Genomic DNA, 59,615 nt, shown 5'->3' with positions numbered 1-59,615 from the left:
ACTAATGATACCTAGTGAGGCCATGTTTATTACTCCCAAAGCTCAATTAGCTCAATGTGAATCTAGTTTTCACAGGTTATGTTCATCATCATTTATTAAGGAAATGCATATTGCTTGGAGTAAAAATAAAAACTGCAGATGCAGAAAATCTAAAACAAAAACAGAAATGCAACACTCAGCAGGTCGCACAGCATTTGTGGAGAGATAGTATCCTGCCGCATAATTCCAGCATTTTCTGTTTTTGTTGTATATGTCTTAGCTCTGGATACTGCAGCACATTAGACTTTGGCCTTTCAACTCTGGAACTTAGGATAAAATTAAATCTAGTTAATGGAGCTACCTGCTGGTTGTAAGGATCCTACCTGAGTCTGGGCAGTATCATGCCAATTCCTTGAGCCCACAGCACAGAATTGGCTCCTCTTATCCCTCAATTAATAGCACCAAAACAGATTATCTGGCTATTCATGTCATTGCTTTTTGTGGGAATTTGCTGTTCTCAAATTGATTGCTGAGTATGCCTACAACAGTTTTATTTTTTTTATATTCATTCATGGGATGTGGGCTTTGCTGGCTGGTCCAGCATTTATTGCCCATCCCTAGTTGCCCTTGAGAAGGTGGTGGTGACATTTCAAATGCATGAGGTGCTGTGGGACACCCTCAGGATGACAAAGGTATCAGTACAAAACTCTATGCAAAATTGCCCCTAATTCAACAACAGTTGGCACTATACTAATAAGCTGACCCATAGAAGCATTAGGATAGCCAGGGCAGTGGAAATTGTCACACTGCCGCAGCAGGAGGAGATCTTCCTGGGTTCAGACTGAGATGCCTTGTTGGGCCAGAGTTTGTTCTTGAGATCTGGGTGATTCTGGCAAGGCTGCATTGATGGCCCATCACTAAGGTGGTGATAGTGGACCTTCTCCTTGAACTGTTGCAATCCATGCAATGATGGTGCTGCCATAATGCTGTCAGTTGGGGAATTACAAGATTTTAATCCAGTCAGTATGAAGCAATAGCAATATATTCAAATCAGGATGGTGTATGACTTGAAGGGGAACTTTAGAGAGATTGTATCCCCTGATATTGCTGTCCTTATTCTTCTTGGTGGTAAATGATGCATGGCTAGGAGAAGCTGTTCAAGTCTGCCTCTACACGATACCTGATCCTTCATGCTTGGAACCCAAAATGAAAGTGCTCCATTCCTAAATGCAGACATTCCTTACCTTAATAAGAACAAGATTCACATACTGCTAAAAGAAAGTTTAAATAAAACTACATTTTTAGCAGATCATAGTGCTGTCGGTATTCATTTTATCTGATGGGCTCCTCACAGAATGTTAAGTTTCTATGGAGACAAGCCAAAGCATTTTTTTTTTTGCAAGTTGTTCGTCTGGGACCTGCTGACGAATGTAATTTATAGACGAGTTACATGACTTGCATTAATCCAGCACCACCAACCTCCAGTCAGTCATTAAAAAATGATGACTTTGTTATAAAAGATCATGAGATTTCAGGGCTGCCGAATGACATTAAACTCCATGTCCCAACTGAGAGATCATCATATCCTTTCTCTTTTTTTTTTACTGCTTTTTAGATAGCCTGCCATTTTTTCCAGTGCAACTTTTTGCATAATGCAACATTTCTGTGCTTGTTCAGTTTACACAACAGCATTAGACAACTTCACAAAACATTGACTAATGTGAACTACTCCTATAACAGCTCCAATACAACAACAGCTGTTTGCATTTATGTAGCACTTTCAAAACAAGCCAAGGTGCTTTACAGGAGCTTTATTAAACATAATTATTTAATACTTAATAATAACTGGGCCTCGTAAGGAGATGTTAGGACAGGTGACCAAAAGCTTGGTTTAAGAGGCATATTTAAGAAAAGGTGAGAGAGCAGCAGAGCGGTTTAGGTAAGGAATACCAAAACTTTAGGCCCAGGAAGCTGGTGGCATGGCTGCAATGGTGAAGCAATTAATATCCTGAATATGCACAAGGCCATAATTGGAGGAGCAAAAAGATCTTGGAGGGTTTTAGAATTGAAGAAGATTATACAGAAAGGGACAGGTGAGGCCATGGAGCGATTTGAAATCAACACTACTATAACATGCAATAACACCCTACCATAATACTCATCAGCTCCATACTATAACAGCTTTCAAGCACCCTACCATAATACCTGGCAAACCATCATATTCTTCAACTCCCTATTATAACGTCCCCAAAATTTATCATAACATCCTCCAGTATACCATACTGTAATAGCCACAAATGCTCTAACATAACTCCTATTAACATTATGATGTAACACCCACTAACATTCTACTGAATAATGGAAATGTGAGTAACAATATTCTGGAGTGTTGCTTTGGAGATCAAGGGCCCTAATATCTCATTTTGTGGTCTGGTGTCAAATTGTAATTTGATAACACCTTTTGAAGTGTCTTGAGACATTTTACTATGTTAAAGGCACTACATAAATGCAAGTTGTTTTTGTTGTTGTGTTGGAAGCTATTATAGATGTCATTCACATTGGTCAATGTTTTACAGTTAGTACCTTCAGGAAGTTAAGTGGAGTAGAGTACATAATATGTTCTATACAAGGAGTGGACTTAATGGGGTGAATTGTCTTTTCCTCACTGTATGCTTTTTACCTTCAAAACCAACTCCTCCCATTATGGGCCCTCAAATATGGTATCATTGTTTCCCAGCTCAATTCCCACCTCTCCCTAAACTCCACATTTGAATCCTTCTAGTATAGCTTCATCCTTTCACAAAGCATTGAAACAGCCAAAGCCACATTGTAAATGGCATTGTTTTTCACTCTGATGCTTTTTCAAACTGCATCCTCCTCAACTTTTCTTCAGAATTCAAAACAATTGATGTTTGAAGCACCATCCTCTCCTCAGTTGTCCAACTCTATGGGATTGTTCTTGTATTTTTTAATTTATTAGTTCATAGGTTGTGGACATCTCTGGCAAGGATGGCATTTATTATCCATCCCTAATTGCCCTTAAGAAGGTGGTGGTAGGCTGCCTTCTTGAACTGCTGCAGTCTGTGTAGTGAAGGTACTTCCAAATTGCCGTTAGGTGGTTCCATTCTTACCTATCAGAGTGTGCACTGCGTACCTCCAATAGCTTCTCTTCCTTCTTCCCCAGGATCGGTTCAGGGGTCCCTTAAGGATCTATCCTTTGTTCCTCCTCTTCCTTGTCTACTTTCTGCCCCTCAACAACATCATCTGAAGATGTGGGGTCATCTTTCTCATTTACACTGATGATACCCAGCTTTCCTTTTCCACAGCTGTTTTTCCCCTCTGCTACCTCTCTATTGTCTGATTGCCTGAGTGACATCAAGTCTTTCATGGGTCACAAATTCCTCAACATTGGGAGGACTTCCTCAGTCTCCATGACAAATTCTGTTGCCTTGCCACTGACTTCATTACCCTCCCAGCTACTGTCTCAATCTGAAGCAGACCTACTATAATCTTGGCATCCTCTTTGATTCTAAGTGACAGCACATTGCCAGGACTACTTACTGTCTCTCCTCAACATTGCCCATCTCCTCCCCATACTTCACAGAATCACAGAATTTTAACAGCACAGAAGGAGGCCATTTGACCGATCGTGTGCACAGGCTCTCCAAATGAGGATTATGACCTAGTGCCATTGACCTACCTTTTCTCTGTACCCTTGCACATTGTTTCTATTCAAATAATCATCTAATGCCCTCTTGAAAACCCCAAATGGACCTGCCTCCACCAGACTTCCAGGCAGTGAATTCCAGACCCGAACCACTCATTGTGTGAAAAAGTTTTTTCTCACGTCACATTTGCTTCTTTTACAAATCACTTTAAATCTGTGCCCTCTGGTTCTTGATCCTTTTACGAGCGGGAACAGCTTCTCCCTATCTACTCTGTCCAGCCCCCTCATGATTTTGAACATCTCTATCAAATCTCCTCTTAGCCTTCTTCTCTCCAAGGAGAACAGTCCCAGCCTCTCCAGTCTATCCTCATAGCTGAAGTTTCTCATCCCTGGAACCATTCTTGTAAACCTCTTCTGCACTCTCTCCAATGTGTTCACACCCTTCCTATAATATGGTGTCCAGAACTGTACACAATATTCCAGCTGAGGTCTAATGAGTGTCTTATATAAATTCAGCATAATCTCTCTGCTCTTGTACTTTATGCTCCTATTAATAAAGCCTAGAATACTATATGCTTTATAAACTGCTCTCTCCACCTGTCCTGTCACCTTCAATGATCTATGCACATATACACCCAAATCTTTCTGCTCCTGCACCCCCTTCAAAATTTCACCCCTTATTTTATGTTGTTTGTCCATGTTCTTCCTACCAAAATGCATCACCTCACACTTCTCCGCATTGAACTTTACCTGCCACCTATCTGCCCACTTCACCAACTTGTCTATGTCCTCTTGAAGTTCCACACGGTCCTACTCACGGTTCACAACACTCCCAAGCTTCGTATCATCCGCAAACTTTGAAATTGTCCCCTGCACACCAAGATCTAGATCATTAATATATATCAGGAAAAGCAAGGGTCCCAATATTGACCCCCTGGGGAACTCCACTACAAACCTTCCTCCAGTCCAAAAAATATCCATTGATCATTACTCTCTGCTTCCTATTTTTCAACCAATTTTGTATCCACATTGCTACATTCCCTTTTATTCCATGAGCAATAACTTTTCTCACAAGTCTGTTGTGTGGCACTGTGTCAAATGCCTTTTGAAAGTGCATGTACACCACATCAACAGCATTACCCCAATCGATAAAAGCAAAACACTGCAGATGCTGGAAATCCGAAACAAAAATAAAAATAAAAATAGCTGGAAAAACTCAGCAGGTCTGACAGCATCTGCGGAGAGGAATACAGTTAATGTTTCGAGTCCGTATGACTCTTTATCAGAACTGAGGAAAAATAGAAATGAGATGAAATATAAGCTGGTTGAGGGGGGTGGGACAGGTAGAGCTGGATAGAGGGCCAGTGATAGGTAGAGGCAAAGAAGAGATTGCCAAAGATATCATAGACAAAAGGATAAAGGGGTGTTGATATTAGCTAAGAAATGTGCTAATGGTGACATTATGGGTAGAAAGCAGGACGAGCAAGTGACAGATAGCCCTAGTGGGGGTGGGGTGGGGGGAAGGGATCGAAATAGGCTAAAAGGTGGAGATGAAACAATGCATGGGAATACATTTAAAAATAATGGAAATAGGTGGGAAAAGAAAAATATATTTTAAAATATAAATAATTAGAAAAAGATATATTAGAAAAAATAATTAGAAAAGGGGATGAGGATGAAGGAGAGAGTTAATGATCTGAAGTTGTTGAACTCAACATTAAGTCCGGCAGTCAACCTTTTCTGTCGCCTCTTCAAGAAACTCCAGCAAGTTAGTTAAACACTATTTCCCCTTTAGAAATCCAATCTGGCTCTTCATTATCAACCCATATTTTTCCATGTGACTACTAATTCTATCCTGAATCATTGTTTCTCGAATCTTGCCCACCACTGAAGATAAACTGACTGGTCTGTAATTGCTGGGCTTATCCTTACAACCCTTTTTGATCAAGGGCGTAATGTTTGCAATCCTCCAGTCCTCTGGCACCAACCCTGAGTCTAGGGAAGACTGCAAGATTATGGCCAGTGCCCCTGCAATTTCTACTCTCACTTCCTTCAATATCCTTGGATGCATCTCATCCGGTCCCGGTACCTTGTCAACTTTAAGTACTGACAGTCTATTCAACACTTCTTCCTTGTCAATTTTGAACCCTTCTAGTGACAGAGTTTGCTGGTCTGTCACCATGGTCAGGGTAACATCTACCTCCTTGGTAAAGGCGGATGCAATGTATTCATTTAATACCTCAGCCATGGCCCCTTCCTTCATTGTAAATTCCCTTCTAGGTCCCTAATCGGCCCTACTCCTCCTTTTCCCACCCTTTTCCTATTTATATGAATATAGAAGCCTTTGGGATTCCCCTTTATATTGGCTGCCCGTTTTTTCTCATAATCCTTCTTCGCTCCTCTAATATGCGTATTCACCTCCCCTCTGAACCTTCTGTATTCCTCTTGGTTCTCAATTGTATTTTCTACCTGACACCTATCATAAGCACACTTTTTCTTCTTTATCTTAATTTTAATCTCCTTTTTCATCCAAGGGGCTCTGGATTTGTTTGCTCTACCTTTCCCTTTCGATGGAATATACCTTGACTGTGCCCTAACCAATTCATTTTTGAAGGTAGCCCATTGTTCAGCTACAGTTTTTCCTGCCAATCTTTTGTTCCAGTCTATCTGGCCCAGCTCCGTTCTTGTCCCATTGAAGTCAGCTCTTGTCCAGTTAATTATTCTTACTCTGGATTGCCTATCGTCCTCTTCTATCATCATCCTAAAATGTACAATAGAATGATCACTGTGTCCTAAATGGTCCCCCACTGACATTTGACCTACTTGGTGAAGCAGGTGAAGCTGGATGTTAGGCCAGGGTGGGGGTAAAGGAGAGATTGACAAAGATATGATTGTCCCTCCTTTGTCCCCACCTATTGCTGGTGTTCTATCCAGCTTCACTTGCTCCACCACCCTTAAACAGTATAAATTTCATCATATTTCTACTTCTCTTTAACTCTGAAGAAGGGTCATACGGACTTGAAATGTTAACTCTGTCTCTCCACAGATGCCGTTAGACCTGTTGAGTTTTTCCAGCATTTTCTGTTTTTGTTTCAGGCCCAACTCTGTTCAATTCTAACCCTAACTGTTTAATTTAACCTTTAAACTCCCTCAGTCACCAAACTCCAACTGAAGCACTCAACTGCAGCCAAAAACAGCACTCCAGTGCAAAGTCAGCACTATAAGATAACATAAGAACTAGGAGCAGGAGTAGGCAATTCAGACCCTCAAGCCTGCCCCGCCATTCAATACGATCATGGCTGATCTCATTTCAGCCTCAACTCCAATTTCCCACCCTCTCCCCATAACCTTTCAACCCCTTACTATTTAAAAATCTGTCTATCTCTGCCTTAAATTTATTCAGCGTCCCAGCATCCACTACACTGAGGTAGTGAATTGCACAGATTCACGACCCTTTGAGAAAAGTAATTCCTCCTCGTCTCTGATTTAAATCTACCACCCCTTGGCCTAAAACTATGGCCTCTCATTCTAGCATGCCCCACAAGGGGAAACATCCGCTCAACATCTACTTTGTCTATCCCCTTTAGCATCTTGTATACCTCAATTAGATCTCCTCTCATCCTTTTAAACTCTAAGAAGTATAGGCCTAAACTGTTCAATCTCTCCTCATACGACAAGCCCCACACCTCTGGAATAAATCTAGTGAACCTCCTCTGAACTGCCTCCAATGCAACTGCATCCTTCCTCAAGATAGGGGACCAAAACTGTGCACAGTACTCCAGTTGTGAGTGGTCTCATCAATGGCTTGTACAGTTGCAACAACACCTCCCTATTTTTATAAACTCAGCAGGTCTGGCAGCATCGGCGGAGAAGAAAAGAGTTGACGTTTCGAGTCCTCATGACCCTTCGACAGAACTAGTTTTGCCTAGTTCTGTCGAAGGGTCATGAGGACTCGAAACGTCAACTCTTTTCTTCTCCGCCGATGCTGCCAGACCTGCTGAGTTTTTCCAGGTAATTCTGTTTTTGTTTTGTATTTCCAGCATCTGTAGTTTTTTGTTTTTATCCCTATTTTCATACTCTATTCCTTTAGCAATAAATGCCAAAATTCCATTTGCCTTCATTACCTGCTGTACCTGCATACTAGCTTTCAGCGATTCATGCACAAGGATACCCAGATCCCTCTACACTGAAGCATTCTGAAGTTTCTCGCCATTCTCTCCAAGATAGCTTATTTTTATACTCTCTGAAAACATTACTAAGCCAGTTATCTAATTAACTAGTTGCAGTTGCAAGCAGAGCCTGTATGAGCCCTGTTTTAAGGCTGGACTAAAACTCACCTTCTTCCAACCCTAACAGTATCTTTGTAGATTCCTTCATCAACTTGAGACTCAACTACTCTAACCTTGCTACCTTCCAATCTCCAGAAATTCTAATTTGTTCAACGCAGTGACACATACCTGTGCTGCACCAAATTGCACCCATCCTGCTGACCCTGATGAGCTCCTGCCTGCTGCTTTTCTCTGTCGCCTGTGACTCCAGTTCCAGATCAACATGATTGATTCTGATATGACCTTGCAAGCTAGATGTTCAGTTGCATTTTACTGCTACTCTGTGGTTCAAGAAGTCCACCACCACCTTATCAGCTTAACTAGGGATTGGCAATAAATACAGACCTTGCGTTGCACAGATAAATGTGTGATTTATCTCATGGTACTGGTGCTTTGCTGTGCAGAAATTGGCTACTGTGCTTGCCTAATTAAAAAGTCACTATATTTCTAAAATAATTCATTGGCTGTGAAGATCTTTGGGGCAGACCTGAAATTTGTGGCAGAATTTTACTGGCCCGCAGGAGGTGGAAATGAAGGTTGGGACAGATAAAATTGTGAGGGAACCATGTCCTACCGTCGGGGCATTTTACCGATGGCAGAAACAGGATCAGACAGGCTGCCCATATTCTTGGAGCGTGAAAAAAAGACCCAATTAAGGGTCGTTTTATGGAGGCTATCGATGGTCACTGAGTGAGGAGACCCCCCCACCCCCAAATGGAGAAGATAATTTTTTCAAGCACTGAGGGGAGCGCGCGCACGAAGGGCAGCCCCCCCCCTTTCGGGCTACCTGCTTTAAGCGGCAGGTACGGCCCCTGGCTGTCTCAGAAGTGACCGGCACTCCTGGGGGCGCTACTGAGGCTCCTGAGCTGCTAGCCTTCTGATTGGACCAGCAGCTCTGTCGAGGGGGCGGGCGGACAGGCCGCCGTCCTTAATTGGGTGGCAATCCCGGCGGCAGCTCGTCAAATTGCCGGGTGGAAGGAAAATCTGCCGGCCACCCGTCTGTCCGGCAAAATTCAGCCCTGTTTCTCGCTTCACACACGTTGCCAGACCTGCTGAGTATTTCCAGCATTTTCTGTTTTTATTTAAGGTCTTTGGGATGTGCCGAGGACCTGAAAGATGCAAAAATAAAGAAAGATTTTTTTTTTTTGGCGTGTATTTTAAGTGCAAATTCTTACTTTGGGCGGCAATAGTTTTCCGCTTCACCCTGTCGGTCCTCCCCAGGCCAGCAGAGGGCGGCGGAAAGAAGTCGGGCCGGCTGAGAGGAGAGGGAATCTCTTTGTGAGTCCCCATCCTCCTTTGCAGCCGGGGGCTGGCTTTGAGGCCGGTGCCCCGCTGCGGGGTGAAAGGTGACAATGGCGGCGGCCTTGGTGGACGAGGAGATTAATAACGATGACTTTTACGCGCTTTTGAACGTCAGGAGGGAGGTGAGGGGGCTCCTGTTAGCGCACTCCGGCTATTCAATGGGCCGTTTTAGTGAAGGACGGGCAGGGCGAGGAGGAGGTGGCAGTATTTTTATCAGCCGCTGCTTTGCCGTTATTGACAGCGGGCGCCAGGCGAATTTCAGTTAACGTGCAGCAGGGCCCAGCCAACGGTGCAGTGGAACAGAGACCCGTTTAAGTATAAAACAGGCCTTTGTTTTAATGTAGAAACCTAGTTTAGTTGCTTGGATATTAGTCAGGCTGTTTCACCTATTATGAATAACCCAATACTGTGTCGGACTTTAGTCTTTTCATTATTTCTATTGTCTAACGGTGAACGTGTGAATTTTTCACGCTTTGTCCACTTGCTTTATGGGGAAAACGCCGGCGTTACAGTTGATTTTGTCCTTGCAAAGGGGACTGGTATCTGTCCGGATTTGGGACAGTTCGTTCGACTTTGGCCATTGCCTCCATCCCGCTCCCTGGCACTGAAGCTGAACCAGATTGTTGGCAATCTTGATGTCCGATTTGACCCTGAGCTGAGCTTCTGACCCATGTCCGCATCATCACCATAACTAACTACTTCCACCAATGTAAAATCACATAATTGTCACAGCGCTGGAGGAGGCCGTTTGGCCCATCGTGAATGCACCGGCTCTCCGAGTGGGCAGTTCGCCTAATGCCATTTTCATGTCTTCTCCCTGTAACCCTGCACATTCTTCCTTTTAGATATTGGTCTAATTCCTTTTTGAATGCTCCGACTGAACCTGCCCCCATCTCACTGTCAGGCAATGCATTCCAGACCTTAACTTTGCACTGCGTGAATAAGTTTTTCTTCGTATTGCTTTTGCTTCTGTCAATTATTTTAATCTGTAACCTCTTGTTCATGATCCTTTTGTGATTGAGAAGAGTTTCTCCATATCTACTCTGTCCAGATCCCTCATGATTTTGAATACCTGTATCAATCTCCCTCCAACTTCTTTTCTCCAAGGAAAATAGTCCCAATTGCCCCAATCTATCTTCAAGTTCCTCATTCTCTTGAATTTTTTCTGCACCCTCTCCAATGCCTTCACATCCTTTCTAAAGTTATCACCACCTCTGCCTCAGCACATCTGCTGCAGAAACCCTAATTTATACCTTTGTTACTCCAGACTTATCTACTCCAACACTCACCAGCCAACCAGCTACCACCCTCTACAAACTTGAGCTCACGCAAAACATTACTGACATCTGCTAACCAGCCCTGCTAACCCACTTTTCCTATGCTTTCTAATCTGCATTGGCTCCTAATCTGGTAAAGCCTCATTTAAAATTTGCACCCTTCTGTTCAAATCCCCTCTGGGCACAGATCTCTGACAGGAGCCAGGTGCATTCCCCACTCAGTGGAAACAAACCTATGGGCTAATGATAAAAACAAAAAACTGCGGATGCTGGAAATCCAAAACAAAAACAGAATTACCTGGAAAAACTCAGCAGGTCTGGCAGCATCGGCGGAGAAGAAAAGAGTTGACGTTTCAAGTCCTCATGACCCTTTGACAGAACTAGCCGAAGCTGCCAGACCTGCTGAGTTTTTCCAGGTAATTCTGTTTTTGCTATGGGCTAATGACCTCATTGAGTGACAAGTTTCGATGGCTTGCTGGAAGTTAGGGTGCATTGAGGAGGTAGAAATAAGAGTTTTAATTTTTTTGACAAATGGGATTGTAAGAAAAGATATGTGCATAATTTCCAGATCAAAGATGGTTTGAAATGGTGAACTTCTGTTTCACAGATGGTTGTCAGAGCTTAGCAGATATAAAATACTGAATGTATTTGCGATTGAAAAATTAGTACTGTGCCACGTGGATAATTCAGTGTTGTCCCTTATATTTTCATGACGTGCCTACTTCAAACATGAAAAGCACTCTGGAAAATTACAGACCCTGACTTTGAGATTGGGTTTTGTCTGAAGCAACCATTGGGATCTCAGCAAAATGAAGTGGTTGAGGTGTTTCTGCTTGTATATGTCCACTTGAACTGAAAAACATCCAGCAGTACAATGAAACAATTTGACTTAAATGTGGGCTGTACCTGGAAAGAGCATCCAGATTACTATAAACTGGAGTATAATACTGGGGAGAACAAGCCTGTCACTGGCAATGAGAGCAATTTAAGATGAATGAAGGGAATTACACAACATATTTGCTAGTGCTAGTATTGATATGGCACATTGGTACCAATACATTAACTCCAGTGATGGTGTGTTTGAAATATCTTAATATCCCTTTAGGTTGCTATGCTTGATACCTTCTGTGCTGCCTTTCGTGGCGTGTAATGTTACTTTGAATAATCAAATTCTTTGGTGTTTGAAAATCCTTTCAGTTTTGTTATCAGTAAATGTTTGTTTCTGTTCTTCAGTCAAGGACCAGCTCAGCATGTGAAGCTCAGGTTGAGATTTTTACACCGTAGTTATGCTGAGGTCTTGTGCATCATTTTGAATGTTTTAAATTTTAATTGAAGTGAGTGGTAACTGTTTTAAAGATGGGATATTTCAGATGCTGAATCCAATAAAGGGAATTGAATATTCACAGGTTAGGTACATCAAACCTCTACACTGTCCCAGCAAACAATCTCTCAGGTCAGGTATATCATGACTTAGATCAATAGCTCCTTCTATCCTACCTTAAGGAAACTGAGACTTGCAAATTAACATGGGTCTGCAAGACCAAACCATGTTTTTTTGCCAAACGTGAAGTTTGCGACTGGCCTGATGGACCACTGAGTGAATCCCAGCTCAACTGCTTGCTTTACTGTGCAGGAAATCTTATGTTTACAGATTCTTTTTTCAACTAACCTTAATCCAACAAACATTGATCTTTCAAAATGCTGACTACTGTCAGGCACTGTCAGTTCTGCTCCTTTTGATTAGGAGCCCTGATGCTTGGTGATGCTTTGTATGTAATACGTGACCTTTGGAGCTAGGTAAAGCAATGAAGTCCCTGTTACAGTCTCTGTAGTGCTCCCTCCATTTAAAGTAGCTTGACTACTGTGTGTAAAAGCTCTCTCCTGGTTTGTGAATGCGTCACCTGCCTTGGGTCTAGCAGATTCTTGGCCTGTGCTGCTGATACAATGTGATGGGGTGTTACCAGTAGTCTTGTTGCCCCTGTTGGGTGAGGAAGGAGCAGGTCGGCCAGGGTCTCTGATTGCTATCCAATGATCCCTCCTGGAAAGTGTATGTATCTGGCGTCAAATGAGGACAGAACCTGGCTGCGATGTCTCCTTCAGATCATCAGGCTGATTCGAAGGAATGCTGCTTGGCTGAACATTGGGCTCAAATCCCAGCCAGACTCCAGGTGGGATTTGGAGGAAAGGAGAAAGTATGTGAAAGAAGGAAGTGGGAAAAGAAAATTTCATACACCCTCCATTATACTCTATTGCAAAACCATTGACAATGTGGGATTGGCTGATGCCGCTCGCTACTGAGCTGGATGGTGGCAGTACCTTACACTTTATAATCACTTCAGACATAAGTCATCATTCATCAAGCATTGAACACCTGACCTTAAGGACTCGGCCGTGATGGACGATTCAACCTGCTGTTTCAATGAATTCAATATTAACAAGAAATGAAACTGTTCACTTATATCACATAATCGATAGATTGTTAAACAATTTGTCAAATAAGAGAGAAGGTCATTCGTGAAGTGCCTATTCAGGGATCTTCGCTTCCAGTTTAGTTTTATATTAATTACTGTGTAACGTGATTGGCTGCATCAAAGGTTCAAGCAATATTTTACTACTTGTCTTTGATTCTCCTTAATGAAAACTGCCACGCTTCTTGTGCATTTTGACTTTGTGGGATGAATCCCTTTGCATGCCTGATGAGTGCAGGTAAAATGATATAAGCCACTTTCTTTTCCCTGCTGTCAGAATTAATTGACAGGTATTTCACTGCAACATTAACATTGACGGCTTCTCTTCAACATCTACTCGTGTGATACATTGTGCTCTGGTGTTCCATGGCGTGGCTCAGTATTGCACAATGACTTTTCATCTCAGTCAACCTTTTTGGCAGCGGGTCTGAAGGGTAATTGTTGGAGTTGACCAGATCCAGACTGCTTTCATGTGCCTGGTTATGCTGACCAAGCAACATTGTCTGGGAATACTGCTTGGTGTCAAGTAGGTGAGAAGGAAAATCTTGAGAGACAAGGAAAGACCTTTCCAAGAAATGTTATTTTTTTAATTAAAGTGGTCATTCAACATCAGCAGAGAGGAAAGATGGAATGATATTTTGGATGTGTAGCCTTTATTAGAACTGGAAAGATTTATACCCAAAACAGTCTAACATGGCTTCTGTTTTTACAAATGCTGGCTGATTTGCAGTGTGCTTCCAGCAATTCCAGTTTCTAATGATTTTTTTTTCAAAAAGCTACTATTTAATGCAGAAAATGGTCTGATTGTAAACAGCTTTTTCAAAGTCATTTTTACGAACAAAAAGCTGTGCAAGAAGATTCCTATTTGTTGTTTGATACATTTTTTCTAAAGAACTTTCTGTTGAGGATAAAAGTGCAAACCAGTGTCTTGCTAAAGGGTTGCTCTGGGGAAATGCAGTGAACTGCAGTGTGGACAGATTGGAAACTCGGCACCTGTGACTCTCCACATAGTGTGCTCCTGATTTCATTTGTGTTGCTGCGGGCAGTTATCAGCTGGAGATCCTGCTGTTTGAGACTGGAAGAAAGCAAAACTCTGGGTGAATAGTTCAGTTAAATACTCCTGTTTTAATAGGGCTCTTTCACTTGCTGTCGAAGTTCTGGCTTTTTCCCAACTCTTAACTTATGTGTATGACAAAGCAGTTTCGGGAAGCATGTCCCTAATTCCTGGAAGCAAACATGTTGCCTAATGTGTGCAATGACTGGGTTAGTGTACACCAGGACTAATAGTTACCCTCTTACCATAGATGTTGCTCACCAATTCACCTGTCACGTTTGAAAAGCGGAAAATATCTTGCGCTGTATTGGTCAAATTTATTTATAGGCAGGGTAATGACTTGGGCAAACTCCAGTAATAGAGTCCTTACCACTACAAAATCATGGGTCTGGACAGAGTAGATAAAGAGAACCAGAGGACTCTGATTTAAGATGATTGACAAAAGAGCCAATATCTGCATGAGGAAAAACGTTTTACACAACAAGAGGTTAGGATCTGGAATGCCCTACCTGAGAGTAGGGTGGAGGCAGAAACAGTCAAGACTTTCAAAAGGGCATTAGATAAGCACCTGAAGACTAAATATTTGCAGGGCTCTGGTGAGAAGGCAGGGGAGTGGGTCTTGCTGAGAGCCAGCACAGACATGATGGACTGAATTGCCTCCTCTTGTGCTGTAACTGTCTATAATTCTATACACAAACAGTTTTGCAGCTAAATCTTCACAACTCAGGATAGAGACAGGTGGTTAAAAACCCGAGAATTGTTGTCCAGATGTATCCCTTGAGATAATCCTTCTTTGTAGTGGAGGCAGCCTTTGAAGAACAAATGAATTGTTTCTTAGGTTTTCGAATATTTATTATTCCAACATTCAAAGTAGATAGTGTGAACAATCTCTTGGGTTTTTTTGCTTTTGATATCTGACCACAGCACAAACTATTTGGAATAACTGACACAAATCTGCATGCACTAACATTTGAAAACTGAGATTTGTTAAATGACTGGAGTAGATTCTGATTAAAAGAAATTGTGCCACCATAGGTTGACCGTCCCTTCTCAAAGCTGTCTCTTGACTACATTACCTTTCTCCTCGCTAAGGCATTGTACATGTTTATACATGTGCCCAATGTGGTAAAAATGTACAGAAACATTTTTTTGAGACATAGTAGTGGTCAACATTTATTAATGTGCTGCATAAAAGCTAGGATAACCTTGACTGCTAGCTTATTTTTACTGGAGGACAATGTTGTTGTCTACATGATTCACATTTCTCTTTCAGAACAGTGTGAAATTGAGGAAGGTTTGTAGGCTCATTAAGTCTGACAGGCTGCAATGTCTTTCTTTCTTGGCCACAACCATCTTTATACCAATTGATAGGGTATTTGCCCAAAATGGTGGGAGGATTTATGGGCTCCCACAACCAATACGATGAGTGGAGGGCGATGTGTGTGTGTGTGTGTGTGTGTGTGTGTGTGTGTGTGTGTGTGTGTGTGTGGGGGTGTGTGTGTGTGTGGGGGTGTGTGTGTGTGTGGGGGTGTGTGTGTGTGTGGGGGTGTGTGTGTGTGTGTGGGGGGGGGGGTTTGCGGTGGGCACCAATACTACACCCTCCTGATGCGATTATCCAGTTGGACATTAACCCAAAATTTGATCCTCCTGGTTTCAGTCTCCACTTGCTGTTGCTGTCTGGAGTGGGTTTAAACCTAGGATCATCTGGGTCCTTGGCAGTTCTGTTACCACTTAACTAGAGAACAGTAGAGAGAAGGAACAGTATTGTATCTCGTTGTTGTCAATGTGTCACAGCTGGGCAGCCAGTGAATTGAGCCCAAAGGCACAAAGAACAATAAGTCAGCTGTAAGCAACAGTTGAAAGCAAGGCAGGTCACAAATAGTCATTTTATTAAATGGCCACAGCTTAAGGGTTTTTGAATAAGATCATGAATGAGTTACTGATGGTCCAGTAAATAAATGCATTGCGTGTGATTATGACAGAATTGTCCAGGACTGATATTCCTCCATACTTAAGCATCCCACTTACCTGGTCCAGTCTCATCTATGAAAAATATTGCAGAATGAAATTGCTGGTGCTCATGAAGCTGTAACCTAACAAAATTCAGTCTCTTCAGGAAAAGGGGTGAATTCTAGAAAATCACTTCCCAGGTTTTATGATTATTGCTGTGGAGGATTAAGAAAGCAGTGTTCGGATAGTTACTGTGACTCTGCTGATGCAATCCTCCTAGAGAAAAATGGTAGAAGAACAAGTTGTCTCTCGAGCTTATGAGTTTTAGGCTACTTATTCCACCAACAGGTTCCACTCTCCAAAACATCCACTCTCCAAAACATTAAAGGGGAAACTTTGTTGCAAAAGATTTTTAAAAATCACAAAATAACTGCAGAAAATAAGTGTTACTAATTGTGTCTAGCAGCTTTTTTCAGAATCTCTTTGGAGCCAGTCAGTTTCCTTTTTGAGTGTTTCGTTCAAAGTTGTATCCATAAGTGGTTGGTTTAACTTTTTAGATTGCTTGTCAGGCTCATTGAGTAGACAGCCTGTTCACACCCAGTTTACACCCTGTGCTGCGTTAGCTGATATATCGGCTGGGGAAATAATAGGGTTGCGTCAGTGGGTTTGCATACTCCTGCAGGAGGATGAAGAAACTTGAGTGGGATTTTCACGCTCAATTGTAATTCGGTGACTCCTAGTTGGAAAGTACTTATTTGCTGAGGGCAAGATCGAACTGGGCTCTGGTATTTAGTTCAAGAGGGTGTTGTTTTTTCATTCTTTCTCGGTCTGTGGGCGTCACTGGCTAGCATTTGTTATCCATCCCTAATTGCCCTTGTGAAGGTAGTGGTGAGCCACCTTAGACCGCTGCAGTCCATGTGATGTAAGTACACCCACAGTGCTGTTAGGAAGGGAGCTCCAGGATTTTGACTCTATGAAAGAACAACAATATAGCTTCAAGTCCGGATGGTGTGTGACTTGGAGGGAAACTTGCAGGTGGTGGTGTTCCCATGCATCTGCTGTCCTTGTCTTTCTGGGTGGTAGAGGTTGCGGGTTTGGAAGGTGCTGTTGAAGGAGGCTTGGCAATTCTCTGCAGTGCATCTTGTATATGCTACACACTGCTGCCACTGTGCATTGGTGATAGAGGGAGTGAAGATTGAAGGTGGTGGATAGGGTGCTTTGCCTTGGATGGTGTCAAGCTTCTTGGGTGTTGTTGGAACTGCAGTCATCCAGGCAAATGGAGAGTATGCCATCACACTCCTGACTGTGCCTTGTAGATGGTGGATAGGCTTTGGGGAGTCAGGAGATGAATTACTTGCCGCAGCATTCCCAGCCCCTGACCTGCTCTTGCAGGTCCAGTTAAGTTTCTGACCAATGATATCCCCCAGAATGTTGATATTGGGGGATTCAGCAATGGTACTGCCATTGAATGTCATGGGGAGATTGTTAGATTCTCTTTTGTTGGAGATGGTCATTGTGTGGCACAAGTGTTACTTGCCACTTATCAGCCCAACCCTGAATGTTGTGCAGGGCGTACTGCATATGAACACAGACTGCTTCAGTGTCTGAGGAGTTGTGAATCATACCGAACATTGTGCAATCATCTGCGAACATTCCCACTTCTGACCTTACAGTAGAGGAAAGGTCATTGATGAAGCAATTTAAGATGGTTGGGTGGTTGGGCCTAGGACACTACCCTGAAGAACTCCTACAGCAATGTCCTGGGACTGAGAGGATTGACCCAAGAACCACAATCATCTTCCTTGGTGCTCGGTATGACTATGACTGCAACCAGTGGAGAGTTTTCCCCTGATTCCCATTGACTTAGTTTTGCTAGTGCTCCTGGATGCCACACTTGGTCAAATGTACCTGTACTGGAACAGCATGGCTGGAATGGCTAGTTCTGGAGTATAAGTCTTACATACAATTGCCTGAATCTTGTCAGGGCCCATAACATTTGCCATATCCAGTGTCTTCAGCCTCACATGGAGTGAATCAAATTGGCTGAAGACTGGCATCCGTAATGCTGGGGACCTCATGAGAGATTGGTGTGAACGCGTCCCTCTTGTTGACTCCCTCACCACTTGCCACAGGCCAAGTTTAGCAGCCATGTCCATTAGAACGCTGCCAGCTCATGAGTAGTGGTGCTACCGAGCTTCTACTTGCCTACTTGGTGCTTATTCCAAGTGGTGTTCAACATGGAGGAGTACTGACTCATCAGTTGAGAGAGAACGTTAGGTGGTGATCAGTAGGAGGTTTCTTTACCTTGTTTGACCTGATGTCATGAGACCAGATGTAGTCCGGAGTCAATGTCGGAGGCAACTTCCTCCCGACTGTAATCGCCATCTCTGCTGGGTCTGTCCTCCTGGTGGGACAGGACATACCCAGGGATGGTGATATTGGCGGCTGGGACATTGTAAGTTATGATTCAGTGCCAAGGCTATGTCAATCTGTTGCTTGACTGTTACTATGAGACAGCTCTCCTAATTTTGGCACAGGTAAGGAGGACTTTGCAGGACCAACAGGGCGGGACAGAGGGCATTAAGAGTCAACCATATTGCTGTTTTGGTCTGGAGTCACATCTAGGACAGACCAGACCGGGTAGGACAGCAGATTTCCTTCCCTAAAGAATATTAGTGAAACAGGTGGGTTTTTATGATAATTTCATAGTCACCATTACTAAGATAAGCTTTTAATTCCAGATTTATTTTAAATTCCATCAGTGTCTCTGGAGCATTAGCCTGGGCCTCTGGATTACCAGCCCAGCGACATTACCACTCTGAAACAGTGGAAACAGCCAGTATTGATTTATTCAAATGTAAATTAGATTGATTTTTCTTGGAACATAATATTTTGGTACACAGTTTATGAGTTATTTGAGACATAACGTAGTAATTGTAGCATACTAGGGAGGAACAGGTGACTTTGGACTATGGTTCCCAAAGTTCTCTACCACTGGGGGTTTTACTCACCTCATGTCAGCATTTGTTGTAGATTACTTGCAGAAATTAATTGCTGTGATTAGCCAACAACTCCATCGTCGGTGTATCATGCAATTAGCAGGATGGTAAAAGGCAAATTAGGTAAACTATGGTCTTTTTTTTTTGCCCAGCAATTCCCATGAATAACCTGTCAAACTCTCTGTCTCGGGCCATACACAAAGAATGGCCACTTGGATGAAGTTCCAGAGGATATTTGTTTCTTGTAGAACAGTAACCCAGCAGAAGTACAGGAGGAGGCTTAGAGGTGAAATTGTCGAGAAAAGTTGACAAAAGTATGAGAACATAGCTGATGACATTCTATTTAATTTCAGATTTTCAGAGATTCTAAGTGCATCAGCTTCCCTATGCTTCTAAGAATAGATTTGTCACATCCATCATACAATAAATAGCCTGACTGTCCTTTCAGAAGATAGTTGAGAGAGAGAGCCAGTGAGTGTCAGCTGGCTGAGAGAGGTGCCTTATCCAAGCCTAATTCTATTCTTTCACTTCTCCTACCAGCCTGGAGGCACTGAAGTCACTTGAGGGGCTCCCCAAGTAGCACTTTGGATAGCCCTGATCTGTATGCTTCTATACCACAAGATGTGTTACATTGATCCAAGGAGCTCTGGAGAGTGAATAGAAAGTTTTTATTCAGCACTCAGCCTTTCAGGGAAGTGAACAGTGTCAGAATAACTCTCCCCTGTCATCTGCCCTGACACCAACTCCAGTGATCCTTACACAGATTACACAGGCAGAACTGAGTGATGTACCTTCCAACAAGTTGTATCTGGAGGACAAAATTAAACTCTTGGATTAGACAACAGCGCTGTCATCTTGACTATACCAGGTAACTTTGAAACAACTTTTGCTTCTATCTTCTTTTTGTGTTTAATGTTGCTGATTCATCTGTTGATCGCAGGCCACACAAGATGAGCTGAAGGCTGCCTATCGCCGGTTGTGTATGCTCTACCACCCAGACAAACACCGAGACCCCGATCTGAAACAACAGGCAGAGACTCTCTTTAACCTTGTGCACCAGGCATATGAAGGTAAGAACCTTGGGTGGTAGAAGAAAATGGGATGCACAGCTTGATTTAATCTTTCCACCACCCTTTTTCTCAGTACCTTTGCGCAGTTGGTCTATTGCATGTAAGATAATCCCAAATTATTCATTTTTTTTTCTGGGTAGCACAGGTCGTTGTGAACCAGTTCAAAGTGTGACGTGTCAATTGTCCACCTTTCCCTAACGATTAATCCTGTCTAAAGGCAAAAAGGAAATTAAGAGGCTGTTATCCCTCAATTCCCTTTATGGCCTTTACTCTGCTCCCCTCCTGTTCTGTTCACTTTGTTGTGATCAAGATACTCTTCTCTTTTTGATCTCTTTTCTCATTCTTTTACTCTTTTCTCCCTCACTTTCTCTTTCTTTCTCTTTCTCTCTCTCTCTCTGTCGCACACTTTCATACCACAATTTAGGTTACAAACTCTCAATGGGTGTAGAATCACATATCCTGTGTATTGTGCACCATAGTTTTTAAAAGATCAGTTCATTCTGATTCCTTGTTATTTTTCTTAACAGTACTTAGTGACCCCCAGAGCAGAGCCATCTATGACATCTATGGTAAAAAGGGCCTGGAAATGGAAGGATGGGAGGTAAGGCAATATTCTATCCCAGCACTTCTCCCAAAGGCTGGATTCAGGCTTAGACTGAAATTAGAAGGATCTTTCTTTGAGAACCTTGCATGAAAGGAGTTTGGGTGTTGTTGATCCAGTTCCTGGTGAGTGTGAGGCCACAGTCCACTAAACTAGCAATAAATTAATAACCCAACAGATGTCCTGGGTGCAAAAGCTGGTAAGAATTGTCACAGTGGTGCAGCAGAAGATTCCAAAATCTTGGTGTCAGTAGTGTTTGGTATGAAACACATATTGCAAATACTTAAAAGATTGCTTCCTGGATGATTAATTTAATTGAAGCTCATGTATAAACTGCTGCTTGAACAATACAAGGTCCAGGAGTTTGCAATAGTTTTCATTTGTATTTTTTTTCTGCAAGTTGTGGCACACAATTCCATTTAAGGAGCTAGTGATATGGAAGGGAGTATAAATTTCCTTTTGACCTTTTCCATTTTGTAAAATATTGTACTCACTGCTCAAAAGCCATGTTCCCTAATCTCTGTGACTCTCGTAGGTGAATTGCACATCAGGCCTACTTAAGGTGTCATTTATCAACTTCAATTCATAGATTTCTCAACTCTGCCCTACCACCTCACATCTATATCAGACCTCGCCTGGTTGAGCTTCCCTCCCTTTCCCATTCTTCTCCCCTGAAGCTATTGACTCCATGAGCTGATATTGCATAGTTCCATGAATATTGTACTATCTTCCCTCTTGTTTGAGCCTATGCTTTGGTTGTTGGTGTGAATCACTGTCCTAATTGATGTCCACATGTGTGAGCACTTGCCTTCAGGTTTAACTGGATCACAATATGGAACAGAACCTTGGCTTTTTAAAATATGTGCCCCTCAGATGTAGTTGTTACTGGCGAGGCTTTAGCTCCTGGCCATCTGGAAATGCCTGAGGTGGTGGTAGTGGGCATCTCCTTCAACTGCTGCTGGCCTTGTAGTGAGAGTGTTCCCACAAAGATATTGGCTAGGGAGTTACAGGATATTAAACCAGCAATGATAAAGGAATGGCAATATATACCCAAGTCAGGGTGGTAATGCTTTTGTCCTTATTGGTGATGGGGTTTGCTAGGTAGGGAGATTCTGTCAATGTCGTCTTGATGATTTCTGATTTTCCCTTCCAACTGAGGCTTTGGACTATTAAATTGGTCCTTCCAACCCAACTGAGATCTGCTAACTCCACATCTGAGTGCAGAATCTGAGACCTTTCTGCCCTGGCTTAGATAATGCTCACTGCCTCAGCCAGTGGAGTCACCAGGAAGTGCTGTTTCCCAGTTCTGAGTGGGAGAGCATTAAATTCTGCAGGGCTGTTTTTTGACTCTTGTAGAAAATTACAATTAAGCTGTGTAATGTGTAAGAAATTACAACCATTGCTTGTGACTTGTGTATAATTCTGTAGTTTGCGAATTGATGTATTTTTTTTTACAGGTAGTGGAAAGGAAGAAAGCAGCAGCTGAAATACGTGAAGAATTTGAAAGACTACAACGAGAGAGGGAAGAGAGGCGACTGCAGCAAAGAACAAATCCCAAGGTATGCTAGGATCTGCTAGATCATTTGGAAGTGAGGTGCCAGAATAACCCACAGCATTCCAAGAGAAGGGGGTGGAATATCAGCCAGGGTTCCTGCTCCAGCTGGATGGGGGGAATATATGGAAGAGATTAAGGACAGGGTTGTCTGTGATAGCTACCACAATGGTAGTGGCTAAAGTTTATGGTCCAGGCTTGTTCGTGGAGAATGGCCAGCTGAGTGTGAAGCTATAGAACATCTGTCATTGTTTGTGCAAAGGGACCTGAGCAAGAGTTGATCTGTTTAGGGTAGGACAAGGAGATTGGTGCAGAAATAGAAAATAGAACCAAGTGGCCGAGTTGTTTCAGCTGCAAAGCATTAGACGTGGAGGTTCTAAAATGATTTTTAATTGAAGGATTGGGTAGGCTCTGTGCCTTGTTCAGTTAGTGCTATAAAAGCTTTGTATAAGGTTGTTTTTTAAGCCTCTTGTTTTTAGCTTTGCATTTTCATGGAAATTCAACCCAATCATATGGCTATTACTGTGGTCACTATTTTATATCCAAAGAAGGCTTTGGACTTGAGCAGTTAACTGCTAAAGGGTTACTATGTGAAATATTTTATTTCCAATGGGTTTCTTTCACTTGTAGGATGTTTCTCGCACAATTTCCTTGTCTTTAATCCCACGGAGTACGATGTACTGTTTCAATTCACTGCAATCCAGCCATTGTCCGAGTGGTTGTAAAATACTGACCATGTTTACCATAACATTCTCTTGTTTCTAAGCTGAGAAGAAAATAAAAGACTTGTATTTATACAATGCCTTTCACAATGCCAGGGCATCCTAAAACATTTCATAGCCAATTAAGCATTTTTGAAGTGTAGTCACTGTCTTGCCATAGACTTGGTGATTTTCAAATGTCAAACAGGTGCAAGAGGTGAAAAATTGAAATCGCTTCAAAATGTGTGTGTATGTCTATGTTCATAGTACATTACAAATGTGTGTATGTCTGAATTCTGTTAACATTTTCTATTATAAATTATTATGTCTGCACTTAAGTACCCTTGTAAATTTGTCATGTTAAAATTGTAATCTCCCATCAGTGGATGAGCTGCAGTGCCACAACTGGTGTGATTAGAATGTGACAAATACACACTGTTTACCTGGCAACAATGTACACTTGTGTGGCAAATGTGGACATTGGAATTTATAATGGTAACATATAAAAATATAGATTTGCCCGCTAACCTTACTTCCTCTGAAGACTTGATTTTGAGTTCCTGTGCATCATTGCAAGAGGTAAACAGGTATAGATGTCAGTTTAAGGCTGGGTTCTTCTTTTGAATAGTGCCAGGAGCTATACACATCATTTGCTGCATTGCCACTCTAGAATTGCAAATCCTAATAAAAGAGCAATAACTTATTTAATCTTCTTGCAGGGTACGATAAGTGTCGGCTTGGATGCCACTGATCTGTTTGACCGCTATGATGAGGAATTTGAAGAGCCAGGCAGTCGGTTTCCTCAGATTGAAATTAATAAAATGCACATATCACAATCTATTGAAGTAGGTGGCAAATACTAAAGTCCCTCTTTGTCACTTGGCACCCTCCTTGTGCTAGTATATGTTGTGGGAACATTGTTTCAGAACTTCTAACAAAGGTTTGCAAAGCAATAATTATTTTAAAATTGTCCTGTAACACTTGCCTAATGGTTCATTAAATAAACCATGCTAGATGTAAACGTAGAGAACTATAACAAACACTAAGCACTTCCTGCTGCTGCTTCTACCAACGTCCTGTACTCCCAAAGGACTATCCAGGGTGAAGTGACACCACCAGATCCTGACTGTGTTGTTGGAGTGACAAGCCATGATGTTGATTTAACTAATATCATCCCTGGTGCACCATGAAGCTCTCTAGACCAGGAAGGTCTGTGCCAAATAAGCTGACAAATAAGTTGGGGCAATAGTGAGGAGCTGCAATCGCCTAGAGGACTGCAGCTGCTGCATATTGAATCGGCAGTACTTGTTAAGTGCCCTTTACTAGACAATCCAACTATTTTCTGCTTTAGGCAAACTAAGTCTTTAGTCAGAATTTTGAGACTCTCTCAGAAAATTAAGGGAGATGAGGAGTGGATAGGAAAGTAGAATTGAGGCAGATGAATGAACCATGAATGGCAGAGCAGCCTCGTGAGAGCATATGTTCTGCTGCTATTTTTGTTCATATGTAATATAATTTGAAGGTGCAATTAAGCTGTCCAATACTTATACAAATCAGGCCCTATTGTGGAGTTTAAAGGGATGCAGGTTCTACCTTGATAGGTTAGTAGGGAGGAGGGGTCAAAGGTAACTGCTATTCTTGCTGCTGATTACTACCCAGTAATGGAAGGAGCATATTTGTGGATGTTTTGTTGAGGGTACTTTTGGACTTGGCTGTAATGCCACCCACAGTCAAATACCTTTCCAAGCCCCATTGTCCAACTGACACAAAATAAATTCTGGCTTGCATGAGATAAGTAGGACTGCCATCACCTGTGGTTCTGCAACCCACTGTGCGTTAGCATCTTCAGGAGAGTAAGTTAGAAGGGTGAAGTTAAATATAATTTAATTCATGTTTTTCATCCAGGCTCCATTAACCACGACGGATACAGCTGTTCTGGCAGGGAGCCTCTCAACGCAGAATGGCAATGGCGGTGGTTCAATCAACATTGCATTGAGGCGGGTAACCTCTGCAAAGGGGTGGGGTGAGGTAAGGGCTGAATCTTTACTCCTCACAGTAACAGTGTAACTTTCCATTCTTGGAATTCCTTTGCAGTTATTGTTGAGATTTAGGATGCATTTGCTAAGAGGTGTTGAGCTTGAACTTGGATGTAGATAAGTTGCTTAAAATTGACAGTTTGCAAATGGTTGCTCCACACACTGTTCAATCACTCCAAACAAAATTCTGCAGTGGTAGTGAGTTGAATAGGGTTTTGTATGAGGATTGTTTGAAATGCACATGAATTTATTTGGCATCACCTGTACATTTTGTGTTTTATATGTTATTAGAATGCAGAATGTTCTGTGAGGCTATGATTCATGGTAGAATGCAAAATAGGTTGCTTATGTCAGGCAACTTAACTGAGCAGTCCATATAAAACTGGCATGCCATCAAACGCCTGATTCCACAAGTTGAAATATATAACATGTTCCCAATATCTTTTGATCCTTAATTGGCAGATTGGTTGCGTTAATTTGACAATTTGCAGTTATGCCCCCCGATACAGTGTAATGCTTCTTTTAACTGATTCCCATGCCTCTCTGTATTGATAAAGATTGAGCACCATATATTATTTGTCCAAATAATGCACATCAGTCAATAGCAGCAAGTAACTGTTCTTCACTACCAATGCCTGTCAGCTACTTGGCAGAGATTTTCAGGTGGTGTGGCTACATCGTTGCTGTCAGTTACAATGCAGGGTCAAGCAGCAACAGGTTGTGTTTTAAAATTGCCTGTTAACAGATTGAAAATGGCTTTGGTGTTTAATCACTGGGAAAGGATTTTAGACATAAAACATTTGTGGGTAGAGATTTGTGCTCTCCAACACCCAACTGAATACACTGCAGATGAAAGTTTTGCATTTGTACAGTTCTTTATTACATTTTACTTTAATATTTTAAAGCAATGAGTTCCTTTTGGAAAACAGTGACTACTGTGTAGCCAAACATCACAGCCATTTGTGCAACCATACAAAAACACAAAGATCAAGTGAGATGAATGAGCAATTTTTTCTGCTTTTTAAGGAGCAAAGTTGTCCAGGATGCAGGGAGAACTCTCTGCTCTTCAAATAGTGTCCTGAGATTTTACTGTGCACCTACTTTTGCATGTCAGGCAGACAGATACTAATTTGTCATCTCATCCTTCAGCCAGGTTTGTATATTTAAGTCTGAAGTAGGGTTTGAATCCGCAACCGCTGATTAGGAGGCAGGAATGCTACTGACCTGAGGAATATTCAAAATGAACATGATACAACCCTGATATTAAAGCAGTCATATAAATTGGCACAGGGCCTGTAATGTTCTATTAATTCTTAGATACTCACTCATTTGTGTTTCACAGTTGGAATTTGGGGCAGGAGACATTCAGGGGCCTTTATTTGGGATGAAAATATTTAGAAACCTCACATCGCAAAGGTAAGTGATGTCAGCAGGTTCCAATATAATTTCCAAACAGATATGACTGTTGTTACTGGTGTTTTGTTCTGTGTTCAGTAGAAATTAAAATGGCCAGCAGTACATTAATAGCTCTGTCCTTCTGAAATTGCTGCATTCCAGTTGTCCGCTGTCCTTTGTGTGAGAAAGAGCTTCCTGGTTTTACTCCTGATTAGCCTAACTGTAATTATAAAACTATCCCCCCTTGTTCTGGATGCCCCCCCACCCGCTCCATCACAGGAAACTTTCTCTTTATCCTATGAAATACTTTAATCATTTTAAATATCTCAATCACCCCTCAGCCTGCAAGCCAGATCTATACAACCTGTCCTCATAATTTATCCCTTGAGGCCCAGGTCTCAGCCTGGTGAATCTGTGCTGCACCCCTAGACCTATCTTTCCTGAACTTAAGGCAATGTACTCCACAAGTTTAAATGGCTACCAATGTGCTACATACACCAATGATGACATGGTCTGATTCCAACTGGCTACTGTTTATAATAGTTACTCCAAGGCAATGGTTAGTTGGGAAGTGCTTGGGCTTCTGGCTGGGCTCTTGCCAGTTCTGGCAGTTGGTAAGAGAACAACAGAACTAGAGGTGTAGAAGTGAGGCACTCACCAGCTTTCTCTCAGGAAACAATCTTCAAGTATGGAAAATATTTTTAAACTGTATGGAAAATGAAAGCGATCTAGGGATAGTGGTTAATAAATTGAGCAACAGTGCTTGATGGCAGTAAGTGAATCATATCAGATTATGGGACATTTAGAGGATCAGTATTGAATAGGAAGTAGTGAGGTCATCCTGCAACTTTGTAAGACGTTGGTGTGACCGCAATTAAAGTTCTGACCGTGACCGAAAAAATAATATTTCAACTATTGAAAGGATATGGAAGAGAGCAATGATTGAGGAGATGGAGGAATTGGATTATGAGGTTAATTGGGCATTTTCTCACTACCATAGGGAAGGCTGAAAGGTGATTTGGCCTTTCGGATTCTAAATGGACTATATAAATGTGGAATGTGGAATATAATAAGGTCAGTGTTTGACCTTGTCTGGAGCCTACACTCATAATGCAGTAAATGCAAAACTTATATGAGGAAAGATTATTTCAATGAATGAGTGATCAATCTATGGAACAGATGCCACAGGGCGATGGTAGAGGCAGATAGTGTTGATTCATTCAAATGCAAATTAAATGTTGTAATATGTTATTTTCTGAAAGAAATATATGTGAGTAATTTGACACACGACATTGAGTGTGGCATGCTCTGGAGAAGCAGATGATATTGGACCTATGGTTCTCAAAGCTGTCCGCTATCAGGGATTTTCCTAGCCTCGTGTCTGGATTTGTTTAGACTATTCAATAGAGATTGCTTACTTTGATTACTTAATTTCATTATAACTGTCCCAAGTCTACTAGGATGGCAGAAGGTAAACTGGAGGGACCGAGTATCAATAAGATATAATAATGTCTATAATGTTATTGGAAGTTATTTTAAAATAGAGTTTAGTGGTGTGTGTGTGTGTGTGTCTTAATTGGATTAAAGCCAGCTGGTCTAGAGACTTTGATGTATAGAGGAGAAGTAGGTTTGAAATGGTAATTAGATAAACAAAGGGAAATAGAAGGTGAAGTGTAAAGGGGGCAATTTGCATTTCTAAATAGACAATTCAAAAGAGTGGGTGAAATATTACACCTAACCAGGTGAAGCTCAGAAACAATGTGTTTGTTTTTAAAAAGTTTACTCATAAAGTGGGCATTATGGAAGAGTTTTATTGTTAGAAGATTTAAAGGGTTAAAAAAAAACCTAGTGACAGTGAAAATTTGCATTCAAAGAGCAAAATATGTATAAAGGAAGAGAAGGCTGTTGGTAAAAGGAGGGATCCTAAGATCTAAAACCTCTAGCCTGTAAGCCACAAGTCTGTTTGCAAGGATCCAGAGCTGAAAGAAACTCATTTTGAATGCCATTGTCCAGGATGTGCTTTGCCAAGGGTCTGTTTAAATCCATGTGTTTTACTGTTGCCTTACTGGGGGTCTAACTGAGAGTCAGATTAGTTAAGTGATTTTTATAGTTATTATGGTAGTAATTTTGTAGATATATGTATGTGCTTACAATCTTTCTTGTACTAATAAATGTTTAATTTAGTTCCATAGGAAATTCTTATAGGAAAGATGTGATTGCACTGGAGGGGGTGCAGAGGAGATTCACCAGGATGTTGCCTGGGATGAAACATTTAAGTTATGAAGAGAGGTTGGATAGACTTGGGTTGTTTTTGTTGCAGCAGAGAAGACTGAGGGGCAACCTGATCGAGGTGTACAAGATTATGAGGGGCGTGGATAGGGAGCAGCTGTTCCCCTTAGTTGAAGGGTCAGTCACGAGGGCACATAAGTTCAAGGTGAGGGGCAGGAGGTTTAGGGGGAATGTGAGGAAAAACTTTTTTACCCAAAGGGTGGTGACAGTCTGGAATGCACTGCCTGGGAGGGTGGTGGAGGCGGGTTGCCTCACATCCTTCAAAAAGTACCTGGATGAGCACTTGAGATGTCATAACATTCAAAGCTTTGAGCCAAGTGCTGGTCAATGGGATTAGGTGGGTGGGTCAGGTGTTTCTCAAGTGTCGATGCAGACTTGATGAGCCAAAGGGCCTCTTCTGTTCTGTGATTCTTTAAAAAAACCTCTTGAGACTCGGTGGTTTTATTACTACTGAATTCAAAGCCTGCATCTCGAAACATACAAATTGCAAAAATTATTATGACAATTGTTTCAAGTTTCCCTCTGGGATTTGAACAACTCAGCCTTTACCGTTGGCTGTGCCATAATACCAAGGTTGTGTTTTTTTTGCCTGTCAGTTCCTATATTTGTAAAGGCAGGGGTGTGGGGAGAAGAAGGTGAATGTGTGTCATTGTTATTGAAATGAGGACTGCAAACCCTTAAGTTCACATTGAATAGAAACTGAGTTAATGATGACTGTTCCCCTCCCTCCACATCAACACCATTTCCTGGTGGAGAGCACTGGTCATATGGCCTGGCCTGTAAGATCCAAAGTTGGTCCATGGGTAACAATCAATTGGCAAAGCCAAAATGCTGCGACAGAACTTTGCTATGTGGAAAATGTCTTTATTAGTTGAGAATATTAAACAGATTTCATCTTAAAAGTTCTAATTATCTTTCCAAGTCAGTGAGTGAGTAAATACACAGCGCACAGAATTTGGAATCAAACAGACCAAAAGGACTAGACATTCTAGCCAGTTACTGAGTTAGCTGATCTCGGCTGGAATGTTGATGACAGATAGATCCATGGATTGGGAAGGAAAAACAATCGGATAAAGCACCCACACCCAACCACTTCCATTGATTGTAGGTACATAGAGTGCAGGAAATTGGGCGAGGGCAAGGTCAGGCTTGGCTGATCAACATTCATTACCTCAGCTTGTTCCTGATGAACAGCTACTTGGGTAACCTAAGAGGGAGAAAAATCAGAAAGATAACCTTTTTATTAAAACAAAACACTGGCCTTCTCTAACAAATGTTCTCTCTGCTCTCCCTTGTCTTGTACAGTTTTATCACCACTCATTGTGGGCTACAGTTTTCATCTCGTGGAATCCGTCCTGGCTTGACCACAGTCCTAGCACGAAACTTGGACAAGAACACAATGGGTTACCTGCAATGGCGCTGGGGCAGTCAGTCTGCCATGAATACCAGTCTAGTAAGGGACACTAAAACCAGCCACCTTACAATAGCATTGCAGGTAATGGAGATTTAAACATGTTCAAAACAAGTGCTATTGCCTCATATCACAAATATTATTCTAGTTGTTATTCAGTTTGGTTCATAATTTTTAAAAATTAATTCATGGTATGTGGGCATCGTTGGCTAGGCCAGCATTTATTGTGCATCTCTAATTGCCCTTGAGAAGGTGGTGGTGAGTTGCCTTCTTGAACCGCTGCAGTCCATGTGGTGTAGGTCCACCCACAGTGCTGTTAGGGAGGGAGTTCCAGGATTTTGACCCATTGACAGTGAAGGAACAGCAATATATTTCCAAGTCAGCGTGTTGAGTGGCTTGGAGGTGAGTTTTCAGGTGTTGGTGCTCCCACGTATCTGCTACCCTTGTCCTTCTAGGTGGTAATGGCCATGTGTTTAAAAGTGCTGTCGAAGGAGGATTGGTGAGTTCCTGCAGTGCATTTTTGAGATGGTACACATTGCTGTCACTTTGGCTGGTGATGGAAGGAGTGAATGTTTGTGGATTGGGTGCCTATCAAGCAGGCTGCTTTGCCCTGGGTGGTGTCAAGCTTCTTGAGTGTTGCGGGAGTTGCACTCAGCCAGGCAAGTGAGGAGTATTCCATCACAATCCTAACTTGTGCCTTGTAGATGGATGGTAGGCTCTGGGGAGTCAGGAGGTGAGTTACTTGCAGCAGGACTCCTTGCCTCTGACTTGCTCTTGTAGCCACAGTATTTATATGGTAGCCCATAGGGGATTTCACCCCTCCCCCCAGCAATTAGTGATATTTATTATCATCATGAATGGTGCAGAGGTTTGGAGCTCTTCCCATCTCAGTCACCTATCAAACATTCTCAGGCCAGATACAGCAGTGATTAGTTGCAGGGTGAAATAGACTGAACCAGTTCATGTCCAGGTATTGCTACATATGTACAACATTCAGGCTTGGACTGATAAGTGGCAAGTAACATTCCTGCCACAAGTGCCAGGCAATGGCCATCTCCAGCAAGAAAGAATCTAACCATTTCCCTTGACATTCAATGGCATTACAATCTCTGAATCCCCCTCCATCAACATCTTAGGGTTACCATTGACCAGCAACTGAACTGGACCAGCCATATAAATACTGTGGTTTCAAGAACAGGTCATAGGCTTGGAATTCTGAAAAGAGTAACTCACTTCCTGACACCCCAAAGCTTGTCCACCATCTACAAGGCTCAAGTGTGGTGGAATATTCTCCGCTTGCTTTGATGAGTGCAGTTCCAACAATACTCAAGTAGCTTGACACCATCCAGGACAAAGCAGTCCATTTTATTGGCGCCCACTCTAGTACATTTAACATTCACTCCATCCACCACTGACACACAATGGTAGCAGTGTGTACTATCTACAAGATGCACTGCAGGAACTCACCAAGGCTCCTTCAACAGCACCTTCCAAACTTGCAAACTCTACCTATTCAAAGGACAAGGGCAGCAGTTGCATGGGGGCAGCACCTGCAAGTTCCCCTCCAAGCCACACCCCATCCTGACCTGAAACTATATTGCTGCTCCTTCACTGTCACTGGGTCAAAATCCCGAAACTTCCTTCCTAACAGCACTATGGGTGCATCTACACCACATGGACTGCAGTGGTTCAAGAAGGCAGCTCACCACCACCACCTCGAGGGCAAATGGGGATGGGCAATAAACACTGGCCTAAGCCAGGGACGCTCACACCCTGTGGAAAACAAGAAAAAAATAACTTTCAGATCTCAGTATATCAAGGAATATGGGGAGTAGGCGGGAAAGTGGAGTTGGAGCCGAAAATCAGCCATGAATGGTGGAGCAGGCTGGAGGGACCGTATGTGCTACTCCTGTTCCTATGTCTTTTGTTCTTATAAAGCTTCCTTTACCCTGACCAATCAAACACTGCCAGGTCAGGTACAGCACTGGTTAGAGTGAACTCTCCCTACACTGTCCCATCAGACACCCCCAGGACAGATACAGCGTGAGTTAGGAACAGAGTTAAAACTCCATCTACACAAAACAACAAACCCTTTCTCAGGACGGGTACAGCATTGATTCAGTACAGAGTAAAGCTCCCTCTACACTGCCCCAACAAACACTCCCAAGACAAGTACTCCACACTGCACAGGCTAGATGCAAAGTAAAGCTCCCTCTACATTATTCCATCAAATACCCCCAGGGCAGGCTCAATATGGGTTATAAATAAACAGTTCCCTTAACACTATCCCTACCTCAGTAGTGGTTTGACACCACCCATCTTTGCCTAACTGAGATTGGCAACTTGTGTCCAATTAAAGGTATTTTTGTCCTGTGACCTGATACTCAGGATTGTGTTGAAACTGTCCAAACCTATTTTACATTGGTCTCCCACAGCCTGTAGATAGAGGCAACTTTTATCCCATCAGCCTGGCAAGGTTCCAGAAGGTAAATGTACTCTGCCACCTAGTCCCTGCTCTGTTATTAAAGCCTTTTAAGTAAATATTTTAAATAATGTATGCTGATTTGTTTACAGCTAGGAATTCCTCATTCATTTATGCTAATGAGCTACCAATACAAGTTCCAGGATGACGACCAAACCAAAGTAAAGGGGACAATCAAGTAAGAATATTTTTGGTGTAATTTTAAATATACAGTTTAAATTACTAATTTATAAGGTACAGACACTTCTAATACACAATATATGATACGAAATGCAGTTACCTTGCTTTAATAAATAGTAACAATGATAGGAAAGATAACAACGTAGACAGTTCTGGCAATTCTAGGAGTAAATATGCGGGAGTGAGTTACAGGCTTGCAATCTTATCAAGGGATTCAGGGGGTTTCTATATAAAGTATATCCAAGAATGGGTTCCAGGCTGCAGGTTAATCAGAAGGTTCAGATGGTTTACATATAGAATAGCACATAACTGAAAATAAGTTACAGGCTGGAATCTCATCAGGGTATTGGGGGCACATGTATAGAATAACGGATACCCTGGAGTGAATTACAGGCTGGAATCTTATAATGGATAGCTAGGAATGAAAACTACACAGAAGTGGCAATGTTTCATGGAGCCTGGTGTGGTTCTGCCTGCAGGACAGGATTCTTTGGTACTCTGGTTGAATATGGTGCTGAGAGGAAGATCTCCAGACACAGCATCCTAGGAGCAACTGTCAGTATTGGAGTGCCTCAGGGAGTGTCCCTCAAAATTAAGTATGTACTGAACAATATTTTGCATGTGTAAAATTCTTTGAGAATTTTTTTTTTTTGACCTAGTTAAGGAGCCAGAGTTAATGACTTGAGGGGTTTGTTGCTGCTTTTCCATTTCGGGTGACCTGTGTCCTGGATGTGTGCAGTTGCTGAGCCATTGAATGGCACGGTGTGGCTTCAACCCCACTATTTCACCTTGCAGCTCACCAATAGATGGAGTACCCATAGGGAAGTTGCCAGAATTTGTGATGGCTTTTCCAGAGGAAGGGCAAATAAGAAGGTCAAAGGAGTTGGTTCCACTTCTTACTCCTCATTCTGCTTTCAGCAACTCATTGACTAAAAAACTTGGCAGAGAGTGGATTGTCTGCCTGCCTCTCAATGCACTGAGAGAACAGGAAAATAAATTACTTTAAAGAATACAGTTTAGGAAAACATGTATAGCCCTATTCCAGACCAGGCACCTGGCACGTATCTCATCATTGCATCTCCTCTCTTGTAGATTTTTGTTCAATACAGATATTGAAGGATATGAAACCAAGCAGGTACATGGAATAGAGATACAGATCAGCTGTGATCTGATTGAATGTTGGTACAGGCTCAAAGAAGTGAATGGGCTTATTCAGTTCCTATGAGTCATTGTAACCATCCTACAGTGCAGTGGAACACTTCACAGAAGTGTTCAGTTTTTAATCTTGAGAAATTGTCCCTCCCGTGACAACCCCCTCAGCGCCTCCCAGAACATCATGACCAAAACTAAAAACTCAATGGCATATAGTAAATTGAAACTGTGTCCAGTGACTGGTTGACAACAAATGTTGATGCAAAGCACAGTGAGCTCTCCTTCACAGGAGCAAGCTGTTGATTCTTTCCCCTCCTTCCATAGCTTAGTGAGTAGATGCATTGCCCAGGGTCCTAGGTTCAACCTCTGGGCTGTATTGACTTAGCTGAATCTCAGGCTGGAGCATTAACAATAGCCTTCTGAAGCTCTTTACACATGTAGAGTGGACCTTTACTGAAGTCATTGTTTTCAGTCCCCACTCCAAACTCTTCTTTAACTAACTGACTCCATCCCTCTCTCTGGCAACAGTCCAAGATTAAACCAGCCTGTTCACAAACTTAGTGTCACATTCGCCCCCAAGATGAGCTTCTGACCTTAGATTCATGCCATCACTATGTCCATCTATTTCCATCTCCGAAACATCGCCCATCTTTGCCCCTGTCTCAGCTGACCAGCTTTTGAAACCCTCATTCATGCCTTTGTTATGTTCAGTCTTAACTATTCCAATACATCCCTGACTGTCTCCCACATTCTACCCTCTGGAAACTTGAGGTCATCCAAAACTTTGTGACCCGTGTCTTAATTCGTAGCAGTTCCTGTATCCCTATCACCTCTGTGCTCCCAGTCAAGCAATGTCTTGATTTTAAAATTCTCATCAATGTTTTCAAATCCTTCCATGGCCTTCCCCCTCCTTACCTCAGGAATTTCTTCCAGCCCCACAACACTCTATAATATCTGCGCTCCTCTAATTCTGACCTCTGTGTCCCCAATTCTAATCGCTCCACCATTAGTGGCCAATCCTTCAGTTGTCTAGGTCCCAAGCTCTGGAATACCCTCCCTGCACCTCTGCACCTTGCTTTCCTCCTTTAAGGCACTCCTTAAGATCTCCCTCTTTGACCATCTGACCTAAATCTCCTCATGTGACTCGGTATCATACTTTGTTTTATAATGTTCCTGTGAACCGCCTTGAGATGTTTTATTACATTAAAGGTACTATATAAATATAAGTTGTTGTTGTACAAAATTACCCCAGCAATTTAAAGGAGGTGTCCAACTGCTGAATCAGTAATTTATGGGGAAATGAAATGACCTGCATGCAGTGTCTTATGATGATGTCTAAAGATTGTGTAGCAAGCTGGAGATCCTTAAGCAGTGAGATAACCTGCATCCATGGATTTTACTTTTCCTTTCTGAATTCTGCTTTTAAACTTCTTTTCGCTACAGGTTAAATCGAGCCAGCCAGACTTACTTCTTCCCTATTCACCTGACAGACCAACTTTTGCCCAGTGCCATCTTCTACGCTACTGTTGGACCCTTGGTCATCTATTTTGCCATGCACCGACTCATCATCAAACCCTACCTCCAACTGCAGAAAGAAAAGTGAGCGTTTCTTTGTTAGGGTGTCGGACTGTCTTTTTTTCCTCTTCTCTAGGTCTCCCATGTGTTTCATTCCTCCAGCTAAACTTGATCCAGTCGTTCATTAGAAAGAATGTACTGCCTAGTGTGCCCCTGAACCATACAGAGCAGGAAGCCCCAGGCACATGCAAAGAATACCTATTTGATTGAGGGACCAATGAGCACCCCAGCATCTGTACCCCAAAAAGTCAGCGTCTTTGGGAGAGAAAATAGACAAAGGGAAAAACAAACTATTCTATTTGATTCTGAAATCCTTTGTGCACTTAACAATTTAAAGTAATTATTGAATGCATTGGTATAATCTAGTAAGGGAATGTCAGTGCCACATCAGCTTTTGCAAACTCTTTATTGGACTCTAAGGACAGTCAGGCACCATCCTCAGCCAGTGACCTTTTTCTATTTATAAACTATCTGATCCCCTTGGCTTGACACCAGCCTGCAACTGACTCCAAAGTATCCATTATTCAATATCTAAACCCCACTAGCAGATTCTATTCTGTAGCATGCCCTTTGATCTCTGTCACTTTATTTATACAAATGATACAAATCTGTGTTCGATTCTAGCCTGCAACTCCATCTACTATCTATTACAAAAATTACTGAAAGATAGGCAGAAAATTCCTGCATACAACCCTGACTTCCTGTTATATTTTTAAAAATTGCTCAAGCTTTTATCACAACCTTTGCCAGTGTAGATTACTAAATTAGTATGTCAAAACTCCCCATTCAATTTTGCTGTGGCAGCTCCCATGGTATAGTCACAGGCTCTGGCCACAGGGTGGCTCTGTGAAGCAAGTTTCTGATGTGTCTGTCCAAACTACGCTACAATCTTGTAGAGAAACATATTCATTAATTGACTGTCAGCTACACCATTGGAAATGTATTATTTCTATTCCTGTAAATTGTATGAACTCCTGTTAGAATCCAGCCTATAGCTCACTCTCAGTTATCTGTTATTCCCTCTATAAGTTCTACATTACTAATTCCCTAGAATACCATTTTCTCTATCTTTTTTAGATGAAAAAATGTGAGGCTTTGGGTAGTCACTGAGATAACTTGACATTTTGTTTTGTATGCGTGTATGTGACAGGGAATTAGAGAAACACAGAGAGAATTCATCGAGTACGATAGCGTTGAAGAAGCAGGAGGCTGAGGCAGCGGTAAGTTATGTGCCTTAATCATTTACCAGTTAGGCACAGACCCTGTATGCTATAGCCAAAATTAGGAGTGCTAATGGTATAAATCTTCGCACATTCTGTGAGGGGGTAAAAGCAGCACTCTGTGCCATAGGAATATAGAAACAAGAGAGCATTCAACCCCTCGAACCTATTCCACTGTTCAGTAGAATCATGGTTGATTTGTATCATAATTCTGTCCACCTATCTTGGCTCCATATCTCAAAAAACCTTTGGCTTATAAAAAAAAAACTATAGATCTCAAATCTAAAATTATTAATTGAGCTAACACCTACTGCTTTTTGTGGGAGAGAGTTCCACACTTGTACCATATCATGCAAAAGGTGTTGTCTAACTTCTCTCCTTAATTGCCAAGCTCTAATTTTTAGGCTGTGTCCCATTGTCGCAGACTCTCTCAATAGCATTAAAAGCTTTCCTCTGTCTACCCTATCAATGCTTTTCAAAAGCATGGGAAACTCCAATCTATTTATTAACTGTCCATGTTCCAGGGAATACAAACCTAGCTAGCTTATGTAATCTCTCTCCATCTGAATCTTAATAACATTCTGATTAATCTGCTGCACTCCTTCCATGGTCACTATATTCTTTCTAAGTAGTGAGCTATATAGCCCAGGCTGGCCCATGGCTGTGTTAAGTGACTCATAGACGTTAGCAGCACAGAAGGAGGCCATTTGGCCCATCGTGTCTGTGCCAGTCAACAAAGACCTGACTACACTAATCCCATTTTCCAGCGCTTGGCCCATAGCCCTGGAGACTATGGCAACACAAGTGAATATCTAAATACTTCTTAAATGTTGCAAGAGTTTCTGACTCAACCACCCTTTCAGGCAGTGAGTTCCAGACTCCCACCACCCTCTGGATGAAAACATTTCTCCTCAATTCCCCTCTTAGCCTTCTACTTCTTACTTTAAATCTATGCCCCCCTGGTTATTGACCCCTCCACTAATGGAAAAAGTGTCTTCTTATCCACTCTATTTATGTCCCTCATAATCTTATACACCTTTATCAGGTACCCTCTCAACCTTCAATGCTCCAAGGAAAACAACCCCAGCCTATCCAATCTTTCCACATAGCCCAGACTCTCCAACCCAGGCAGCATCCTGGTAAATCTCCTCGACACTCACCCCAGTGCAATCGCATCCTTCCTATAATTTGGTGACCAGGACTGCACACAATACTCCAGTTGTGACCTAACCAGCATTTTATACAGTTCTAGCATAACATCCCTGCTCTTGTATTCTATGTCTCGGCTAATAAAGGCAAGTATCCCACATGCTACCTTAACCTTATCTACCTGCCCTGCTACCTTCAGGGATCTGTGGATATGCACACCGAGGTCCCTCTGATCTTCAGTACTTTCTAGGGTCCTCTCATTCATAGTGTAATCCCTTGCCTTGTTAGCCTTCCCCTGTCTCTCACTTTTCCGAGTTGAATCCCATTTGCCACTACTCTGCCCACCTGACCAGTCCACTGATATCCTCCTGCAGTTTACGGCTATTCTCCTCAATATTTACCATCCGACCAATTTTCTTGTCATCCGCGAACTTCTTGATCATACCCCCACATTTAAGTCCAAAGCGTTTATGTACACCACAAACAGCAAGGGCCCCAGCACCGAGCCCTGTGGAACCCCACTGGAAACAGACTTCCAATCACCGAAACTTCCCTCTACCATCACCCTCTGCTTCCTGCCTCTCAGTCAGTTTTGGATCCAACGTGCCACTTTGCCTTGGATCCCCTGGCCTCTTACATTCTTGACCAGTCTGCCATGTGGGACCTTATCTAAAGCCTTGCTAAAATCCATGTGGGCCACATCAAATGCATTACCCTCGTCAACACTCCTGGCACAGGTATAGACATAAGGGTGGAGAACTGCGTGATATTAGAGGAAATTAACATAGAGGGAGAGGAGGTACTAGCGGGTTTAGCGGCCTTAAAAGTGGATAAATCCGCAGACCCGGATGAGATGTATCTCAGGCTGTTCAGAGAGGTAAGGAAAGAGATATCAGGGGCCCTGGCAGTAATTTTCAAATCCTCTCTGGCCACAGGTGAGGTGCCAGAGCACTGGAAGACTAACATTGTCCCACTATTAAAAAATGGTTACCTCCTCAAAAAATTCAATCAAGTTTGTCAAACAGGACCTTCCCTTGACAATTCCATGCTGACTATCCCTGATTAACCCGTGTCTCTCCAAGTGTAGATATATTCTGCCCCTCAGAATTCCTTGTAACTTCCCCACCACCGAAGTTAGACTGACTGGCCTGTAATTTCCTGGTCTATCCCTTCCTTTTTTAATAATGGGACAATGTTAGCAGTCCTCTGGCATCTCACCTGTGGCCAGGGCGGATTTGAAAATTATTGCCAGGGCCCCGATATCTCTTCCCTTGCATCCCTCAACAGCCTGGGAAATATCTCTTCTGAGCCTGCAGATTTATCCACTTTTAAAGCCCTTAAACCCGCTAGTACCTCTTCTCCCTCTATGTTAATTTCCTCTAATATTTCACAGTCCTCCACCCTGATGTCTATACCTGTATCATCCTTTTCCATTATGAAGACTGATGCAGAGTATTCATTGAGGACTGTACCCACGTCTTCCGGGTCCACACGCAGGTTACCTCTATGGTCCCTAATTGGCCCTACTCTTTCCCTAGTTATTCTCTTGATCTTTATGTATTTAATACACCTCTCTGGGTTTTTCTTTATTCTATCCACCAATGCTTTCTCATGCACTCTCTTAGCTTTCCTAATTTCCTTTCTAAGGTTCCTCCCTGCACTTTTTATACTCCTCTAGGGACTCTGCCATATTGAGCCCTTGGTATCTGCCCATAGCTTCTCTTTTTTTCTTAATCCTAACCTTTGTGTCCCTTGACATCCAGGGTTCTCTGGAGTTGGTTCCCCGCCGCCGCCCCTCCCCCTGCCTTGTCTTTATGGGAACATATTTGCCCTGTTCTCTTGCTATTTCTTCCTTGAATGCCTCCCATTGCTGAGACACAGTTTTATCTGCAATTAGCTGCTCCCAGTCCACTTGGGCCAAATTGTATCTCATCTTAGTAAAATTAGCCTTTCCACAGTTTAGAACTTCTATTCCTGGCCCAACCTTATCCTTTTCCATAACTATCCTAAGTCTAACTGAGTTATGGTCAGTATCTCCAAAATGTTCCCCTACTGATACACCTTCCACCTGCCCAGGCTCATTTCCAAATATTGGGTCCCGAACTGCCCCTTCCCTTTTTGGGCTTTCTACATACTGGCTAAAAAAGTTCTCCTGGATGCAACTTAAGAATTTTGCCCCCTCCCTACCTTGCACACTAAAACTATTCCAGCTGATATTTGGGTAGTTAAAATCCCCTACTATTACTGCATTTTTACTGTTACACTTCTCTCAAAGTTGATTACATATTTGATCCCCTATCTCTCCCTGACTGTTTGGAGGCCTATAGTACACACCCAACAGCACGTTTGCCCCTTTTGTGTTTTTTAATTCTACCCACATGGCCTCATTTGATGATTCTTCCAAGATATCATCCCTATTCACTGCTATAATTGATTTCTTGATCAATATTATGACCCCTTCTCTATCTTGTGTGAATACCCTATAATCAGGAATATTGAGCTGCCAATCCTGCCCTTCTGACCTGAGTTGGGGAGGCTGTGATACTGGCCAGGTATCCAGCTCACACATTAAAAATGGTCATTTAAGCCAGAACTAGAGTGTGAAGACTATCTGGGAACTGCGCCTCAGCAAGGAATTGAGAGGAAAGAGAGACTTATGCCAATCCCAATAGGAAAGATCATTTCTTTGTTATGTTGCTGGAATAAAATAACTTGTATGTGGATGAGTGATGTGCAGAGAAGCTCCCAGCTTAGCATTGACACAAGCTAGTTTAAAGGTAAAGCACATCTGTATCTTCCTCCTGCTGTGGAGACCCAAGTTCTGCAGTTGGAAATTGTAAAGTTCCTTGGACAATCAGCCAGGTCAAGGCATAAACCGTGGAATGTTCTTAGAAATTAATCCATATTTTAAACACTATAAGCAAGGGAAAGGGAAGGATCCACCCCCAACCTGTCAGCATTTTACTGTAGTACCAAATTTTTACCACTATGTGGCAACATAAAGCTTTGCACCATCCCGCAATGCTGTCTAGCAGGATCTGAAGCTGGAAAGGGCAGGTTAATGATTTGGGCTGAGACACTTCATCTGAAGACCAGCAAGAGCTCTTAACACAGGTGGGCACATTTCCAGTGTTTTTTTAATTTCTGTATTGTCTGCAATTTCTTCTGACTCTCCTCTGACCCCAGCCACACTCTCCCTCAAGAGCATATTCATTCACCACAGCCCCACTCTGAGATTCTTCTTTTAATTTCTTTCTGCTGTTTTAATAACCTTCCCAATACCTCATGTGTTCAGCCAAAGTCTCAACTACCCTTCCCAATGCCTGTCTAGATGTTACATTTCTCTGTGTTGACCTGTTAAATGCCTTGGGATGCACCTTAAATTAAAAGCACAGCATAAGTATAAGTTATTAGGATATGCAAATGTGGGAAATTGTGAGCCTGTAGTGCAGTGTTTCAAAACACTGACTCGCTATCCAAGACCTAGATGGTTTCTAAAGTGTTTCTCTGAAGATTTCAAGCACAATCAATAATTGAGTCTGTTGCTTTTAGAAAGTAAAGTCAGTTTTTACTGCTGGGTCTCTTACTATAAGCAGGAAAGCTTGTTCTTAAGGTTATGTTTTTGGTTTGAATTTTCTTTAGCAGCACACAACTTGCATTTGTATAGTGACGTTAACATAGTAAAACACCTTAAAATGCTTCACAGGAGTGTGTTATCAACTGAAATTTGACACCGAACAACATTAAGGAAATATTAGGACCAAAGAACAAAAGTTTGGTCCAAACGGTAGGTTTTAAGGGACATCCTAAATTGGAAGGAGAGATGGAGAGGTTTAGGGAGGGAATTCCAGAACGTAGCGCCTCAGCAGCTGAAGGCATGGCTGCCAAAGGTGGGGCAATTAAAATCAGGGAGCTTCCTATTTGGAGTTAGTCAGCCAATCTGTTGTTTTTGTATCATGTGCCAATCTGGATGGTAGAAGTCGAACCAGATGGAATGTAGTCTTTTTTTCACCCTGCAATTCCTATGTTTCATTAAAAACAACAGCTTGCATTTTTTTAGCACCTTTATGTAGAAAAACAAAATGTCTAAATAAAGTAAGTAGAATTTGTTCACAAATGTTCCTATTACTGTATCTAGTAAAGATGTTGATCTAATGCATGTACTCTCTCTGCTGTTTATGGTAGGTAATTTGTGTACTGAGGCTCTGTAACAGCTTTTGTTTTGTTTTAGGTTCGGTTGATGCAGGAATCTGTGAGGAGGATTATAGAAGTAGAGGAGTCTAAGCTAGGTGAGAATTTGCGTTGCGCGTTTGAGTTTAATGTCATTATTTTTATTGTGTTTTCTTTCTCACCCATTAATGCTGCATTAGCCCAGCCCCACACATGATGAATTGCTGTAACATGACCTGAGTTATAAAATCCAGAGTAACTGAGGTTGAAATTCATCCCCACAATGAATGCAAGGATTAAAGATGAATTCATTTTTTTTTTAGTCTCAAACTGAGAAAGTGATGTATGCCACAGCAGAAAGTAATTTATGAAAAATGGTGGGGGGGGTGGGGGGGGGGTATTTCTGTGGCTGTGTCCTGTGGAGAAATCACACCTCCCAAAGTCCACATCTTTGGATTCTGTATTTCATGCCTCAAGATAATAGTCATTTTTCCAATCTCCTCTGTGTGGATGCCTCCTGCTAATTTTGATGTATTTTCAAGGAGCAGTTCTCTCATCTGATCCATATCCTTATTCTCCTAGGAGCCCCACCTTCCCTCAGCCAAATCTATCTACTCCTTGGGAACCTCGTGACCCATATCCACATAGCGCTGGAGTGCCCCTGTACTAAATGGCAGAAGGGTGATTCAAGAACTTAAAGAAAAGCAGTGCTATAATTGCCACGGATTTTATACAATTGGCATTTTGCAATAGAGACAAAACCTGAGTAATATAGACTCTCTGCTCAAGATGTACAGTACCAGACCCTATATAGACAGGAATCCACTGACCCCATGCCCTCCTCAAGACCTTTGAAAACCCCTCCAAGCCAAAGGACCCATTTTGAGAATCGGTGTTTTATAGTCTCACTGGCTTGTGCAGTAATATTAGGCGTGACTGGTGTGAGCACGGTATTGCTGGAACATGTGTAAATGTCCGCTTGTCTCTTCCAGGATTAATTATCACCAACGCCTGGTATGGGAAGTTTGTGACTGACAGCAGTGGAAGGAATGAGAGGGCTAAGGTGATTGATGTGACTGTTCCTCTTCAGTGCCTGGTGAAGGAGTCAAAACTCATTCTTACTGAAGCCTGTAAGGTGAGGCTGAATGTTTCTTTGATAAGGACCTGCCTTTCACTTCAGTTCTCCAATATTGTATTGCCTACACTGCCCTCATTCCGGCCCAGGAATGACTATCCAATCTTTTCCCTTTTTCTCCCTGTTCCCTCATCCACCTCCCATTCCCCAAAAGCATCCTGAGACTATGATGCTAGTTTATGAGAAGAGGAGCATTTTCTCAGCATCTAAATGGTCAAGTCCTCTAGAAATTTTATACATTTATGTTAGATCACCTCTCATTCTTAAACTCTAGGGAATATACGTGTTTTCTACTCAGTGTCTCCTTATAGGAGAGTAACCTCAATCCAGGAATCAGTCTAATGAACTTTTGTTGCAATCCTTCTAAAACTAGTATATCCTTCCTTGCATAAGGAGACCAAAACTGTGCACAGTTCTACAGGTGTGGTCTCACCAAAGCCCTATATACTTGTAGCAAGACGGAAGGGACAGAGAGCTCAAATCTAAGAGTAAATCAGTAGATAAGGCTAGACGCTTCAAAAATAACAGAAGGACAAAACTAAATGCACGTAGCATTTGAAATAAAACATATAAACTGACAGTGCAATTAGAAATTTATAAATAAGTACGTTATGATAGCCATTACAGTGCTACAGGATCACATATTGAAGGGTATATGACATTTGGGAAGGACAGAAAGTTAGGAAAATGTGGAGGGGTGGCTCTGTTAATTAATGATGGTATTAGCTCATTAGAGAGGGATGACCTAAGTTCAGGAAACCAGGATGTAGAAGTGGTTTGGGTTGAGATGAGAAATGATAAAGGCAAGAAGTCACTTGTGGGAGTGGTGTACAGGCCCCCTAATTGCAACCATACAGTAGGACAGTGTATAGAAGAAGAGATAATGAGAGCTTGCCAGAAAGATATTGCAATAATCATGGGAGATTTTAGTCTACATAGAGACTGGAAAAATCAGATGGGCGGAGATGAATTCATAGAATATCTTAGGGATAGTTTCTTAGAACAGCACATTCTATAGCCAACCAGACAGCAGGCTATATTAGACCTGGTATTGAGCAACAAGATAGGATTATTGATAGCCTCATAGCGATGGCACCCCTAGAAAGCAGCAATCATAATATGATTGAATTTTACATTCATTTTGAGGGAGAAACTAGTGCATCTGAGACTCATATTTTAAGCTTAAATAAGAGCATTTATGAGGGCATGAAAGTGGAGCTAGCTGAAGTGAACTGGCAAATGAGGTTAAGGGGTAGGTCAATAGAGGTTCAGTAGCAGACATTTAAAGGGATATCTCAGAATACACAGAATAGATACATTCAAAAAAGAAAAATTCCAAGGGGAAGGCCCACCATCCTTAGTTAACTAAAAAAGCTAAAGACAATATCAAACTTAAGGAAGAAGCATATAATTACACAAAGACAGGTGGCAGTTCAGAAGATTGGAAAGAACATAAAGAACAGCAAAGAATGACAAAAGGATTATTAAGGAGGGAAAATTTGGAGTATGAGAGAAAGCTAGCTAATAATATAAAGATAGATAATAAGAATTTCTATCGATATTTAAATAAAAGAGTTAACAAAGTAAGCATTGGTCCTATAGAGAGTGCGTCTGGGGAATTGATAATGGAAAGTAGGGAGATGGCAGATGGATTAAACGGGTATTTTGCTTCGGCCTTCACTAAAGAGGACACAAGTAACATCCCAGAAGTAGCTTTAAATCAGGAAATGGAAAGGATGGAGAAACTTGGGAAAATTACAGTCACCCAGGATGTGGTATTGAGCAAATTGTTGGGTCTGCAGACTGACAAATCCCCAGATTGGGAATGGACTTGACCCTAAGATCTTGAAAGAAGTGGCTAGTGAGATAGTTGATGCATTGGTTTAAATTTTCCAAAATTCCCTAGATTCGGGGAAGGCTTCATTAGATTGAAAAACAGGGAGGAAGACAGAAATCTGGAAACTACAGGCCAGTTAGCCTAACATCTGTCATAGGGAAAACGTTAGAAGCTGTTATTAAAGATGTTATAGCAGGGCACTTAGAAAAATTCAAAGCAATCAGGCAGAATCAACATAGTCTTGTGAGAGGGAAATCATGTTTAACCAATTTATTGGAGTTCTTTGAAGGAGTCACATGTGCTGTGGATAAAGAGGAACTGGTGGATGTACTGTACTTAGATTTCCAGAAGGCATTTGATAAAGTGCCACATCAAAGGTTATTGTGGAAAATAAAAGCTCATGGTATAGGGGGTATCATATTGGCATGGATAGAAGATTGGCTAGCTAACAGGAATCCGAGTTGGCATAAATGGGTCTTTGGCAGGGTGTGATGAATGGTGTGCCACAGGGATCAGTGCAAGGGCCTCAACTTTTACATAATTTATATAAATGACTTGGATGAAGGAACCAAAAAATTTGCTGACAACACAAAGCTAGGTAGGAAAGTAAATTGTGAAGAGGGCATAAGGAGGCTACAAAGGGCCATATAGGTAGGTTAAGTGAATGGGTAAATATCTGGCAAATGGAGTGTAATGTGGGCAAATTGAAATTGTCCATTTTGGCAGGAAGAATAATAAAGAAGCTTATTATCTAAAAGGTGAGAGATTGCAGAGCTCTGAGATTCAGAGGAATCTGGGTGTCCTAGTGCATAAATCACAAAAGGTTAGAATGCAGGTACGGCAAGTAATTAGGAAAGCTAATAGAATGTTATCATTTATTGAGATGGGAATTGGTTACAAAAGTAGGGAGGTTATGCTTCAGTTGTACAGGGCACTGATCAAATCACATCTGGAGTACTGTGTACAGTACAGACCTCCTTATTTAAGGAAGTATGTAAATGCATTAAAAGCAGTTCAGAGAAGGTTTACTAGACTAATACCAGAAACAGGCAGGTTGTTTTATGAGGGAAGGCTGGACAGGTTAGGCTTGTATCCTCTGGAATTTAGAAGAGTAAGAGGTGACTTGATTGAAATCTTTAAGATCTTGAGGGGTCTTGACAGGGTGGATGTAGAGAGGATTTTCCTCCTGTGGAAGAATCTAGAACTAGGGGTCACTCCTTAAAAATAAGGAGTTGCTCATTTAAGACAGGGATGAGGAGAACTTTCTTCTCTGAATGTTGAATCTTTGGAACTCTCTTCCTCAAAAGGTAGTGGAAGCAGAGTCTTTGAATATTTTTAAGGCAGAGCTAGATAAATTCTTGATTAACAAGGAGGCTAGGCAGGAATGTGGAGTTGAGATTACAATCAGATCAGGCATGACCTTACTGAATGGTGGAGCAGGCTCGAGGGACCGGGTGGCCTACTCCTACTCCTGCTCCTAATTCATATGTTTGTATATAACTCCTTTGCAATAAAGGCTAATGTACAATTTGCCTTCCTAATTGTTTGTTGTGTCCTCTGTGATTCGTGTACAGGGGAATCTGTGATCCATGAGCTGGGGAATCCAAGTTCTTCTAATTACCAACACTTAATGGTGTCTCTCCTTTTAAAAATAATCTTATTTTCCATTCTCCTACCAATGTGAATAATTTCAGACTTTCCCACATTATACTCCACCTGCTACTTTCTTTTCACTCACTTAACCTGTCTGTATCCTTTTGTAGGTTCCTTGTGTTCCCTTCATAGTTTACTTTTCCACCTAACTTTGCGTCATCAGCAAACTTCATCATTTTACACTCGATCCATTAATCCAAATCATTGACATGCATTGTAAATAGTTGAAGCCTAGGTATTGATCCTTGCGGCACACCACTAATTGCACCTTGCCATCTGGAAAACTGTCAGTTTATTTCTACTCTGTTTCTGCCAGTTAACCAATCCACAATCCAAGCTAATATGTTACCCCCAATCCCATGAGTCTAATCTTATGCAACACTTTCTTCTGGTACCTTCTGAAAATCCAAATATGCTACATCCCACTGGTTTCCCCTTACCTGCTAATTACACCCTCTAAAAAAACTCAATGGATTTGTCAAACACCATTTCTGCCTATTCATATTGTGATTTTCCAAGTGTCCTGTTGCTGCATCATTAATAATAGATTCTACCATTTTTTCCCCTATTACTGATGTCAGGCTAACTGGCATATAGTTCCCTGTTTTCTCTCTCCCTCCTTTCTTGAACAGCGGGATTATATTTGCACATCGGAAAGAACTCCTCTGCTCCTCTTTGAAATAATGCCATGGGATCTTTTACATCCACCTGTGGGAACAGATAGAGCTTTGATTTTCATCTCATCTGATAGTTGGCACTTCCAATGGTGCTGCACTTCCTCGGTACTGCTAGCCTACGTTATTGGGCTCAAATTTCTGGAGTTGGATTTGAACCAACAACCTGATGATTTGGAGATAAATGTGCAACCCACTGAGCCATAGCTGACACCATGAGTAATATAAGGGTTTGATCCCTGCGATGAACCAACACACCCCATAATGCTGCTTCATTCTCTTCTTAAACTTTTCCATCTCCCTACTCTCCTGATCTTCAAGAACCTCTTTATAATCTACCATTTTAACCAAACATTCAGTCACCTCCCCTAATTCCCTCATCTATTCATTCAGGACCCTTGAACTCAGTGTAAAATTCTTTGGGTTGTTTCACAACATTAAAGATCTAATTTCTGTTAAAGATGAAAAAGAGTTTCACTTAGTGTCTTTCATGATCTCAGGACATCCCAGAGCATCTCTCAGCCGATGAGATACAATTACTATTGTAACATAGGAAAATGCAGCATCAATTTGTGCACAGCAACCTCCCACAAATCGCAATGTTTTTGATGATGTTGGTTAGGATAAATGTTGGCCAGGAAACTGGGAGAACCCGCTGCTCTATTATATCCATTAAAGAAGTCTTAATTTAATATCTCTTCTGACAGTTATTGTGTACTCTAGCCCTGCAGTGGGGCTTGAAACCACGGCCACCTGCCTCAGAGATCAGATGATACCAACTAAGCCAAGCTGCCAACTACCAGTGAGAAAGCTTAAAATTCAAGAAAAAAAATTGTAATTAAATGACAAAGTGAAAGGATCATTCTGTCCTGTTTTACAGGATGTTGTAATTGATCTCTCCCAAGCTAGTGAGCCTACCTGAGATATGGATCCACAGATACCATGCTTGACACAAGTGGCCATTCTTCTTGTGAGCCAAAACATGATTGTCAATAGAGTACTTGGCCATGGTCGGCATCACAGCCAAGCATAAGTCTTTTCCTTGACCATGATATGATCCCAGCTGATGTTAATACTGGATAAGTCTGATCCTAGAGTGAAACCTGGCTTGACAGATCCCAACTTTTTTTTGAAACCATGAAGGAAAGCTACTGAACAAATTGACAGGAATCTGCTGATAAACTTTTAACACAAAGAATAAAACATTTATTAAAGAAGAAAAATTAACTATATTGCACCAGACAATAAAAAGCATTAGAAAGATCTCAGTGCAAACACAAGAATATGATTCAAACATTCACTATTCATTTACCCCAGCTATATGTTTACAGATACATACAAATTCGTAAAGATAAAACAATTTACCGTATCTATCTTATACTGTAATATTCAGGGTACGTATGTGGTACATGTGAATTAACAGGTGAACTGTGGTCAGACACACCACACTCCAAAGTAAATGACAGATGCAACCAAAGCAGATTCCATGGATTTCTCGACAACCCACCCAGGTGCTCATCACATTGCGAACCAACTAGTCTCACTGAAACTCTGTCTTTCTCATGAGGATTTCCAATCTCCAAGTTTGAAGAACTCCCCCTGGAAATGCTGTCGCAATAAAAACAAAAAATGCTGGAAAAACTTAGCAGATCTGTCCGCATCTGTGGAGAGAGAAACAAGAGTTAACATTCTGTAGTGTGAAGAAGAGTCAGAGGGACTCGAAACATTAACTGTATTTTTCTCTCTCCGCTGATGCTGCCAGACCTGAGTTTTTCCAGCATTTTCTGTTTTTATTTCAGGTTTTCAGTATCTGCAGTATTTTGCTTTTATCTTAATGCTGTCCTAATGTTTTGCTCCAACTTGGATGGCTTCAACAAGGATCCACCTTCAAAGATTCCTTTCCCCTTGATTTCCGAGTACACCCTCACTTCTACTTCCAAGCACACTTTCAGATCTTCGACCATGCCAAGCAGAGCACCACTGCTCCAAAAAGGGTACCTTCGGCCCGATCGCCCACAGTACAGAGTCACCAATCTTTCGCTGCCCTCTTGGATCTTCTGGGTTCCTCTTAAGCCAGCTTTGCTCCAAGCCTGCTCCCCACAGCTCTCTCTTTAACTCAGAGCCTATTTTTCTGCTCCTTTCCCTCTGATCTCTATTCTTGTCCCTTATCTGGGACTTTCTCCTGGGACCTCTTTCTGTCTCACTCGTTGGTTTGCGACCTTCTCCCCGTCCCCTCCCCATGTCCTGCTCCCTGAGACACCTTCCTCCTATTGGCATTCTGCTTTTCGTGCCGTTTCATTTTGTTGTTGTTTTCTTCTGAACCAGAGCAGTTAGTTCCAGGCGTAAAGAACGTAAAAACCGCTAACTGAGCATGTGCGGCCCTCTCCTGCTGGCACACACGCAGAAGTCCCGAGGCCTGTCAGGACCTGTAGTTCCAGAACTGCAGCTGCCAATTTTGATAAGTACTTTGCATTTCATCACAACCAGCATTCGCGACTGTGCCCTCTGCAACTCCCTCCATAATATTCAGGAGCAGGAACTTGGAAGATTTATTCTCATTCTTCTTATTTTACTGGCGTGTTCCTGTTGCTCCTCCCCAACTACTGCCCTGACTATGATTCAGCGCAGACTCGGGTGAATCTTGGCCTGTACAACTCCATGCTGCACTAACAACCTCCCAGCAGTGAGGGGGTGGTGGGGGGGTTGCAATTTGAAATTCCTCTGGGCCTGGTGTAGCATACACACCCAGATTCTTCCTGTAGAGTCCAGCCATGTGTGTTCTGTTTGTATAATTCCTCACTCACTATGTTTACCACAGACCGGTGTACCAGGATTCTATGACCCATGTGTCGGAGAGGACAAGAGTCTGAAGGTGATCTATCTGTTCCGAGGGGTTCTACACCAGGTCATGACAGCAGACAACGAGTCCCTTAGGATACCAAAGCAATGTAAGTTATGTTCATAGTGATCCCCATGCCACCTGTTACCATCAGTTTGTTAGTAAAGGAGACCTTAGCTGGATGTTGCAAGATAAATAACTGTGTTAACAATGCACACCATTATTAATGCACAAGTCAGTCAGCAAGTGCAGAGAATTAAGAAATATGCCTTGAGTTATGAATCTCCAGAATTTGCTGGCTGATATACGCCACTTTGAATGTCATGGGGAAGCTGTTGGAGATGGTCAGTGCTTGGCACTTATGAGGCGAGTATTACTTGCCACTTATAGCCCCAAGCCTGAATGCTGCTCAGGTTATGCAAATGTGGGCCTGGACTACTTCATTATCTGAAGAATTGTGAGTCGAATTGAACACCATAGATCAGTGAGTCTTGGAAAGGTTCTGCATTAATGACTGAGATATGGAATTACAGTACAGGAGAGAAAAAGAGAGCAATGGTGGTGGGGAATTCTATAGTTAGGGGAACAGGCAGGCACTTCTGTGGTCACAGATGTGATTCTAGGATGATATGTTGCCTCCCTGGTGCAAGGTTCATGGATATCACCGAGTGGATGCAAAACATTCTAGAGGGGAAGGGTGCACAGCCAGTGGTCATGGTTCACATTGGTATCAGCGACATAGGTTGAAAAAGGGATGAGGTCCTGTAAGCTGAGTTCACAGAGTTAAGAAAGAGATTAGCAAGCAGGACCTCAAAGGTAGTAATCTCCAGAATACTTCCAAGGCCACATGTTAGTGAATATGGAAATAGGAGAATGCACGAGATGAATGCATGGTTGGAGAGGTGGTGCAGGAGGGAGGGGGCTTCAGATTTCTGGGGAAGGTGGGATCAGTACAAGCTGGATGGTCTATACCTGTGTAGGACCAGGACAAATGCCCTTTCAGGGAGATTTGCTAGTGTTGTTAGGGAGGGTTTAAAATAGATTCGCAGGGCGATGGGAACGAGGGCAGATTCAGATAGGACAAATTCAGAGCAGGGAGCAGGAGATAGAAAATTAGCAAGTGACTCTGAAAGACAGAAGAAGCAAAGATTAAAAGGTTTACAGCACAGGAATTTGGCAATGTTAAAAGGTATTTATTTATATACAAGGAGTATAGCAAACAAAGCCAATGAGCTGGGGGCACAGATAGACAAGTGGCAGCATGATATCATCGCTATAACAGAAGCTTGGCTTAAAGAGGGACAAAAATGGCAGTTAAACATCCGTGGATATAGAGTTTTTAGGTCTAAAAAGGTGGGGTGTAGTATTATTAGTTAAAGAATCAATTACAACTGTGAGGAGGATTGACATACTAAATTAATCATCAAATGAGGCTATATGGGTTGAGCTCAGAAATAGAAACAGTACCAAGAGTGTACTATAGACCCCCAAATAGTGAGAAGGAGATAGAAGAGCAAATATGTAGGCAAATTTCTGAGTGCAAAAACAATAGAGTAATAATACTTGGGGTCTTCAACTACCCTAGTATCAACTGGGATGCGAACAGTGTAATAGGCACAGAGGGCACAAACTGCATTCAAGAGAACTTTTTTAGCCTGCACGTAACAAGCCCAACTAGAGTAGGCGCAATTCTAGATTTAGTCTTAGGAAATGAAGCTGAGCAAGTGGGTGAAGTAGCAGTGGGTGACCATTTTGGTGATGTTGACCATAATACAGTTAGATTCAGCATAATTGTGGAAAGAGATAAAGATGGAACAGGGGTAAAAGTTCTAAATTATGGATTGACAAATGTTACGAAACCCAAGAGGTGACCTGGCACAAGTGGACAGGGTACAGGTACTTGAAGGGAAATCAGCGGGAGGCATTCAAAACAGGCAAAGTGTAGACATGTCCCCACAAAGAAAAAGGGCGATACTGCCAAATCTAGAGACCCCTGGTTATTCAGAAGCATACAAGGTAAGATAAAACTGGAAAAGAAAGTTTATGACAAAAAAACTTTAATACTGTAAAAAGCCTAAAGGAGTACAGAAAGGAGTGAAGTAAAAAATATAATTAGGAAAGCAAAGAGAATATGAAAAAATATTGACAGATAAGATCAAAGAAAACCTAAAGATGTTTTACCAGTTCATTAAGAACAAGAAAATAACTAAGGAAAGGGTAGGCCCTATCAGAGATGTACCTGGTAACTTGTGCACTGATGCTGAAGGTGTGGGCAGGGTTCTCAATAAGTTCTTTGTCTCTGTCTTCACTAAGAAGAGGGATGATGCAGATGTTCTAGTTAAAGAGGAGTGTGACATATTGGATACAATAAGCACAGTGAGAGAGGATGCACTGGAGGGACTGATGTCCTTGAAGGTGGATAAATCACCGTGGCCGGATGGATTGTTTCCCATGCTATTAACAAAGCCAGGGCGGAAATAGCGGATGCTCTGAGGATCATTTTCCAATCCTCACTAGGTCCAGGCGAAGTACCGGAGGATTGGACATCTGTGAACACTGAACCATTATTTAAGGGTGCAAGGGATAGGCCAAATAATTAAAGATCGGTCAGTCTGACTTCGGTGGTGGGCAAGTTATTGGAATCGATTCCGAGAGACAGGGTGAACTGTCACTTAGAAAGGAACGGATCAATCAACGTGGTTTTGTTAGGGGAAGGCAGTGTCTTACTGACTTAATCAAAATTTTTGAGGAACTAACAAGGAGGATTGATGAGGGTATTGCAGTGGATTTTATCTACATGGATTTCAGTAACTTGACAAGGCTGCACATAGCAGACTGGTCAGAAAAGTAAAAGCCCATGGGATACAGGGGAATGTGGCAAGTTGGATCCAGAATTGGCTCAGCGACAGGAAACAAAAGGTAATGGTTGATGGATGTTTTTGCAAATAGAAATCAGTTTCCAGTGGTGTTCCATAGGGCTCAGTGTTGGGTTTCTTGCTGTTTGTTGTGTATATTAATGATTTGGACTCTAATGTGGCTGGCATGATTGGAGAATTTGCAAATGATGTAAAAATTAGCCGTGTAGTTGATAGTGAAAAGGATAGCTGTTGTCTCCAGAATATCAATGGTTTGGTTGAGTGGGCAGAAAAGTCACAGATGGATTGCAATCCAGTGAAGTGTGAGGTAATGCAGTTGGGGAGGGTAAACAAAGCTAGGGAATACATGATAAATGGGAGGATATTGGGAGGGGTAGAGGAAGTGAGAGACCTTGGAGTGTATGTCCACACGTCCCTGAAGGTAGCAGGACAGGGGATAAAGTGGTTTAAAAAAAAAGATCTGGAATGCTTTCCTTTATTGGACAATGTATAGAATATAAAAACAGGGATGTAATAATGGAATTATATAAAATGCTGGTTAGGCCACAACTGGAATTTTGTGTGAGTTCTGGTCACCACTTTACAGGAAGGACATAATTGCTCTGGAGAGAGTACAGAGTTTCACAAGAATGTTGCCAGAGCTTGAAAATTGCATCTATGAGGAAAGATCGTATAGGCTGGGACTGTTTTCCTTGGAACTGAGGAGGCTGAGGGGTGACTTGATTGAGGTGTACAAAATTATGAGGGGCCTAGATAGAGTACACAGGGATGTCCTGTTTCCCCTAGAAAATAGGTCAATTACCAGGGGGCACAGATTTAAGGTGATTGGTGGAAGGATTGGAGGGGACACGAGGAAAAACTTCTTCACCTAGAGGGTGGTGAGTGTTTGGAATTTGCGGACTGGTTTGGAGATGGGTGCAGAAACACTCAACTCATTTAAAAGGCACCTGGATTGACACCTAAAGTGCTGTAACCTGCAAGGCTACAGACCGGGGGCTGGAAGGTGGGATTAGAATGGGCAGCTAATTTTTTTATTTTTTATTTTTCAGCCAGCGCAGACACGATGGGCTGAATGGCCTCTTTCTGTGCCATAACTTTTCTGTGGTTCAATGTATGACAGTGGGGTCTGCTGCTGGAGAACTGGATTCTAGCTTAAGACAGAAAATGGAAGCTGGCCACGTCATTGAGCACTTTTCAGCATCTCCACTTCCACATAGAGAATAAATCTGTTGTGATCAACACTTGTGGCCCATTCAGTCATTTTTAAGTTACTGCTGCAGACTAGGATTTTGTTTACTTTTGGTATTTTACACTTTATAAAGGTGATAGAAATGTTGGATACATCTGCAACTTGAGCTAATCTGAACACTTATCCCACTGCCCTTTCATTCTAACTTTGTGTCTAATAAAGACTAGTTTTGCCTCATCAGCTTTTTTGTTTTGAAGTTGCTGCTGGCTTTAGCTATTTTTATAAATTGATGTGTGATCTGCTACTGCGGAATAACCGTTCCCTCTGATTCCCTCCACAGCGCACAGGATTGACACAGATGGTTGAGGAGGAGTGATGTGCAGACAGCGATGGAGAAGTTGGACATGAACAGAGACCAGCTGCTAAAAATCTTCTCTATGTCCCATAAATTAAAGAGAAAGTGCACATATATAATTATTTTTATGTATGTAGAGTTCTTTTGGTTCTTTTCCATGTATAAAAGATTTAAAAACTGCTTTTACAGATCACTAAATAGCAACATTCGGTTGTGGCTTTCTCCATGTCATACTTGTCACGGGAATCTGTAACAATTTGAAGTATGGAATTCAGACCTTTTGTCAGCAATTCCTGTGCCCTGGAAGAAGGTTCTGTTTTATTAAGTCAATTTGATGTATAATAAAAAATAAAACCAGACACTATTGCCATAAAAACCTAGCGCTTGTACAGATATCCCCTCCTGCTTTGTCCCTATCCCTGCACCCCTAACACTACTTCTGCAAACTCTACAGGCTCTTCATTCCACCTATACCCTTTGGTGCTCCAGCTCAGACCTCAGGTACCGACCCCACATGCTGCACCTTCACCCGCTGGTGCCCTAAACTCTAGAATTCCCTTTGTAAAATTTTTTGTTTCACTACCTCTCTCCCGCCTCAGAAATGTGCAATCAAGGCATCTCTCCCAACTCCTCTTACTGCTTTCTCCATTTATGTGACATGCTTTGGAAAAGCTTTTTTATTAATGGGCCAGTATGAACACAGAGGGTGCAATATGTAAAATGGATGGCAGCGAGTCGCAGCCTATTTTTCATCTTTTTAATTCAGTAATTAAGAGAGATGTGAAACAGATTGCTGTCTCTCTATCACCCATTTACACCATTGCAGAAACTCCAAGATCTACCCCAAATCACTTTAATGAGATTACTTTTTGTTGGGTCCTGAAGTTAGAAATACTCTGCATTGAATCTACACTATGGTGATCCGAGTGCTGAACTTGTTGTCAGTGGAGAAATGAAGAATGAATTAGCAGACATGATCCACAGGTCTTCAGAGTATTAGCATGCTTGGATGATGTGGTAGCAAGCAGGACTGAAGCTGGACTTTGAGTACACAAGTGGAGCACTCATCAGTCTCAAGTGAAACTTACTTTAGAAACATTTGTAACCGAATCTGAGCAAAAGCATGTGCTTTACTGACTAAATGCATCAAGTAAGGAGTGTTTAAATCTCTAGCCGTGAATGGAATTGGAAGTTACAGGGTGAATACATATCAAATACTCCCTGGAGCACACTGCTGTCTGAAGTTACATCTAAAGAAATTTGTTGAGCAGCAGTAGGAGGAAGGGAAAGAAAGAAATAGTTACATTTATATGGGGATTTTTTTTCTTGAAACATCTATTTAATACAATTAACTATTTTTGCATTGCAATCGCTTACTTAGGGAAATCTGATAGCCATTTTAAAAGAATGAGGTGAATGAACCATTATTTTTTTTTTGGCATTACTTAGGAACATAGGAACAGGAGCAGGTCATTTGGCCCTTCCAGCCTGCTGATCTGGTTGTGGTCTTAGCTCCACTTTCCTGTCTGCCCCCCATAACCCTTGACTCCCTTGGCTAACAAAAATCTAATATGTTGGATAAGTGCTGCCCAAGGTACTGGGAAGGCTCCATCCTGTTCTTTGAATAGTGCATTAGGATCCTTAATGTTCTCTAAGCAGGAAAATCTTTGATTTAACATTCTTAACTCAGCGGACAGCAGTCCCATCTTTGAATCAAATCCCGCTCCAGAAACCCACACAAAATCCAGGCCGATGTAGTAATGAGTGTCAAGTTGTTAAAACTGCTCTCTCAGGTGAATGCAAAAGATTCCATGGCACTATTCATAGAAGAGCAAGGGAGTCCACTCCAATGTCTTGGTCAATATTTATCCCTCACTCAGCATCATTAAATTGATAAACTGGTCATTATCACTTTGCTGTTTGTGAGGCCTTGCCATGCACATTGGTGGTCATATTTCCCCACACTTAAAAAGTTCTTAAATTGGCTGTAAAGTGCTTTGTGACATCCTGAGGATGTGAAAGTCTTTCTATCCCAAATGAAGGACTGAAACTCTGGCAGTGTTGCATTGGAGTCTCTGCCTGGATCATTCCCTCAAGTACCAATGACTGGCTCAAACCCACAACTTGCTAACACAGGTGTGGCTTTACTCTGCATTGAATCCATGCTGTAGCAAACCTGGGATTTATTCATGCAGAATCCTTCACTGTATACTTTTCCTAGTAATCTACCTTTTTAACAATCGCAAGTTGAGAGATAAATTCTGTGCTTGCATCTAGGATTGTAATTTAATGTGTCAGTTTCAGGAGATCTACATAGACCGATTCAATTCAAAGACAAGTGGCATGTTAATCAGTATGATTAGAGTGCAACATTGGAAGGAATATCAGACCTTCACTCAGCTCAGACACCAAGCACTACAGGATTTGGTTCAATATCACATTAACAACCACTATTTGACCACAGGCATTGACAAAGATCAGTGCCTGTAGGACTTGTCAATGATTTCATCACACATGCTGGCAATGAGAAAGACTAGTGTTATGACACGGCAGATGATGTGTGCTGGGTGGATCAAATCCATGAGGGAAACTTGACCACCTGGTCACAACAATTTTGCAATTTGTATTTTATTTCGAGATTCATGCCCTGAATTCAGTAGTAATTAGTCCACTATGACTCAAGATTTTTTTTAAACTAAATTAAATATTAATAAAAAAAGTTTTCAAGCACATACATAGGTCTATAAGTTACTACTATGATAACTCCTAAAACACCTATTTATTCTGGCTTCCAATTACACCCCTGTTAAGGCAACAGTAAAAATACAAAAAGATATTAAACACATCCAGGCAAATCAACACCATTACCTGGAAAAACTCAGCAGGTCTGGCAGCATCGGCGGAGAAGAAAAGCGTTGACGTTTCAAGTCCTCATGACCCTTCAACATGACTCTTCAGTTACACTGGTGGCAAAAACACTCAAGCAAAAACAACAAATGCCATTTATATTATACTTTTAAAGCAGTAAAATATCCCAAGGCTCTTCACATGAGGGTTAATCAGAGGAGAATTTGACACCTATCCAGAGAAGGAAACATTGAGATGGGTGTCCAAAAACTTGTTGAAAGAGTTAGGTTTGAAGCAACATCTCAGGGGAGGAAAGAGAGTCAGAGAAGTTTAGGGAGAGAATTTCAGATCTTAAGACCTAGATAGCTGAAGGCTTGACTGCCAATTGTGGAGTGAAGGAAGTGGGGACTGTATACAGGTTAGATTTGGAGTTTCATGGAGAGCTTGGAGATTTTAAAAATTCTTCCATGGTATGTGAACATCACTGGCAAGGCCAGCATTTATTGCCTTTGAAAAGGCATTGAAGCTTAGGAGATCATTGGACTTGATGACGTGAAAGGGATCTTGAACCACCAAGTTTGGAGTCAAGTGATTCCAGGGAGCCATGAAGAGCAGAACAGAGGTCAACAACTTGTAGTTATATAGCACCATGGACATGGTAAAGCATCTCAAGGTGCTTCACAGGAATGTTACCTGAAAATATTGGACATCGAGTACATAAAGAGATATCAGGACAGATAACCAGGAGCTTGATCAAGGGGGTAGGTTTTAAGGAGGTGAGGGATATGGAGAGATTTAGGGAAAGAATTCCAGAGCTTAAGGCAAGGCAACTGAAGACACGGCTACCAGTGGTGGAGTGAAGGAAGTGGGCAATCGAATAAGCTCATTGCATTGGACAGTAATCAAAAAATGTAAAACAAAAGAAAGAAGAGTGAAGGTTCTGACCTCAGGTGCTTGTGCTTCATTAGACAGCTTCATGCTTTTAACAGAATGTTGATGACCTTTTTTTAAACAACTGTATTGTTTTCATAGCACACAACTTAATATCCAACTGGAAAAATTAGGAGGAAATAATTAAAATTTGAAGTAATTTTCCTTCAGTATTTGTACATTAGGACATAAGCTTCCAATAGTCCTAAGGATCAAAATATTGCCCAATGTTGTAGTGAGCCATACACCGCAGCAGATCTGTTGTAGGATGGCTGAGTTGTACTATTAGTAATAGAGTTGATCTGCAGACAATTCTTAAGTGGAAACATTAATTTTATTTACAATATACTCAGCAGCAACTGCGCCTGTACTTTCAACTCCAATTCAATCTCTGCACTGTCTACTGAGGTAGCCCGTGCTACTCTCCTATTGGTTACTACAGATCATGTGATATTTCCTAACAGGCATTAGTCTTAAAGGTACTTTACGCACTAAATAAAACCATAATTACTACATTTCCCCCCCCGGTCCCCCCCCCAACTTTAACTCGGTCATACATATAGTTACAAGTACACATTTTTCAAGACAACATAATATTTACACTGGATAAGGAATTTACAAGTCCAGGTGGTTTCTTGGTCTGTGTGGAATGTCGCAGCTCCACAACTTCAGATTCTTTGTCAGGAACCTCCTTTTCCAGAGTTGCCTGAAAATCAGGTGCTTCGGCGGGCACTTGCAGTTCTGCATTCTCAACTCTTACAGGAACATCAGACATGTCAGTCCTGGGTTGAGTATCCTCAACAGGAAATGCTGACCTGGTCATGATCACTAATGGAACCAAATCTTGGTGATTTATCTCTCTCTTCCTTATTTGGTCCACCTGCTTACGGATGATCTGGACTTGCACCTCCACGTGGTAAGATAGAGGTCCAGTCACCACACTTATTTCACCCAGTAACAACTTTGGTCCTTCCCCAAAGTTTTTCACATATACCGGCTCTCCCATGATAAATTTTCTCTTGTGACTATGCCAGTCGTGTCTAGTTTTCTGGCTTCCCTGACTCCATTCCACTTTCCCCTCTAAATTTGGCATTATTGAGCTCAATTTCATCCTGAGTTGGTGTTTCAACAATAACTCCGTAGGTGTGGCACCTGTTGTTGTATGAGGGGTAGTCCTGTAATGAAAAAGAAAGCATGCTAGCTTGGTTGCCAAGGAACCACCAGATAACTTTGTCATGCCTGCCTTGAATGTTTGAACTCCTTTTTCCACCAG

At 41.9% G+C, this 59,615-nt stretch overlaps 1 protein-coding gene across 4 annotated transcripts; it reads left to right on the top strand.

The window, feature by feature from the left end:
* The first annotated feature begins 9,263 nt into the window (after positions 1-9,263).
* On the top strand, positions 9,264-54,941 carry LOC121288580 (dnaJ homolog subfamily C member 11). 4 transcript variants are annotated; one of them, XM_041207187.1, is made up of 16 exons: positions 9,264-9,398; positions 19,965-20,094; positions 20,622-20,695; positions 22,153-22,254; positions 23,668-23,793; positions 24,854-24,976; positions 26,327-26,400; positions 29,974-30,163; positions 32,654-32,739; positions 33,221-33,337; positions 35,337-35,492; positions 36,619-36,688; positions 42,069-42,126; positions 43,000-43,142; positions 50,125-50,254; positions 54,551-54,941. In XM_041207187.1, the coding sequence occupies exons 1-16, from the start codon at positions 9,327-9,329 to the stop codon at positions 54,574-54,576; spliced, it is 1,677 nt and encodes a 558-aa protein (XP_041063121.1). In that variant the 5' UTR covers positions 9,264-9,326; the 3' UTR covers positions 54,577-54,941. The 4 variants fall into 4 exon arrangements, with proteins under 4 accessions (XP_041063121.1, XP_041063123.1, XP_041063122.1 ...); XM_041207188.1 differs by lacking the exon at positions 9,264-9,398 and adding an exon at positions 19,589-19,892; XM_041207189.1 differs by lacking the exon at positions 33,221-33,337.
* The last annotated feature ends 4,674 nt before the right edge of the window (positions 54,942-59,615 follow it).

The sequence above is a fragment of the Carcharodon carcharias genome, chromosome 15, assembly GCF_017639515.1.
Source record: "Carcharodon carcharias isolate sCarCar2 chromosome 15, sCarCar2.pri, whole genome shotgun sequence".
Classification (NCBI taxonomy): Eukaryota; Metazoa; Chordata; class Chondrichthyes; order Lamniformes; family Lamnidae; genus Carcharodon; species Carcharodon carcharias.
Note: the sequence above shows the minus strand (reverse complement) of the source record. Positions and strands in the feature narration are given on the sequence as shown.

What these genes read in the sequence shown, in the direction of transcription:
- LOC121288580 (XM_041207187.1), top strand. Translation starts at nt 9,327, where the DNA reads ATGGCGGCGGCCTTGGTGGACGAGGAGATTAATAACGATGACTTTTAC. An exon ending in CTGCAAAGGGGTGGGGTGAG is followed by an intron (nt 24,977 to 26,326) that starts GTAAGGGCTGAA and finishes TGTGTTTCACAG; the next exon opens with TTGGAATTTGGGGCAGGAGA. An exon ending in AGCAGGAGGCTGAGGCAGCG is followed by an intron (nt 36,689 to 42,068) that starts GTAAGTTATGTG and finishes GTTTTGTTTTAG; the next exon opens with GTTCGGTTGATGCAGGAATC.